Source organism: Pinus tabuliformis, chromosome 6 (genome assembly GCF_031772625.1).
Source record: "Pinus tabuliformis cultivar Carrire ecotype Pingquan chromosome 6, CPIR1, whole genome shotgun sequence".
NCBI classification, from domain to species: Eukaryota; Viridiplantae; Streptophyta; class Pinopsida; order Pinales; family Pinaceae; genus Pinus; species Pinus tabuliformis.
This window is the reverse complement of record NC_142292.1, coordinates 780,169,096-780,241,184: the sequence shown is the minus strand read 5'-3', so window position 1 is coordinate 780,241,184 and position 72,089 is coordinate 780,169,096. Positions and strand designations below refer to the sequence as shown.

Sequence of the window (72,089 nt, the reverse complement as noted above, 5' to 3'; positions counted from 1 at the left end):
AGCCTAAGTCTTTTAGTGGGTTCAAGGACACAGTCTTAGGGAATTTCTTAAGAGCGCGTAGAAGAGACAAGAACAACTTGTTGCCCGTAGAATAGATTCATTATCGACTTAGAGCATCTTTATGAAGAGGAACTAGACAATCATATAACAGTAATCATAGTAATAATAAGAACTCTAATCAACAGTGACTATGAGCAAATCACATGGAGCTTGAATACGGATAAAAGGGTATAGGTTCACTACTATTAAAGTGTGGTGCTTCTTCTCATTCACTGGGTTACGCTCCAAATCTATAGTTTGAGCTTTGATAAATCCGATTTGGTAGTGGGTACGAAACGTTTCACATGGGCCTTCCTTGCTGCTAGCCGCTCCCTTGCTCCTGCCTTCTTATCCGCTTTCCTGTTCTTGCCATGCCTACTCATGCGAGGGGAAATCAAGTCGGGGTTATCTAATCAATAAAAGATATCCCCTTCTTGGGGTTCCACCCGGTCCAGACCGCTTCAGTCCGTTAGGTTTTTGTTAGTTAGAATAATGCATAATTATTGGTGCTTCGTTACCACCCAGGAGTTAAGGAGTTTCAATTCCTAATAGCAATATAAGTCTCAATTGTAGTGTTTATTCCTTCCTTGTCTATAACTAGCTTCTCTGACTACTGGGCACTTACAAGAGCTTCATGTACTAATCAGAGCTGCTATGACTACTTGGCACTTACAAGAGCTTCATGTACTGATCAGAGTTCTATATGATTTGCCTCACTCAGTCCCGTACCTTCCCGTGTTAGGTGATGTGGCATGTGGTGAGGGTGACTCGGATATGATGGGCAATGGGGGTGCAATCAACTCTCGGCTAACTAGCGATGACCGTGCGAGAATGTCTCTCAAGTATCGGCAAGTTGTCGATAGTTTCGCTACAAATTTGCGAGACAATACCAAATGCATAATTACATAGATAATATATCTCATTCCTCTCCCTCTCCCTCTCCCTTATGGTCTAGCAACTAAAGTTCCTAGCAAATTTGTAAGAATTAATCACAAGTGTTCCAGGCTTCGCTTCACCCGGCTCGACAAGATAAGTTTGGTGGTACCTAGCAACATGCCTAGCTCTGAAGGTGAAGTTGTATAGTCAAAGTGAAGTATAAGGTAAGACCAGTCGTAGGGATAATAGTAAGAGTTCCCTCTTAATAGATTCATTCCTATGGCAAAGCTATGATTGTTGTGATTAATGGATGCATGGATACATGGGGATTGATTGGCTAGTAAGCATCTCTCGCTTGTGTTTGTGGGGTGGGTGGGCGCGTTGAAGGGAAGAAGAATTGATTTTTTGCCTCATCAGGTTGGGCGCAGACACAAAGTTTGGTTGGTACAGATTTGAGAAAACATACTCATTCGCCATTTTTGGAGAGCCCGAGCAGTTTCCTCCTCCTAGGGCTTTCTTGTTGGTAGGGCTCCTTGCTTCCTTTGTTGTTTCTCACCTCCTTGTGGCATGTCAAGGAACAACACCATTATAGCAGCTTAAGCCTCGTGAGAAAGGAGTCTCAAGATTAGATGGAGCAATCCATTTCGGTCTGTCTGGATGTCTTGAGGTCAAGAATACTCAACAAGGGTTGATCCTGAAGCAAAAAGTAAGGCATTCTCTTCCAAATAATCAAGGATTGCTTCAACTTAGAAAATATCTACATCTGGGAATGTCATCCACTAACACATGGTGGTTCCACTTCTTCTGACCCCATTGGTTGGGGGCACCCATCCCCCAACTGCGAAGGAATCTATATGGATGCCAAATTCATCTTTGATGACGGATGAAAAGATGGTGGGTTCAGGAGCTATTATGGAAGAGAAAAGATCGAAATGATGAGAGAGAATGCTCAAATGATTTCATTCATGAGCTTTTTTGTTGTATATTTTTTTGTGCTTATCGAGCTTGGGAAAGCATACTGAAGCTTACCATCCCATAATCGTTCCCTGTATAGAGAAATCAAAGATACGGGAACTTGACAAGGATTGGTGACCTTAGGCTATGACTACCAGTAGCTATCAGCAATGACACCTGGCAATGAGAGTTGCAGATGGATGGTAGCTTCAATAAGCATCAGTGGAAACGGATGGACTACCATCACTTGACTTCCATCTTGTACATCATGTATGAGATCTATAGGGCTACTAACTAGGATAAAAGTTGATATCACTCTTATGAATAAGGAGCTTGGCCCGAAAACAAACTTTCTATATTCCTACGAACTTTATTTCTCCTTGGGCAAAGTCACTTTATGTCATCTGTGAAGGTCTAAGCACGAATTTCATTTCCAAGTGGTCTAGGGAGATCAGGAATAGTTATTCAAGTGGTAGAACTTTCTAGACAGTCAATTTCATATCCTGGCTTTTAGTTGTTTTCCTTCTGTCCTATTCCTTCCCAAATCTACTCAAGTTCATTCCCACGCTTGAGAAGCACTAGTGAGGATTGAGATTTCTTGTGGGATCTATCGGTATCGCTTGTCGTTGATTGATTGAAGGCTAAGGTGATCGCTAGCGCTTGTAGGAAATTATTAGGTAAATGGGGGTTATCGCTTCACTTGCATGTATTAGTGGGTGGGGGGATGTTGTGCTTGGAAAAATAGCTTTATATTGCCTGTAGGAAGGAGGTAAAGGAAACAAACATCAAGTCATTGATGAATTTCAATAATGAGGACCCTGCTTCCTTTGATTTCATCCATGGGAACCATTAAGTCACTTTGTTAGGCATCCCATCCCTCAACAGATTTGGTTTTAGTGACATTAAGGAATCCTTCATTTCAAAGATGAACACGTACCACAAGGTGATATCAAGGGGAAATCCCGACCATCTTGTCATCTAATCTTGTTTGGTAGTTTGAGTCTTAGATGTAGGAAGAGTCAACCTCTCCCATCCCTACCATCTTGTTCATCTAATCTTGTTTGGTAGGTTGGGTCTCAGATGTAGGAAGAGTCGACCTCTCCCAGAAAGAAAGATCTATTTCCTTTTGTTGAGGTGCGTATCGGATCGAAGAGGTAGGTATAAAGCAAGGGGTTACCTTCCTGACCTTAGGGGATGGTAGCTGTCAATTGAATGACAAAACCTGTCTACAAGGATGTTGTCTCATTTTTCATCGGCCAATACGTGTATCAGAGAATATAAACCTGCATAGCATACACGTAACTAGCAAATCAAAGGGTTTCAAGACAGAGATGTTGATTAGCCTCCCGTGTCAAAGTAGAAGGCTCTTTCAAAGAGTGTCCTCACTGTGTATGTTTATAAAACGCTAAACCAAGTAGGGAAATAACGTAGGTAATATGGGAGTCTAATCCATTCCATCCATCCTTGCTTCCTTCCTGGCTTCTCTCCATCCATGCCTTGTCGTCGTGTAAACATATCATGATTTTAAAGGGAAAACACCTACTATGGGCTACTCAACCATCCCAACCATCCCATCCCCCCAACCCACTAATCTAGGCAAGCGAAGCGATAACCCTCACGCACCTAATAATTTCCTACCATAAAGTGGTGGTAGTGGGTCCCTCATGATTTGTGACTAGAAGTCCACCAACCGCCTTCCTCTCAAAGCTATCAATAGTCAAATCTATGCTACACCTTGTAGACTCATCGAGAATATTAGTGCCCGCCTTTTAGTGACATTAAGGAATCCTTCATTTCAAAGATGAACACGTACCACAAGGTGATATCAAGGGGCAATCCCGACCATCTTGTCATCTAATATTGTTTGGTATGTTGAGTCTTAGATGTAGGAAGAGTCGACCTCTCCCATCCCGACCATCTTGTTCATCTAATCTTGTTTGGTAGGTTGGGTCTCAGATGTAGGAAGAGTCGACCTCTCCCATTTGAGAAAGAAAGATTTATTTCCTTTTGTTGAGGTACGTATCGGATCGAAGAGGTTGGTAAAGCAAGGGGTTACCTTCCTGACCTTAGGGGATGGTAGCTGTCAATTGAATGACAAAACCTGTCTACAAGGATGTTGTCTCATTTTTCATCGACCAGTACGTGTATCAGAGAATATAAACCTGCATAGCATACACCTAACTAGCAAATCAAAGGGGTTTCAAGACATTAGCCTCCCGTGTCAAAGTAGAAGGCTCTTTCAAAGAGTGTCCTCACTGTGTATGTTTATAAAACGCTAAACCAAGTAGGGAAATAACGTAGGTAATATGGGAGTCTAATCCATTCCATCCATCCTTGCTTCCTTCCTGGCTTCCATCCATCCATGCCTTGTCGTCGTGTAAACATATCATGATTTTAAAGGGAAAACACCTACTATGGGCTACTCAACCATCCCAACCATCCTATCCCCCCAACCCACTAATCCAGGCAAGCGAAGCGATAACCCCCACGCACCTAATAATTTCCTACCATAAAGTGGTGGTAGTGGGTCCCTCATGATTTGTGACTAGAAGTCCACCAGCCGCCTTCCTCTCAAAGCTATCAATAGTCAAATCTATGCTACACCTTGTAGACTCATCGAGAATATTACTTGGCATGTCCTTCCAATCCTAAATACTAAGGAGAATACTAAGAAATAAGAGGGTGTAGTCTCCAGTAAACCGCTCCTCGGGAACTATAGAGCCCGCCTTTTAGACACAAAGTTGCTCTACCGGAAGGAAGCCGGCGATGGAGAACCTTATTGGATCCTAGCCGAGTAAGGACCTATAATTCTGATTTGACCTGATCTAATTAGTTCTGGCAGTAAAGGGAAGTTCTGTGTGATATGGTCAATATCCTTACAATTAGAATGATGCACAGGCCCAATGCATCCTCCTATCCTTCCTCCTTGATATCCACTTCGTAACAAGGGATCGAATCCCCTCATTTCAAAGAACTTACACTTACTATACAGACAAACACTTATCTAGATGGTGGACAAGCATCAGAACATATTGCTCCTGCCTTATCACTTAGGTCAATATCGAACAATCTGTCTGTGGTCTCGCCATGCTCCTAGGTGAAGGGAGAGTGAAAGTACGGTAGGTGAATAACATGCACTTCAGTAAAGGTCATAGTAGTATCAAAGTAAGAAGATGATTATAGGTAGCACCCCTTCGTGGTATGATGTTACAACATCTAGTGAAGGAAGTGACCTTTTTGTCCTTCAACAGTTTGAGAAATGCTTTCTGTCATTTGCCCAAAAATATGATGTAATAAGCGACCTTGCCTCATGAGGGTGTAAACAGCGATACCACTTGCCCCTTGAGCTTGGTTGCTTGGATCGCTACCTACCCCCATTAGGTTTTAAGGAGAGCTACCCCCAAAGCTGCTAGGGGGAGAATCGGGCGCCCAAGCCACTTACTTCTGGTAGTAGTGACCCATGATATGAGCCAGACCACCCGAAAAGAAAGGGAGATTGGAAACTCTGAAGTTACACTTCTTAACTGAGGTAGGGAGATTTATTTCCTGTACTGGTGTCATTTTATCAAAGGATTCATCTTTAGGATGAAGCCAATCCATGAAATTTGGGAGCTCAACAAACATTCCCCCCCCCCCCCCCCGCAACCCCCGAGAATAACTACTTAATCCATATGGGTGATTTCCTCTCCCTACAATTGAGAGACTTGCTTGCACACTATGTTTTCTTTCATCCCTTAAGCATCCATCCAAGAAGCATTTGTCCTTGATTCACCCTCGTTGTGTTATACCCTCATATCCACTTAGACCTTAAGCATGGGGGAGGAAAAACAGTTCACACAAATAGAATAATATACTGTTAACGTCTATTAACCAATAACAAAAATAGAACCACCACCTTCCCCACTCCTAATGAGCAAATCCAATTATAGAGTCCCCAGCAATAGGGCAACAGGGAAGGAGGAAGCATCTAAGCTAAGATCGAGACCCAGATCCCATTGAAGCACTTGTTAAAGCTTCTGTGTGGGACAAGAAAGAGTGGTAAAGACGTGGACACTAGTGCTGCATGAGTGACTATTTAGTGCTCAATATGATTTCCATTATCTATCTTGTGTTACAAAGATTATGTTCCTTCTTCCAATATCCCCCACGCTTGTGCCAAAGGATTTTGTACATTGTCCCCCTAAAAGGCACTGGATCACAATCTTAAACGACAGAAACTGGATCTCGCTCTTTATATATGGCATATGGATATGGATTATCTAGATCTTGCTCAATCCAGTTAAAGATCAAGATGAAAATCCGGATGTGAAGTGGCAAACCCGTTAAGTCTGATAACGCAACAATTGAAACCTTATAAGGGGTTAGTCCCTACCGATGGCTCTAAAGTCAATTTCAATGGCCAACCATATTTGCTAGCTACTACATCTACTTGTGTTATTACATTAAGAATGGCTATTGGATATGGCTAAGGTTAGTAAAGTCGCTCGACTATTAAGGAAAGGAAAATTCACTGCCTCATTATAGAAAAAATGCATTGCCCAAAGTACTAAGTAGAAGTAGGTCTCTGGTGCAATGATGAAAGTCTACTACTTGGCTACGAAGCTTTCAACCTTCAACCTTCAGTTACTTATTGGGTGGGGGGTCGAATCTAGTATTATTACATATATAACAAATGACTGAAAGAACTGCATTTTGAGCTATTGGTAGAGCAGTTAATTAATCAAGAAGTATATAATTGAATGCAAAGGCACAAGTAAAACAAGATTTACATGGTAAAACCTTGACAAGGTGTCAAGGAAACATCCACGGGGAAAGGGATTGGAATTTCTATTCAATCAATAAATGATTCTCCATTACAATAGTTCGGGCATTCATCAGTTTTATATGACCCTCCTCAGTTACATAACTGTTGATTCGATATGAAATATGAAATTAACTTGTCAATAACTAATACAATTTTACCCAATTTACATTAATTAGTTTTCAATTACCAGCAAACTCCACCTTGACAACAATTTTCCTAATCCCTAGCCCATGCCCATTCATCATCTCTTCTACAAGCCAAGAGAAGCTAAACACCATCGCAGCTTCTCTATTGTAACTGGCATTGTGAATGTGTCTGCACAATTCTCCCATGTATGGACCTTTTGAAGAGCTACTTTTCCGCCATCGATCACATGTCTCAGAAAATGATACCTTACATCAATGTGCTTGGTTTTGCTGTGATAAGCAGGATTTGTAGCCAAGTGAATAGCACTCTGATTGTCACAAAGTACAGTCACTTTCTCCTGCGTCCTTCCAATCTCATCAAGTAGACCCTTTAACCAGATTGCTTCTTTACTAGCATCTGAAGCAGCTATATATTCTGCTTCGGTAGTGGACAATGCAACTGTTTCTTAAAGCTTTGACATCCAATTAATTGCTCCACCTGCAAGAGTAAAGACATAACTTGTAGTAGATCTTCTTTTGTCCAAATCACCTACATAATAAGCTCTACATATCCGCAAATTGATCCTTCACTACCATTAAAGATGATGCAATGGTCACTTATGTCTCTTACATATTGAAGCACCCATTTCACTGCTCGCCAATGTTCTTCACCTGGATTTGCCATGAACCTGCTGACAACTCCAACTGCATGTGAAATGCCAGGTCTTGTAGATACCATCGCATACATTAAGTTGCCTACAGCATTTGCATATGGTACATGAGACATATACTGCTTTTCTTCATCAGTTCTAGGACTCAAAACCGAAGAAAGCTTAAAATGGGAAGCTCATGGAACATTAACAGGTTTCACATTGTTCATACAGAACTTTTCAAGTACTTTGTCCACATTCTTTTGCTGTGTTTTCCTATCTTTATGTATCTCCATGACCAAGATATGTTTTTCTAATCCAATATCCTTCATATCAAACGTCCTAGAGAGCTAAGCCTTTAACCTATTGATCTCTTCCATGCTTTTGCTTGCAATAAGCATATCGTCAACATACAAAGCTAAGATAATGAATATGCCATTGAAACTCTTGAAGTATACACAATGACCATAATCACTTCTAATAAAGTTTTGGCTCACCATGAAGGAGTCAAATTTCTTGTACAATTGTCTGGGAGACTGCTTCAGACCATATAATGATTTCCTGAGCTTGCAAACTAATCTTCTGCTACGACCTTGTACAAAACCTTCTAGTTGTTCCATATATAACTCTTCATTCAAATCACCATGTAGAAAAGTTGTTTTAACATCTAACTGTTGTAACTCAAGGTTAAGTAATGCAGTTAGTGCCAACACAGTACCAATAGAAACAAGTTTTACAACTGGTGAAAAAATCTCATGAAAGTCGATACCTTCAACCTAAGAATACCCTTTTGCTACCAGTTTCGCCTTATACCTTTCAATACTTCCATCAACTTTCTGTTTTAGTTTGAAGACCCATTTGCATCCAACAACACTTCTCCCTTCAGGAAGTTCTACAAGATCCCAAGTATTGTTCTTGGTTAAGGAATCCATTTCTTCTTCCATAGCCGTTTTCCATTTTTCGCTATCTGTATCATCTACTGCTTCCTGATAACAAGAAGGTTCCCCATCTTCAGTAATCAAAGCAAGAGATGAAGCAGAATCTTCATACCTTTTGGGATTTTTTCTTTCCCTTGTAGACCTTCTTAGAGTGACTGGTTGTTGAACTAGTTCAGAAACTTCAACAGCTTCCTTTGTAGCTTCAACACCTTTTTCTCCTAGGTTCTTCTTCCTTTTGACTGTCACCAAAAGGTCTAGCCTCCAACTAAATTTGTTGATTTGGCGATACCTATTCCTGTTCAATTCTTCAAACATTTGATTTTAAAAGAGAAGATTCATCAAATGTTACATCTCTGCTAATGATTATCTTTCGTGATGTAGGATCCCAAACCTGTATCCTTTCACCGCATAGCATACCCAACAAAGACATAACATTTTGATTTTGGATCTAATTTTGAACGCTGATTTTTAGGAAGAAGAGCATAAGCATCACAGCCAAATATCCTTAAATGTGAATAATCACAAGATTGACCTGACCAACCTTCTTCAAGAATTTTACATTTAGTTGCTACTGAAGGTGATCTGTTAACTAAATAACAAGCAATGGATACTTCTTCTACCCACAACTCCTTTGCAGTTTAGCATTGTTGATCATGCTTCCGACTCTTTCCATAAGAGTCTGATTCATATGTTCAACAACACCATTTTGCTGAAGAGTATAAATGTTTTGTGTCTAACAATTCCTTCATCCTTACAGTATTGTTCAAATTCTATTGAAGTAAATTCACCACCATTGTCAATTCTTAAACATTTAATTGATTTGCCTATTCTTTTCTCTACCCTTGCTTTAAATTGTTTAAAGATATTGGATACATCAGCTTTCTCTTTCAGCATAAAGACCCAAACTTTACGGGAGAAATCATCAATAAACGTTAAAAAATATAGAGCACCTCCATATGATACAACAGGAGATGGTCCCCACAGATCAAAATGAATATAGTCTAAAATATCTTTACTATTATGATTTCCAGTTTTAAATCTTTGTTTACACTGTTTTCCATACACACAATGTTTACAGAAATCCAACTTCAAAGATTTCAGATCAAAAAGTGATTTACGTTTCATCAGTACCTAAGACCTTTCTTGCTCATGTGACCCAATCGTTGATGCCATATGCGAGTACCTTCTTCTTCTTTTTCTGACATAATCGCTACTTCACTGACCTAAGTACTTCCTTTGAATCTGTAAAGATTTCCGACCTTTTCTGCTTTCATAACAACTAGGGCACCTTTAGAGACTTTCAGCACTCCATTCTGACCTGTAAACTTATAACCATCCGAATCCAACACTCCCAAAGAAATCAAATTTTTCTTCAATTCAGGTACATGTCTAACACTAGTTAATGTTCTAATTGTGTTATCATACATTTTAATCCTGATATTTCCCAACCCAACAGTCTAACATGTTACATTATTACCCATAAACACAGAACTACCATTTACATCTTCATATGAAGTAAACCAATTTCTGTGTGGAAACATGTGATGAGAAGCACCAGAGTCTAACAGCCAACTTTCAAAACCCTGAGAGACATTACATACAAGTAAAGTTTCATCTATCATACATAATTCTTCTGTAGATAAAACTTCGTCTACCATACCTGAATCAACCTAATTTGCTTCCTTCTTCGGGTTATCATGCAACTTAATGTATGCAATGGTATCTACAAGACCTGACATTTCACATGCAGTTGGAGTTGTCAGCAGGTTCATGGCAAATCCAGGTGAAGAACATTGGAGAGCAGTGAAATGGGTGCTTTGATATCTAAGAGGCACAAGTGACCATCGCATCATCTTTAATGGTAGTGAAGGATCAGTCTGCGGATATGTAGATGTTGATTATACAGGTGATTTGGACAAAAGAAGATCTACTACAGGTTATGTCTTTATTCTTGCCGATGAATTTCTCCGCCTCGAACTTTGCATTCGACATCTTGGCCATTTTCTTCCTACTACCCTTCCTCCTAGGGTTTTTGTCTTTCACCTCCTAGGGTTTCTGTTTTTTTCCTTACCTAGGGTTTAAACTAAACAGAAAAAACCCAGAAAACCTACACCAGAATTCTTTTGGCCTCTTTTTTTTTCAAATTTAATGGAAAAAGCTTATACAGTTTCTGAAAAATATCCCTGCTTTTCTGAACAAATCTGAAAATATTTTTTTATATATATATATATATATATATATATACAAATACCCGGATTTGCTTGCAATTCCCTTGCTACAGTGCTAGAGTATCCACGTTATGCTCCCCGGCAGCGAGCAACCGGCAACCCTCTTCCTCAATAGCGGCACTCTTCAACACAGCTACTCTATCAAGCGATGGGCGTGGGTGTGGGCGTGGGCGTGGGCTCAACCAGCAACTCTCAAAAAAATTGCGGTGGGCGTGGGCGTGGGCGTGGGCATGGGCTCAACCAAAAACTCTCAAAAAAATTGCGGCAGCTTCAAAAATTCTGCGACAGTCTTCTCTTCCGGCAGCTTCAAAAAAATCTGCGGCAGCACACTTTCTCCTTTAATTCAACGGGTTCAAAAAAAATCTGCGGCAGCAGCTCTTTCTCCTTTAATTTGGCAGTGCCAAATATTCTACGGCAGTCTTCTCTTCAAATATTTTGCCATAGTCTTCTCTTCAAAATTCCTCCTCGACAACTGCTATCTTGGGACTACGTTTTGTCCTACTCACTCAATAGATTGCTCTAATACCATTTGTTGGTAGAGCAGTTAATTAATCAAGAAGTATATAGCTGAAAACTAAATGAAACTAAATGCAAAGGCACAAGTAAAACAAGATTTATGTAGTAAAACCTTGACAGGGTGTCAAGGAAACATCCACGAGGCAAGGGATTGGAATTTCTATTCAATCAATAAATGATTCTCCATAGTTCAGGCATTAATCAGTTTTATATGAGCCTCCTCAGTTACATAACTGCTAATTCGGTATGAAAATAACTTGTCAATAACTAACACAATTTTACCCAAATTTATATTTATTAGTTGTCAATTACCAACATGAGCAAACGCTAGCTATAACATTTGGATCTTGGCTTAGAACGCTAGTTATATGCTTCGTGGCTTCATCCTTGCTTCACCATCCACGTGGGGGCAGAAGGGAGGACTGGACCCCTCCTAGCAATGTGTAATTACGTATATATAAGAAAGCGTCATTCCCCAATGTGAATGGTAGGGAAGGGTTCATTTCGTATGGATAGACAGAGACGCGTTAGGGAGGATGGTAAGTTACTTATTGGGTGGGGGGTATTTCTTCCCCTCGAAGAGCTAGCTAGAAGGGTTGTACAGGTTATCCCTTCGCTAGAAAGCCCAACCCCCAAAGCACGAGCATAGTGAGATGATAGAGATACAGTCAGAGCAAGCATGGACCAACGAAGAGTCATCGCGTGTCATGTGGACCCCACCATTGATTCAAATGCATAAGTGGCCTTCTCTAATGAGAAAAGCCTAAACTTGTTATTACATGCCCTGGACCCGCCACATGGACCAATTAGTATGCTCTATATTCTAACCGAGCTCCTAACGATCAATTCTTGGTGTGGGCCAATCCAGTATGGTCTGAATATTCTCTTGGTGTACCTGTACTCCCCAAGCGTTGATCACATGTCCCAAATACAGAATCTCCGTAAGGCCAAATTCGCATTTGGAGGCCTTGGCATACAAGGACTTCTCCTCCATAATGCTGAGAATATCATCAAGGTGCCTCATATGCTCCTCCCAAGTCCTATTGTATATGAGTAAGTCATCGTAGAACACCAGAACAGACGATAAAACAAAAAAACAAAAAACAAAAAAAAAATTGATTAACTACTTAAAAATATGTTCCATGCATGACTTAAGAGTGGTGGGTGCATTAGTGAGTCCGAATGGCATGACTAGGAACTCATAGTGCCCATAGTGGCACCTAAAAGTTGTCTTGTGCACATCCTATTCACGGACCCTAATATGATGGTAGCTCGATCAAAGATCAATCTTTGAAAAGTACACAGCCCCGTGTAACTCATTTAACAGCTCATCAATCCGGGGAATAGGATATCTATTCTTGATGGTCTTCTTGTTCAGCGCCCTGTAATCGATGCACATTCTCATTGTCCCATATTTATTTTTTACTAAGACCACTGATGATGCAAATGGGTTGGAGCTGGGCTTGATATGTCCCATGGCTAGTAATTCCTTAATGGCTTTTTCAATTTCATCCTTGAATCTCTTCGGGTCCCTGTAAGGGATCACTGGCTTGGCCCCCTCCTCCCACTCAATTGGTGTGCTCAAATCCTCGGTCAAGAGGTATCCCTGGGGGAATCTCCTCAAAAACCCGATCATGCTTTCTCAGCAAGGATTGGATGTTTGCACGCAATTGCTGGTTGTTGTTGGTGTCTTTCTAGGTCGTGATCAGACATTCCACTACATACTCTATATCAACATATCTAGTCTAACAGAACCCATTAGACCAAAGGTACCTGGTAGTCTGAAGCCATGGCGTACAAAAACGGAGGTACTAATAGCTGGCTACTGATTGTCTGCTCAACTTGATGCTCGCTCATCTACGGCTAGTGGTTGTTAGGTGAGTATAACTCACTAGTATGGTCTGGTTAATATGTATGCATACTGGCATATTGATGAAAAGGAGGTGATAAGTCGTTGGCATTGGATTGATGACCAAGAGGCTAGAAGACATTAAGACCTCCTTTCTGAAGAAACACTCCTCCACCAATAAATAGCAATCCTCTTGCTTCCAGAGGAATCAACCTTGAAGACTTTTCCTTACACACACACACTCAAGTCCATGAAATTAGACACTTTCAATTTGGCATTTGGGCGGCCCTAGGCCTCCTCGAGCCTCAATCCCTCGGAAAGGAATGTTCATCATTTACAGATTTACCGACTTCGTTAATTACAATGAATGGTTAATACTAGTCGTGATACTGATGCGATGATATGAGGATCATCGACGTCAACTCGCGTTAAGATCCAAGGCCATCTTAACGGTTACTACCCAATAAGCGTAGGGAAGGTACCCGCCCAGTCCGCCAAGACAGCCTAGCCCCTCCCCCCCTCTCTGCCCGGTCCTATTTCGTCTCCGGTCGAGAAAACCCCAGCCAAATGGGAGAGATGTGAAACTCTTCCATATCATATACGGTGATACATTCAATAGTTTCATACAGGTAGGTTTATTACTTGTTCGGCATTTCCAATGTTTTGAAATGGACCTGTTTCGAAGTCAAGCTTGGTAACCAGTGCACTGCCTTCACCCTAGGAGGACATTGAGTGCTACCTATTCCCTTAATCTAGAAATGAATCGAGGGTACAACACGAGCTCTTATATTTGGTAGCATGTTCCCGCCGAGGAGATAAATACAATACCAATTCAGCAATTTGAACCCACTGGCTAGAAACAAAGGGCCATAGACTTTGCTCCCCTTTTTCCTCTTCACAAGCATGTGAGTCTGAACCAAAGATGGTCCACAATTCCTCTTCATGAGAGAGAGATCTACCAACCACTCATGCGCATGCATACCCATTACTTATGACACACATATGAAACTTGTTACCTATCTCATTATACCTCATGTATTAATAAGGAAAAACTCTAATCAGTGATCTATAAATAAAGGCTCTTAACCTTTATTTATCCCCAACTTCACTTTTGATTGGAGGAAAGCATTATTGGTTCATCGATAAGAAGTCTCCTAACCTAATAGAGGAAAGCACTCCAGCGTAATGTTGTATCCCACCCCATACGCCGTAATGAACCTTCCCGAACCTCGTACTGAACTTTCCCTTCCCTTATCCACTAGTGGGGCAGGTTAAAGCCATTTATCTAGGAGTCGTCTACGGAGGCGGAGGAATTGCCCGGACAGCCAAAAGTGGTCGAAATCCAGGCAAAAAAGATTCAATTTTTTTTGTAGATGCAGTGTTTCAATCATGTTTTGATGGTAGAAATGGATTCAGCACCATCAAAAACGTCTAGGGCACCTAAAATTATGAAGTTTAAGAGATTTTACTTGGATTTACAAAAATCCAAGCCAGATTTTTTCAAAATATAACCAGAATTTCCATAACTTTCAGGGCAAAAAAGCATAATTTTTAGACTATGAAATTTATCTATTCATACCACTGAGGATAAGAGCCTTTATTTATAGATCGTTGCTTAGAGATTTTCCTTATTAATACATGAGGTATACTGAGATAGGTAATAGGTTTCATATGCGCATCATAAGTAATGGGCATGCATGCGCATGACTAGCTGGTAGATCTCTCGCTCATGAAGAGGAATTGTGGACCATCGCTGGACTAGACTCATAGGCTAGTGAAGAGGGAAAAGGGGAGCAAAGTCTATGGCTCTTTGTTTCTAGCCAGTGGGTTCAAATTGTTGAATCGATATTGTATTGGCTCCTCGGCAGAAACATGGTACCAAATATAAGAGCTCGTGTTGTACCCCTACTTTATTCCTAGCTTAAGGGAATAGGTAGCACTCAATGTCCTCCTAGGGTGAAGGCAGTGTGCAGGTTACCAACTTAACTTCGAAACGGGTCCATTTCAAAACATTGGAAATGTCAAAGAAGTAATAAACCTACCTGTACGAAACTATTGAATGTATCACCGTATATGATATGGAAGAGTTTCGCATCTCTCCCATCTAGCTGGGGTTTTCCCGATCGGAGACAAAATAGGACCGGGGGGAGGGGGGGGCTAGGCGGACTTGGCGGGTACCTTCCTTATGCTGACTGGGCAAATGGGACAGGGGCTAATAAGAAGTTATGGATAGAGTCTAGTCCATAATGAGACCTGTCGTAAGCTCTTCCTGGACCTGCCTAAAGCCGTAAGTACTACTAGCCATATGGAAACTGCTTAAAGCTCCATGCACTATAGACTGCCCTACGGAGCTAACGAGCGCGTGTTTCTTTATACCAAATAAATCTAAGTTATGTGGTATGAATCAACATATATAAATCTCTACATTAAACTTCATTAGATATATATTATTCATCAATAATAAGTAAGGTCTTCTTCTTTAGACACTAGAAAAATAGAAGTGAGGTATTCCTAGAATCAAGGGGTCACTTAGGTATCATTCAGTATAGGTTTCTAAATTAGGTCTTCAATAGCAAGAAGGAAACCTCACAATAGAAAAATATGTCCTCTTCTTATTACAATCTCATATAAAGAAGAGAAGGTCTTAGATAGACAATAGTACATAGGAATCAGGTAGATCATAGTAGACAACAATTAGGTACATTATTATTGGACACCCTAGAACACAACACCCACAAACCTCTTTAAGCTCTTAGTCAACCTTAGAGGAGACAGATCTTATATAGGTTCCATTCTTCTTAAGATATTAGATAGAACAAGTGTGAATGAAAGGCCATCAAAGATAATGATAGATTCGCCATGTTTCGCTATGAATATTCCGGAGGAGCATTCCCCGGCTAGATACTAGTGAGGAATTATAAACAACTATTGCCCTAGCATGAGACCTCAAAGACTTAGTCCCTTGCCCAAGCAATCCATCTATCAACATATTATTTAGATGGCCCCTACCAAAGAAGTTCTTATTGGTTGGCCCTCAATACAACATCCAATGCAGGAATGCGTTGCTCTTCCCTTATGCTGCTCTCCATGGCATCCAAGAATTCTTCAATAGGGAAGATGACCTTTTGGTAAGCATTCATCTACTGAGAGACGTGGAAGTGGAATTCTTTGCGGAGTGGTCCACGCCCACTACTGAACAGATGGTTTTGTGCTTGCTCACCAAGGAGAAGGGATAGTGAAGGGTCCTAGCCTTCCATAGATTCTGCCAACTCAAGTTACACTTAACAACAGTGGAATACTTTCGGTTCATTTCCCTCACCTTCGATTGGAGGTTTTCACATAAGTAAGCAAGAAAAGACCTATCTTCAACAAGGCAGCAAGTTGGATCAGATAGAGAGTGCTTTTGAATTAGTGTTGTTGGTTGGTGGTTGATGCCAACCTGCTGCTCTAAAGTGAGGTACTTTATATCCTACTTGTAACCCTAAAACCAATGAGGTGAGGTGTATATATGAACATAATGGCAACGAAGTAGATTCAGTCAACTAAGCAGGAGATTTTGCTTATTAACTATATCCAGTGCTTGATCCAGCACTTAAGCATATATAGCTTATCCATAAGCAGCATACCTTACAATTATAGAGCCAGTGACAGACCATTTATCCCACTCAATCAAAAATATTGATTCTGATAAAGGCATTCTATTTCTCTAAAGTGGTATTGAATGGCAGGGCAACAGAGAAATAGCAATTGATTTTAGTTCAATTAATCCATTGTGGTGGGTGATGCTTCACTTAACTAGAATAATATCCACATATCTCAATGGCATAGACTACTATTAGATATATAGAGAGAGAATTATTTTCATTCAACTAGCTTTTAGTCGAAGATGCCCCCGGCAAGGCTCGACTGTTAAGGAGAGGGTGTGTAAGCATGGCTCGACTAAAGGGAGAGGGACGGAGTCACTCACTCATTCATATGGGTGAGGGTGCATAAGCACGCTCGACTGTCAAGGAGAGGTTTGAACATGGGTAAGGTCCTGAAAGGTCAACCCCAGGACCAACTCACTGCCTGACGGGGTTGACCTTTCAAGACCTTACTGGTTGGGCTACCCTAAGGTTGGACTTGAGAGGTGGGCACATCATATCATATCCTTCTTTCCAATACGCACGTGCAACAAATCCATAGCCAAATGGGAGTGTGAAAGACTACAGTAGCATACCCAGTTCCAGGCCCAGGTGAAGATTCATAAGTTGGGCCAGTCGAAGAACCAGTTGACTAAATAGCATCATAAATAGAAGCAGTTGGACCAAAAGCACCTTAGTAAGCATACCCGTGACAAGCACCCTCGCCCATGATATAATTAGCGAGCATACCCGGCATGTTACCTATACTTGAAGTAAGACTCATAAAGACGCACCAGCCCACCAGCTTACCTTCGCTCAGTTCCAGGTCCAAATGAAGCAGTTGATTCCGTTGGTTCAGGAAGCAAATATGCATCTCTCTCTACATATGATGTTATTAACCTAGCACCAGCTACTAAGATAGCAGCACCACCAATGGCAAAGGTAGAAGCAGCACCAATAATAGCTATAAGCTAATTTGACCATCAAAAACGACACTATAAATGTTAATGGTGTTGAATGGCAACCTAAAACAACAAACAATTCAATAGATCGTGGAAGAAAGATAGATAAAAAGGCAAAGGCCTAATAGAGATATTGCAATTGAAGACCCTTGCAATAGAGAGAGGGAAAGGGAGTATGGCCTACACTATAGAGAGTCTACATCCTAGCCAATTCTACTATTTCACTTAATATCTAACATATTATGCCATGTCTGGTGCTTTTGATTCAACCCCAACAACTTGGTCAACCATTGTTGGTGCTACCGCTGCATATCGCAAAGAGGCCTAGCCCGCTTCGAGCCCTGCATTCTGTTACACTCCCATGAATAGGTATCGCATCAAAAGGAAGGAATAAGATAACACACTAGGAAGGTTGTAACATACAAAACTATGATCGGGGGGCCTCACCTACCCCTCTCCTGGACAAGTACCAGGATCCCGATTCACGCTCATAACTGTGTGGGCCACTTGGGTGGGTCTAAAGTGAGTGGCTGGCCGAAATAGTTTGATACTCGTTTCATATTATAAAGTGGCAAAGCAGAGAAGATTTTGGCCCTAAAATTGCTAATGGGTCTTGATCTGAATACCTCACTATATAGCTCGAGGCTTGGATATGAATGGCACTAGCTCCAGGTCTTACCTTTATAGCTCAAGATATATGGACTGCACAAAACAAACTCATTTTCGACAATGAATATATTGCGTCGACTACATCAGTGATTAGAGCCAAAGCGTTCCTCTTCAAATTCTTGCTCTCGAAGGGGTTCTCCTGCAACGAATAATGCACATTGATTAAGCTTTTGACCTTCCTTGTAAGCTTTGGTATCTCTTGACCCTGTTAGTGTCAGTCTTTCCAGCCTTCCTTCAGTGATCAAATGTGCTCTTACAAAGTGATTTTGAAGTGTCAAGGTCAAATTTTGTCATTTCAGTGAGTCTTCAAGCAAAATTTGGTCACTAAGCATTAGGTCTAGGGTTTGCCCAAATGTCAGTCCATGTCATCATTCAGCTGAGCCTATCATCATTCAGAGGATTGTCATTATCATGTCAGTGTCTAATGAGTCATTTTACACCTGGTCCATGCTTCAGTTGCCACCCAGGCAAGGTCATTTCCCTCTCTTAGGGTTTTGAAGGCAATTTCTCTTGGACGGTCAAATCATCGGCAAAACTTGTTTCCTGATGTTCATACACCTTCCCCTATCCTTAAAGTACCTTAACAAACACTTCCCATCCCTTAGATCCGCCAAATTCCTCATTTTTGCACAAACCCTAGTTTCTAGCTACAATCTGGCAATTTTCTAGGTTTGGCCTGTGTTTTGCCCTTTTCGACCCCTTCCCCTCGCTCAATCTTTGAGATTCCACTTTCTCCTACTTCCTAACATCCCTCCCTACTCCCACAAATTTCCCCAAGAATTTAGAAGCCCCCTATCCCCTTCATCTCGCTCCATTTCGACAAAATTCCTTGCTTCACACATCGGGACAAGTCGCACTCAAATGATGTTCCAGAGCAATCAAAGATGAATTTTGCAAAACTGAGAGAGGTTTTTGTCCACAACATGCCAAGGAAGAAAAACCTCTTTCACTTTTTACACAGGTGTCATGGTTTGAGAGAAATGTCAAAAATACCGGCGAGAACGAAGGTGCTCCAAGGACGGTTGGCCAAAGCACAAAAACGAAGGAAAACGCCCGATCCACTCCAAACTTTGGCCAAAGCCTCTTTGACTGAGCATGGTACTTGATTGGGGACTCCCTGCCCAAATTTCAAGAAATTTGGAGATAATTTTGTCATTTGTGAATTTTTTGAGAATTTTACAGGTTTTGGCCATTGGAGTGGTCTCACCCCCCGCGCGACCACTCGGGAGAACTGCTCAGAATCACAAAAAGTTGACATTTTTGGAAAGGGCATGCAAAAACTAGAATTACCTATACTTGGGGTCAACTTGATTTTGAGATTTGGGCCTCTAAAAGCTCAAAATACATCAAAATTTTGACTTTCTGCCCACTTTTTGAGTTGCAGAAAGTGACCTTGGGAGAATTGACTTTTGAGGGGTCAAATCAACTCCAAATCCAGAAATTCCACTTGGGATGGAAGTAGACACACAGAGCTTTCCAATGAGCCATCTTGCACTTGATTTGGACAACTGGAACCCACTCAAAAAGTGCTGCAAAGGGGCGCGACCACTCGAGCTAAAATTGCCAGTTTTGACTTTTCAGGCCTGCAAACTCTGTTTTTTTACCTTGGTTGATCATTTGTACTTGTAAATGATGGATGTATGGATAATTTTCATGGCACATTGATAGATTTAATCTCTCTTAACCCTTCTAGAAGCTTCCTTGATGTAAATAGTGAATATTTAATGCATGGATGAGTTAGCTAAGTTTTAGAGGCAAGTTGTTTTGACTGCCTATTATCTAGTGCTAAGTTTAGAATTAGTTCAAACTGCTCCTAGGAAGCTGAGCTCGACCCCTAGAGGTGGGGAAAGGAGTTAGATGGTCTATATTATGCCTTCTCTTGCTCATTTTCATGGTTGGACTCTTGAGGGAGAAGCTCTATTGTATATTTTACTTGTATCTCTGCAATTTGAGGAAAAGGAAGGCCAGGGTTTTGCAGACATCATTGTGGATTCTTGTGGATTATTGTGTTGATGGTGTGTTTCCTACTTGTCATTGTAAGTGTGTTTATGTGTTCCATCTCTTATTCTATTGCTGCTAATTAAACAAAAGAAGTGATAAAGTTTGAATTCATGCATGCCATGCTCAGCTTTCAATTTTGTTTAATATTTATGTTTTCCACTGTCTAAAGAGGATTCAAAGTCATTGTTTGCCCTCTTTAGCTCCCTCTCTTTCTTCCTTGATCATCCATCTCAGCTTAAGGCATCAGCACAAACTCCTTCCTTGCCCCAAAGACCCACCTGCAAAAACTGAGCTCAATCCCCACACCCTGAATTGCACTCCCTCCAAATTGCCACCAAAAAACCCAAAAACTTTAAATCAACCCTCCTTATCAGTTTACTAGCCTAATATCAGTGTTCCTAATTGGGTCAGCTCATCCTATTGAAAGATCTACCGAGTTTGACCGGAGAGAGCCTTCTCATACCCCGTAGGGCTAGCTACGAGGTGAAATGGTTTGATGTTGCCTTGAAGGTTTACCTTCCTCAGCCTAGGGTGAAATCTCAAGCGCTAACAGACCCCAAAGCACCTTCCCGTGCTTTATATTAGATTAAATAAATCATTAGATGAGCAAGTACCCGAACCAGCGTTTTCTAAGTCAACCAACCCACCCAACCTTGCCCTTGTTTCACTAGTTTCAAGTTCTAGCTCTAAGCATGAAAAGGGTGATGCTTATATCAAGCTGCTTTATTACACACATATTGATTATGCTTATATCGTCTATTCAATGATCTATATATTAGTAATAAGAGTGATATGAGTCATATATTTATTTCATCCCCCTCATGCAATATACACATCATCCTTGGACTTGAGAGGAAGAATGGCGTGCTCAGCTAGGTTCTCCCTGCGTTCCAATGTTTCCCTGGACGACGCAGCTCGGGCAAGTCTCATCCCTTCCGTGCTTGGATTCCCTGGCTCCGGTTTCGATGTGGCTCTGTTCACTACTCTGGATCTGCTCAGCTCAGAGGCAACAGAAGTCATTTCCAGCGGAAGAGCAGATTTTGGTATCCACGATTTATTTCAGGTTTGCTTAACGAGTGAAGGTGCTTCCCAAGAACCCCACAGGACCATTTCTGACGGCACGAATGGATACGCCTTCTGGTTACAGGGGGAACAACAGCTGCTTGAGATATCGCTTTTAAAGTCTGTGGATACCCTACGCTCTCTCCCAAACCGCTTATGGGCGGGGAGATGGGTCATAGAACATGTATGTTTTCCTCTGGAACAATCCACGTCCCTGCGGTATGCTAGGATGTGCGGATTGGAGGAAAAAAATTCTCCGGGAAACCTTAGTCTCAAAAAATATGCAAAATGCCGAAGCAGGGAGGATGCGCGGCAAGTGTTTGACGAAAGGCAATACAGAGATTTGGTCTCACGGAGGACCCTGATCTCAAGCCACACGCAGAATGGTTTTTCTGAAGAGGCTTTGAGAAACCTTCGCGGGTTGCAATGTTCAGCCACCGTCTGCGCTCAGCTAGGCCCTGAAAAAGATGGCGCGGCGAAGGGAAAAAAGAATCAGACACAGATTGGGCTCTCAGCAAGCAGTGCATGCACCAGATTCCTCTCATCCCAGATCTGCAGAGGAAAGCAGAAAACGGATCAAGCAGCATTCCAAATCCTGATCAGGCTCATCTCTGGCAAAACTCTGCTACAGTGGGTGAGCTCGTCGGATCTTGTGCTGGACCTCAAACATGCTCTGGATCTCAAGCTGGGTATACCCTTTGCAGCTCAACGACTTCTCCACGAAGGTAAACAACTCGAGGATCATCTCCCCCTGTCTTTTTACAGTATTAAGAGAAATGCATCCATTATTTTTACCCTACGTCTGAGAGGGGGAGTTGCAGGACAGTCATCCTCAGCTAAGTCATTTTCTTACAAAGAAGTTGTCCATGCTCAGATGCCTAAGAAAACAGCTCCACCAGCTCAGGCTCCCAAGCCCTTTCTGGTGGACAAACTGGAGGAAACCCCCTCCATCGAAATCATGCACCCAACGCTGGATGAGCTAACCCAAAATCTTGCAGATCACGCCATCATTTGTAGGTTCAATGGGCTATGGCCACGCACAGCAGACCTCTACCAATGGCTTCACTCTAACTGGACCAACGATTGCCAGGTGCTGTTATGCTCAAAGGGCTTCTTCATCGTAGTGTTTGCTCTTGATGTGGATTACCAAAAAGCTTTAACTGCAGGCCCATGGTTCTGGGGCTCAGCAGGTTTATTCCTCACCCCCTGGTTCCCAGATTTCGATCCCGCTACAGCAATCATCACCAAGCTCCCTATCTGGGTCAGACTTCCAAATCTTCCAGCACACCTATGGCATTTTGTTGTATTCCAAGGGATCGGCAATTCTCTGGGACGCTTTCTAGACACAGACGTCTCTAGAGGGGAAAAGGGCCTATACACCTTTGCCAGAATCTGTGCAGAAATAGATATAAGCAAAGGTCTCCCTGACCAGATCAATCTCAAAATCGGAGACTTCCATTGGACTCAGAACTTGGATTACGAGAACACAGCCTTTGGCTGCCGAAACTGCCATCTCACAGGGCACCTTTAGAGTTCTTGTCCCACGATGGCAGCCCAAAAGAAGAAAGTAAAGCCTAAGCAGAAATCCAAAAGTTGGAAGCCTCATGATCCTCCCCCCATGGATGACTTTGATTTCAGCTCGGATGAAGAGGAAGTGGAAGGAATGGAAGCGAAGCCAGCTCAGGATCCGCCTTCGACTGATCCTAAGGATTTATCCGTCCCATCAATCTCACAGAAAAGAATTCATGAATCCTCCACCTCGGATTCAGACAAGGAGCCTTCCCCGACAGCTCAGCTCAGTTTGCAAATCATGTCGGTTCATCAGTCTCCCCCTGATTGGGTCAAAGTTGGGAAAAAGAAAGGGAAAAAATGCCGAATAGTTGATTCTACACATGTTGGGTAGAATCCTCTGTTTTGTTCTCGCTCTTCTGTTCTTCTTGTTTCTCCCTTGCTCAGTTCAGCTCTCTTCTCTTCTTCGTTTAGGGGCCGAGGTGGATAGCATATCCTTACCGGCAGCCTGTGTTCTTGCCTCTCTTGGATGTAACTTCTTATTGTACAATATTTCCTCTTAATAGAATTAGTTTTTACAGAGAAAAAAAAAATAAAGAGTGATATGAGTCATATAGAGCAAGCAATCGACATCAAAATACATTTCCACATCCAAATCCATTCCGCGCTAACACCGGTCAGCTCCACTTGGGAAAGGAACATTAGGACTGTCACCCAATTTCCTGCCACGGTTGGTCGTCTTACTTCTTACTTCAAGAAGAAACTCTCGGAATATAGTTGCCAACTAGACCGTTCACTGAGGTGGTTGCCACCTAGACCATTCACTGAGGTGGTTGCCAATTGGACCCCCTTCCTTCCTACTTATAATGGCCTGTTCCAAGGAATGGAGTATTATCAATATAAATAAATAAATAAACATCGTCAATTTATTTATTTATTTGGGTATGGTTTTACCGAGTTGAATGTAGGAACGCCGTGGTGTTTCGTATTTGCAGGGGTATTCAAACGTAGGAACCAATTCCGTATCGGCAAGTCATGTGGGCAAGTTTTGATCTACCGCTTTATAGGTGTTCCATTGGTTGCATTTGACTTTCCTCAACCACACCACCCTTCTTGACCTTCATGTATTTAGATAGGTTTTCGAATGGCAAAAAATGGGAAGCTTGCTACATTCGTCAGTACAGATTTGGATAGAATTTTTATTATGGTTTTTCCCTTGCATTTATAAGTAAGATAATTGTTGAATACATATAAGGATTCCTTCCTTCCAATCAGGCAGATGTACTTTCATTGAGTACCAAAATTGAGTGTATTTGAATAGTAGCATTTATTCCCAGCAGCATGGACTCTCGAGTACTGCCCCCTCCACTGACCCGCCCAGACGCCTGTATTTTAGCTATTGATGGTGGTAGCGGTGCTTCAACAACATTGTCAATAGCATTTCCAATCTCAAAAGCTAGATCGACTGATGGATATAACGATTGCTTCATTGAAAGAAGAAACTATTTCATCAACTGAATCTGGTTCTGCAGAAAGGAAGCATTTGAGCAGACTCAATGATCACTGAGGTACTAGGCAGGGGATGAAAGCAACATTCCGTGATGCCAAGAAAGAGCATCAAATCAGAAGTCTTCATTTATGATTTCTACTAGCTAGCCTGTATGTGAAATACAATGATTTGAGGGTCTATGAGGGGCATATAAAGAGTAACCGAAGGGAGGCACCATCTAAGCCTTATGAGTAGATAGAATAGATTCTGGTTCCGAAAAGAATAGATAGTGCCCGGCTCACTCATATAGTGTGTGTGGTTTCACTAGCCTTAGACTCGTAGTGGGAAGTTTCACTAAGGATGGGATGGATCAAGACAAATTAGGGTTGATCACTTTATGCCAAGAAGCGATCCAAGAGTCCTCATTCCCACAGGAAGGAGGTCCAATTTTTGGTTGCCGAGAGATAGCCATTTACAATACCCAGGATAACACATCCCATCAGTCACACAACGCAGCCTTGAGCAATATGTTAGTTATAGATAAATGGGAATTGGATTTGTATGTATAACTGTGAAGCACGGGTGGATGCAGATCCCTTTGTACCCGTGCAAGACCCATAACCCGTTGATCTATAGCCCTAGCCCGTTCCGGTTCCATTCACAGTTATAGATACAAATCCAGTGCCCATTTAGTGGATTTACTGGAATTGCTCAGCAAACTGTTACAACATCAAGGACTACCCAAGGATATAGATTGAAAGAGGTGCAGAAGGAGAATGAGAAATTGAAAAGGACACGTGAGATCTTTGGTGAAGATGTATAGGGTCGCATTAAATAAACATTCTGAAGTAATCCAGGAAAGGAATGAACTTAGGATCCAAGAGCAAGGGCATCATCTACGAAGATCCAAATCCATGCCATAACCTTTCTCTTCTAATAGTTCGCTCGGCCCTTGGAAGGTCGAGAACCCTACCTCTACGCCTTTATCATAATCATTCAGCACTGTGCCAAGGGAGTAAGAAACTGCATTATACGGCGATTAGTCGAGCCATTCTTCCTCTCCCATCGGTCGAGGAAAGGAGATTATGGTACCACGCTATTTGAGCATTTCTATTTTTACCCAATTTTTCGTTCCCATTGGTTGTTCCCACTCGTAGCCAAATGTTGTTCCCATTTCCTACTGTGTCTAATACAAGATGCCCCAATAACTAATCCCCAAAAGGTATGTCTGATCTGTCAAGTTAAGGTCCAGCAGATAACTATAAAGTTAACCACCATCTGAAATGCACAAAACTTCAATTGGTGGGAGAGAGTTCATGAGGATCATCCCTTTTCTTACGTGCAATTCCCCTCTTTCGGTAAGCATTCAGTATCACCGGTAAGCGCATAGGTGTAACCAATTGCTTTCTCACCAGTAAACACGTAGTTGTTGACGAATACTGAATAGTACCACATCTTATTGATCCCCAGCCGAGCCTTTCTTATACTATTCTGGAATTAGAACCAAAGAAATGCAAATTCAAGCTTGCCATCAATTAGAATATTGATGATCAAGTGGTTGTAGATGTGGTTCCATTGGATGTAAGTGGAGTTATCAATCAGTATTTCTGATAGAGGATGAAGGACAACTAGTTCCATCCTTAGATACGTTATATTGGCCTTATAGAATATGGATTGTTCGTTCAACCAAAAGGTCTTACCATCTTGGGCTCCTCTATTTTCCTGTCTGTTTCAGTGAATGAATTGAATTCTTCGTGAAGATGCAGAGTACTAATGGCTAGACAGTAAGAATGTGTCTTGACTAGATATTCTTGTTCCCAAACCGTAACATGCTACGCTTGCCAAGATGATTGGCTATATCTCAAAAGTGGTTGACATGAGTAACGATGAATCATGAGCAAATTAGACTTCTTTGTCCTGGGATATTCTATTGGGGAGAGTACAGGCTCAATCAGTGGTTACTTTATGGAAGCAAGGGAGGATGGTTTTGCTATGACTTTTTTCTCTCTTGAGAAGCTTAGCCCAACATAGTTGGAGTTTGGTAGAAGTAAAGCCTTATTCATCCTATCTATGAAGGCACCATCCATAAAAGTGGAGATTTACCAACTCTAGAATGTTGGTTTTCTTTTCCCCGTAGCGTACACATCCTGGGTTTCTAATACCAACAAAGTAACCAAGAAACTAAACAATATGGCTTCAACCAATGTCTTATGGTTTCAACAACCTTCATAGAGAAGAGCATAGTTTCTGAATAGGAGCAATCATAAGTATAGTGTAAAAGCTTAACCAGCTTGTCACATTTACTTATCAAGTAGCCTCGTACAAAGTTAATATAAGAAGTGGCATTTTGTGTGCAGAAAACTTTAGTATATTTTAAGAACACTAATCCCTATATTAGCCTTACCTACTTGAAAAATGATATATATAAACATGGTATAAGCCCTATCTAGGGGCAAGAAATGTATGTGCACATCCAATAGTTTAAGAATGTCATCAATTTGGCTTATTTCAACAAAGAACGAGAGACCATTTTCAAAGTTAAGCAACCTGACATATGGCCACTATCATGCATTCCAAGAAGCAACTTGGAAGCCATATCTTCGCTTTTTACATCACAAAAGCCATCTATTAACATTAATTTTCTTCAACATAATGAGAAAAATATATCCACCATCTAGTCTATCGAGGAATGATTTCACTAAAGGAAAATAATCAAGGACATACTGCCATTCGATTCTCGCATCAAGAAGCATGTAAAACATATTAACTTTTGCAGCATTGTTCGGAACAATGACAAGAATAAAGAATGTATGTTTCCACGGGAAGAAATCTAGACATCCCATCCATCTATAACCTTAATAGACCTGGTCTGTTTTCTATTCTACAAAGCTCATATATAAGTTTATTATATCTAAAATCATTCAGAGAAAGCCTTATTTGGTCTGTTTTCTATTCTACAAAGCTCATATATAAGTTTATTATATCTAAAATCATCGAGAGAAAGCCTTATTTTCAATTTTTTTCATTGAGGGATTCATTGCAATATCAACAAACTTTCCTTTACCAAAGAAACAAAATGTTATCGTGTCTAGAAAAACATGCTTGCCTCTCATCTCATTTGGTAAACAATACACCTCCTTATGTCTCTTCCTTCTCATAAGGCTAGTAACCAATGCAGCATAAGCAACAAGGCCCAAGATCAAACCCCTCTAAAACCCTCTTTTTAAACTAATCCAATGCATCACTCTACTCTCTTCAACAATATGTTCGAACCATATCTCATATACTTTTTTCTTTCACTTCATCTAATTTACCCAGCTTGAAAAAACCCTATATCTTCACACAATACCAATCCTACCTTTCTTCCTACAACATTTACTTCTCAACCATCTACGACATCAAAACAATCTTCTCTTGCCAATATTGTCACATTAAAATTCCTAACAACTACAGGAGAATTTCCTTTCATTAAAATCCCACAAAGCCTTCCACAAGAATCAAGGAATTTTTTCTAGTACAAATCCAACCACTCCTCTATAAACCTAGCCAAAGTAGCCTCCGATAGCATCTTGAAGAATGTGTAATAGATAGTCATACTAAGACTCTACTCACTTATAAATTCTCAAAACCATAACCACACATTGTTTTGATTGAATCAAGTCAAATACTTTTGAGTGCATGCTCAGTTTCTAAACCCTAGTTCTTGAAAGAATTGGATGGGATTAGGGTTTCCTCTTGAAAGAATTGGATTGGTAATATCCCTACGTGGGTTTGCATCAATGTATTTTGTGCTAGCTTGCATTACATAAATAATCATTTAAAGGAAAATGAGGTTCTTCTCAAAGATCAAAAAGAAAATGGGGTTCTTCTCAAAGATGAAGAGGAAAATGAGGTTCTTCTCAAAGATTAACAGGAAAATGAGGTTCTTCTCAAAGGTCAACATCGAACACTAATGTTGAGGAACAATATAAAATTTGTGATCAACCAACCAGAGATTTGAAGTTATAGGAAGTATTGCTTAGCTTTTGCCCTAAATAAGCAAATTTATGTTTAAATGCAAGAGAAGGGCTATATTGTGCATAGTTCCTACATCCCATGATTTTGGAATGCCAAGCAACAATCAAACCCTATGCAAGTCTAGTGTCCACTGTCAACAATCAAACCCTATGCAAGTCTAGTGTTTGTTGGAACCATGATTTTTGGTTATGAAGACTAATGAGGTCGGAACCACTCTCAAACATCCTAAAACAATTAATGATAATGTTAAAAATTTAAGTAAACGGATAATTCTATCCTTATATTTTAAGAATTTAATATTACCATTAATTACCAAGGTCCTTTTTACCAAGGTCCTAGACTCCTCAAAGCTTTGTCACTTTTTCTTTCCCTCATCATGGGTTGTTTCACAAAAATTAAAAAATTAAATAAAACAAAACAAAAACAAAGGGGGGAGCACCCAAGTGTCCCCTTCTGAGGGGAGGCCTCAAACGTCACCCTTTTGGGGAAACGTGTCCCCACACTAGGGAAATGTTTCCCAATTTTCCCCCAAAGGTGGATGCAGGGAAATGTTTCCCTAGGCACCCCATCATCCCGAAAGTGTGTGAAACGTGGGGAGCACAACCCCACCCTACAAGCCGCGTCCCCATGGAACACTCAAAAAAATGTTTCCTAGAATTATTACAAATCATAAACAACGACCCAATGTTAATAGTACATTTTTCATGGGGAAAACATAATGTTGAGACGAGATGCATGTCAATCTCTTGGCCAAACGATATAGGAAACTAGTCTTCTAGAAGCCAGGAGCCATCGATGAGCAGTTAGATGGTATAGATATTTCTTGTTTAGTCCGATGGCATACACAAAAGCTAGAATACAAACCAAACCATACCAATATGGCTATAGACATAAGTTCTAGATGACAAAATACCTTGAACATGATGTATGCATGCATAAAACCCCCAACTGGATAATGATTAAAAAAAGTGGTGATTACATGACCTAAAGATTACACACATCCCCCTTCAATACTTCAAACTTCACCTTATTATAAAACACCTCATATGTATGTCCAATTTACCTTTATTGGGCGCTGAGATACATTAACTAGACCTAGGGTATAGATCACGCAATAATTTATAATTTATGAATTAAAAAAAGTGGTGATTACATGACCTAAAGATTACACACATCCCCCTTCAATACTTCAAACTTCACCTTATTATAAAACACCTCATATGTATGTCCAATTTACCTTTATTGGGCGCTGAGATACATTAACTAGACCTAGGGTATAGATCACGCAATAATTTATAATTTATGAATTTTATGTTTGCAAATAATTTGAAATGATAACACAGGTGCCCTTTAACTCAGTAATGACTCAAAAGCATGAAGTTACAAGCATATTCTTAATTTTTTAAGACAAATTGAAGATACAAACTCCACTTCCCTCTACAATAGCTCATTTCATCTTAGCCTCTGTGAATAAAACATGACGATTCACCCTGGGATCATACTTGCGGAATTCCAGCTTTTCAGGAAGCTTCCTAGGATTCTTACGTTTGACATAAAAGAATCCAGTCCCTGCAGAAGAGACCAACCTGATAAGAATAGATCCACCCTTGGCCTTTGCCATGTCACTTTGACAAACTCACCTTCAGCTTCTTATATCCTGTCAAAAAATAAAACTATTAGCAATTTTATGCCATAATATGGAAATTCAATCTCATTAGCAAAGTTATACAGCACATCCAGCACTATAAATTTGAAATTGATCAGGTTAGAGATATACAATTCAATCCATTTTAATCGTGTCCTCTTCAGAGAACGTGGGGGATGTGTTACTTCAATTATAATTATATTATTATATTGCACGCATATTAACCCATAAACATAATGAGTTCCCATTATATTTCAATCTGTTCAAATTTTGCTTTGCTGAATATTAAAAATTCCCAGCACCGCTTGAAAAAACAAAAAGCCATAATTAAAGTTTACAACCTTAATCACCACATTCAAGAATGCATCCATCAAGGAAAACAATGAACTTTAAATCTAAACTGGAGAAAACAAAATTTGCAATTTATATAAACCCATGTGAGCTTTTTTCTCCATAACCAACCAAATGCATATGCATGACCTTGTTTTGACAAAATATTATTTGATTCTCCTTACTGCTTTGCTTTCCCTCCCCTTCTAGAATTTTGGATTTAGAAGAGGAGCATTAAGATGTAAGATCAAAAGATTCATCATACTGATACAAACAAATTTGGGAGCTCAGACTTTAACCTAACACCTTAGGGCATGTGCTGAAGACAAGCATCCAGCACCTGCGTCAGACTTCCTACAGGCACTCATCTCTTTGGACACTCACGACTTCTCAAGCCCTATAAGCTTCTTACATGTATCAAATTGAGCCACATACTCCACCACTGCAACATAAACTGTGAATCTCGTTAAGTGCACTGAAGACCACTAATGCCCTCAAGTCCTGCAGTCCCAATGATGCTTATTGGGTACATATCATTTACTCTTTCCACGCCCTTGGTAAAGTAGAAAGTAGCAAATGGAAGATAACATATCATGAATGTTTAATAATACTTCATAGAAATGTAACAAACCATGTTTAGCATTGTGCCTTAAACAATTAAAATATGCATTTCTGTTAGGTCGATAGCAGCTAGGATTCTACACTCCAAATGTAGAGTTAAATATTTAGTTTTTCTAAATAAATAGTTTCCTTCAGCTCTTAAGATTAACAAAAAATGTGCAAACAGGGCAGTTTATACAAGAAAAATGTGGGCCACATCAGCAGCCTCCACACGCGAGCTGACCTAGCACCTATAACAAAATTTCCCTTTGTGGCATAAAATTGCAGTACACAAACATTAATAGTCAATAATATAAACCAAAATGGCCAGCTGGCCCACACAATGGAAAGTCCAGAATTTTGTAATCTTAAGTCACGCTGTCAAGCTGTCAAGGGAATCCAGACCACAATGCAAAGAAGGTTGTCATGGTCCTTGGGAGATGGCCTCCAGCCATCATATGTAGGTTCAGGCTCATCACAACAGGCACCCATTGATGAAACTCGGTCCAGCAAACATGTGTGTATAATATTCTAAGTGACATGTTTCAGGTTCGAGTTTGGATTCGGAAACTATTAAATTTGATTTGGGTTCAAGTTTTCTGACGAAGTTCAGATGAGGTTCAGCTTTAAGTTCAACTATATACATTTTTCAAATATATATATATATATATATATATATATATCAGTGTTGGTAATATTGCCGAAATATCTGTGATATTCGGAAATATCACCGAGAAAATATTGTGATATTTTCTTGCCTGAAAATATCGCGATATTTCTGAAATATTGCCGATATTTCCGAAATATTGCTGATATTTCGGAAATATTGCTGATATTTCGGAAATATTGCTGATATTTCGACAAAAGCTTTCTTAGTCTTGGAGCAGGAAGAGGAAAAGCTTTGTGGTGGTTTTCAAGGAAGGATTGAGGATCAAACAGTCATTATCACCACCAACTAAAAAAAATTGTGGATCAAAGATTGAAGATCAGTGAGACAAACTTCATTTCTTCCATTAACAAGTAAGTTCTTAAAAACCCCTATGTTAATGATTTTTTTCATAGATTTAGATTTAGGGTTATGCTTGCTTGCCTCTTTGCCTACCAAAATTTTGCTTCTTCCTTTTTTTTTTTCCATTTGCTATGATTTTCATGCCCATGAGCCAATGCAAGGGTTTTCTCCATATTTGGGGAGCAAACTTAATTTTTTTTTAACTTTCCTATGCACCTTCTTATTGCCATTTTTCATTCGGAGTTGTCTATAATGCGACTTTTTGAGATTCCGGTGACGGAATCCGGCGGAAGAAATTGAGATGAAATCATGATTTGTTGCAGTTAAAATGGTTTTTTAACTGCATATTCGGATTCAGCACCCTGAAAAACCCCTGGGACGGTTTCATTGTGCAGAAATTAGCTATCAAACTTGGATTCCAATAAATTACTGCCGGATTTTCACCGGAAAAAATCGCCGGAAAGGCTTTCAAAAAGTCGCGTTAAAGACTACTCCTTTTTCATTCACATTGGCAAATAATGTAGTAAAAAGATATATTTTTTAAAATGAGGTGGTTATTACTTATTATTTTTTGTGTATGGGTGTTTAATGCCAATTTTTTGTTTTTTGGTGCCCTTGGTGCCCCTGCAAAGCCAGCAGCAGGTGGAGAGCCAGTTTACCTGGAATCAGTAGTCTCCTTTCCTCATTGTGCCTTACTTCTACCCTAATGATTGATCGGAACCATTAGATTAGGGCAGCTGGTGCACCTCACCTGATTCCATCGATTGGTGTTGGATAGAGTGTGGTTCACGTGTTACTTCGTCAAGGAGGTAAGAAGGAAAAGGCCTTGTTTCTTTGCTTTGAGCCTCTGTTCATTCTTTATAATTGAACCATTATAAACGTAATAAGATTAGAATATATACGTAATTAAGCCAACTAACTACAGATAGTCACTCTAATGCCCGTGGTACTCCCCTTTTCCTTGGTACAAAAGCCAAGAAAGAGAGGTTCACAAATTAGTTCTAAACCGCACTTCTGGGGCATTTTCATGTGATGTATCACAATTGGAAACCATCGAAGGAAGGTCCATTGAGTGAATCTTTCGTCATTTTTGTTACTAATGAATCTTCCTTCATGGCAAGGAAGCTCTCCCACCCAACTGAAAATGGAAAGGGCCCTCTCCTCGTTATTGATAAGGATAATAGATGAATTCTTCCTCTATTGACTGAGTTATTTAGTAATATCTGACTTGGTTTAGCTAAGGATAAGTCAGAGACGGACTAAGAGAGCTAAGGCCTAGTTGTGCATGTGATGAGTAAAGATCTCATAGCTGGTTTGCTTGATGGCTTTTCCAGGTTCTTTCCCTTGAGGGTACAACAGAATGAAACTCTGGCTTACATCCCCTTTTCGAAGTGTCTGTCCTGTTTCACGAGGTTAATCAGATAAAGCAGAAAGTAGTCGAATAGAAATAACTCACCACAATGTTGCATCAATATCCTTTCTTTAAGGCTACGTCACTCTGCTAAACACCTGTTTATCACATGCTATCAGGTTGATTACAGGCATTGCTGAACCCGTATAAGCTACCAACTTAGTTAGATAAATCTTACTAATACTTTATATAAACATGTATGAGTAGAAGTAAGTCCATTGAATAGAGTAACATAGGATATAACAGTATCATATAGCATTACCGTTAAGGGACTGGGAATCGTTTCATCAACCCTTGCCCAATGCGGACAAGCGGCTTCGCCCTTACCTTATAACCTTTTACCTCCCACCTATATAGCCCCTACTGGTCCAGCTCAAAAGAGAATCGATGGATAACTACAATGAAGGAGCCTTGCCCTCACCCAGCAATTCAGCATGGTCAAACAAGACTATATTTCTGTTGAATCGCAGTTTCTCATTCTACGAACGTGTGTGAGTGAAAGGTCACCATCGTTCGGGTTGGCCCTTGTCGAACATTAGCATGATAGAACCAGATTAATGTTGATCATATAGAAACGTCCTGATTGTCTGTCGAAACCATAGTTCAATCAATTTGTCGCAGACCCCTTTACACATTAGCGTATTTACCCTCTATATATGTAATATTCTTCGATATCTATTTCATTGTTTTACTTACAGCTCGGGCTTCCTCTCCTGTTAGTCGAGCCATGCTTCACATCCTCTCCCTTATGATTTTTTGAGAGCCTGCTTGCGCTTCTTTGCCTGCCTAATAAGATATAAGGACCCCTAGCTCAAGACCCCCAAGAACCCGTATTCAATAGAAGTGATAGTAGTAACCATTGACTGTCATTAACATGAAGTTGAGCTTATGATGTCCATGTTATCTCTGTGATTCAACATGTAGCTTGTATATGAATAGTAATAGCTGCTAATATGCTTCTACTTAACTCATCTATTGTTAGCAATATGTATCGAGTTCACATAAGCTTGTTATACGTTTAGTGTTATGTTAGATACTATTGTGATTAATATGGATCCACTTACAACTAAGCATAACCCTCTAACCGTATTAGCTAAGCTTAAGTTATCCCCTCATCGAGCCAACCGGCTATTGAGCTAGTGCTTGGGTGATTGAAGTAAGACCTTAGGGGGCATGGAAAGAATACAAGAAGTCCACAGGGCCTTACTCCCACGGAAGCCCAGTGAAGTGAGTAGAACAACTAGCACTGACAGATTAGCCGGCTATGGTTCGGAAATAGTTTCTCAGCCTAGCTAGAGAAGTACGAGGTCCAGTTCAAAAATAATCAACCCAACACCTCCATAGAAACTTGGAGTCCATATCATGGTGAGGATGACGCTGCGATACTATTTATTGCTATTGCTCAAAAAACTGACCGAACACGTCCAAGTTATTGGCTCGTCTGACCTGGCAGCAGATAGAGCTACCGTCCAAGCAAAGTTATCTCACCCTTCTTGCTCCATAAGTATTGTTATAGAAAACTAGAACACCTAAAACCCAGTGGCCTACTTCATCAATATTTCTGGTTGTTCTTAATAGATAGGGTTTCCTTTGTGTTGTATGTACTTGCGATAGATGCGTTCTTGCCTAAACGGTGGGTTTCCTTTTGAAATCTGAAGTAAAAGGGTGATTGCTAAACCATAGGTCCATAACCCATTGCTCCCGGCCTGCCACAAGAAAAGACCCTGAGATCATCTGAGTGAGTTTCCCCTCGCCTTCACGAGATCGAAATAGGTCAAAGTTGGCAGAGATAGAGGCACTTGACATCGATCGAACCAACAAGATAGGGGTGCTCAACCAGCTCTCTTGGATACGTTCAAACCACACTATAGGTTGATCACAGCTGCACTCACCCCTTATTCTAAGGGTAGCCTGAAAGCGGAGATTCTTGTCCTTAATCTGCACACCATGCTAAACAATTGGAACGAAAGATCACTTTTCTGCACTCGCCAGCATGGCCTAATATTCTAATAAGGATGTTATTGCAGTCCCTAAAACCTTTAGGTGGGACCCAGGTATGTTAACCCCAAAAAAACATAGTCAAGCCTACCTGCTCTCTCTTGCTTTCTAGACTTGTTCTTTTTTTAGTTGTTTCTCTAGTTGTTGCCTCACACCCTAATCAGCTGCAATTTGAGAGGTTAGCTGTAAGCTCCCTAGGCTTCAAGTGTTCGGATCCTATTCTCCGAATCCTATATTCGAGCTTATATAAGCCCTGGTTTCAATAGCCTGGTTGAAAGATAGAAGAGCCTTTATTACAGAATAATAGCCTGCTTGTTCATATAAACCTGGTTCACAGAATAAGGTTGAAGACGTTTCCAAGGCTAAGGTTAAGTCCCTAAGAAGGTAATCAACCAGACCCCTAATACAGATTCTTGAAATATAAATATTAGGATTCTATACATTATACTTAGAAATATAACTTCGACTTTAACTCAAACTTGTCATATATTACACTAGCCTTAGACTCTATGAGGAGGAAAGATTGTGGTGATGGTGCTTTAGGATTTCTTTCGTATCTTATTGGATCACCCCCACCCTCGAGTAGTTCCAGTGCCGTCCCACTAAGCTTAACCTCACCTAGCATCCCTTTCATTCCGAGTGCCATAGCTCGCTGCTCCAGTTTAATATCCAGCAAGAGCAAAGGTAGCTATAGTAAAGGCACCAGAGACAGGGGTGGAGGTAGAGGGCCTCGTGCGGTATTGACCCTTAGACAAACACCCAGGGCCATAAAGAGACGAAGAATGGTCTCGTTAACATCATGAAATCATTAACTAACTACCAGACATGATTATCATTCTATTCCCTTTTGAAAAGAATGGAGACTTAAGGGGCTTCTATTACGCTTTCACTCTAAGGCTTGAACAACTCTATGGAACTTAAGCCAAGCAAGTCTTGCCAACATGTATCAAGATGTCTACCATAACCCATCAGTTCAATGGTTGTGTTCATGTAGTTGAAACCAATCCTATAAAATGTGATAGATATGTGTCTAAAGTGGGTCGAAGTGAGCATTTCAATTCCCAAGAAAATATTCCATTCTGTAACAACCCGTCTACCTTTACACTTGCCTTACCTTTTATTAAGGGTTAACAACCTATTCACCAAAAGAAATACCTAGACCTCTCTCTCTTACTAAATGAAGCGCTTAGTTAGTGAGATCTCTAAATATCTCTAACTTCATATATCTTTCTACTCTATATGTTCAGAGATATATAAAGTGGTGGGCAGTCCCTATGCTCGATAAACTACGTTTGCTTCTGATGGCACAGGATCCGGATCTGCCTCTGATGCCTTTGCCTTAAGTGCTTCCCGGAGAGGAACACATTCATCTTCCCATAGGGTGAGATGAGAGTTACCATTAAAGACATACTCGACATCATAGGTCTACCGATCAATGGGGTTACCTTATATTATAGCCATATGGACCACTAATTCCAGAGCCTGTTGATTCAGTAGATTGTAGAGATTATGTCGTTGATGAAGCACCCGCATGTTGATCCTGTTGATTATTATCTTGATTTAGTCTATGAAGATCTAGTCAATGAAGCCCCTTGAAATGGTTCAGTCTCAGGGAGATGGCTAGTTATGTGACTAGAAGGATTGATTTCTTAGGCTCATTAACTGCCTTATAACCTAAGTTCCACGAAACGCCGAAACGTTTTAGAGTTTCCAAAACGGGTATGTTTAGAAACGTCAACTCCCAAAAATGGAAACATCGGCCGAAATGTTAGCTGAAACGCAATATATGTTTATATATATATATATATATATATATATAAATAAGTGAATAACACATTATCTTGGAAGAAAAAAGGTAATAAGACCCATAGATGACAATTTAGAAGGAAAACCAAGTCTATATTAACTCTCATAGATGATTACATAATGGTCGAGTTTCGGTCAAGTTTCGGCTGAGTTTCAGAGTTTCGAGTACGAATACGTCCCAAAATGTCGGGTTCCTAGAAGTTTTGTGCAACATAGCTTATAACGTATCACTAGGAAACTGCCTCATCCAGCCTCATCAGCGCACACAGTCTGGTGTCCTTGTTGATGTCCCCAATGGATCTACTTAGGAATAATAAAACCCCATTGGATTGGATGGGCCCCACCACCCCTTAGATCTTGGAATAGTGACAAGATGCTTTACATGACACAGACATGCTTGAATTGGTGTTACCAATAGGTCCAGGGTTGAGGCCGAGAATCTTCATCATGACCAGTTGATAACTATATTGAGTTCTTTCATTGATGATTCTCGTCTAATCAATCTAATATCTACCTTTATGAAGACATTTATCCTTGATAAAACGGGAAATAATTATGCAAGATCTCTCAAGGGAATTCCTCAAGGGAGCCACTAATGATTGATGCAAAGGCTAAGGCAAGAGCAATAGCAACAAAAGCAGAGGCAGGTGCGGTCAAAGATCCAGTTGATCAAGTCAAAGCTGCAGTAGTTGGAGACTAGATTCTCTTTTTAGATTCTATTTTGAAGCTACTCCTACAACGACACATAGAGCAACTAATCAAAGGGGAATAATCGAGGGGGAATAACCAAGAGGAATTTCTTGCTTTGGGGGGTTACTTATTTAGAGGGGCCACAAAATAAGTAAACCAAGGTTGAGTAAGGTTGAGTAAGATCTAGCTCACCGAGTAACATCCACATCCGAGAAAGATGTTCCCCAACATTAACTAGAGATAAGGCCCTCAATTGTGCATGTTAATCAGCATACTATCCAAGTGATCACAGAAAGGGGAGATGAGTCAAATCAGATGGCTATGTTCTTCCTGGGTCGACGAATAGGTCTGACCAATGGGGCGTTCCCACCACGTAAGCCAAAACAGCAACAGAAACAACTGCATAAGCGGTTGGACCAATGGCTTAAAACAGAAGGTGCGCAAGCAGGCTCGACTAACATGAGAGGAAATTCAGAATGAACGTCGAAGCCCCGTTGTCATAACCGAGAGACGATCATTGCCAAGAGGTCATTGCCAGTCGGTCAGCGCTTTGGTTGTACAAGTCTTTGTTCCCCTAAGGCTAGTATAAACATATATTTTTTACGAACCCCGTAAAGTAGCTCCTGGGCGCCCAGTGCTCCCCCTAGCAGGGTTGGGGGTAGCTCTCCTTAAAACCTAATGGAGGCAGGTAGCAATCCAACCAACCAAGCTCAAGGGGCAAGCGGTATCGTTGTTTCCACCCTCATGGGGCAAGATGGCTTGTTACATAACATATTTGAGGGCAACTGGCGGAAAACCATTCCTCAAACTATTGAAGGACAACTGGCGGATCATTCACAAACCCAAGTGTGTAGGCAGTGGTCGTCAGTCAATATAAATCAATATATAGTTATTTGGCATAGGAACATGGGAAGCATGAGGGAATGTCATAAAGGTCACTTCCTTCACTAGAAGTCGTAACATCGTACCACAAAGGAAGTGGCAGTTAACTAGAAGGTACCCAGACTTCAAGTGGGGTACAGTCCATAAAGACCTTAAAAAGGAAACTCAACCAGTGGATTGAAAGCATGTATTTGTTTGTGCTGCCATAAAGTAAAAAATGCATGCCATTTTGGTAGGAAACAGTCCCATTGACCTACTTTAGTGGTCAAGAGTCAGGCTTGCAAGGCCCGACCTCATCTTTCTATTTCCTATTTTGATTAGTGGGAATAATAGTTTATGAGACAGCCTGCTTTTCCACAGTGTACTACTATCGGCCCTACTAGGCAACATCCACCCACACAAGCTCGATCAGGAGATACCCACGTAGCCTGGTAGGTGAGTGAAGGGGCTTGACTTACTGAGTAGGTGGTGGGTATGCCTAGCTTGGCTACCTTGCTTATGGGTAAACAACTAGATCAACCTCTAAACTACTGATGCTATTGGGTCTCGATCAACTGAATCTACCTATGCTTACTTGTTGGGTGAGATGAATGGGATGGATAAGCCCTCTCTTCGTTAAGGGTCAGTGCCTTGTCAAACTAGGGGAATTTCAGGCACCAAAGGTGGCTAGCAACACCCACAAGTTTGATTCTAGCAGCATCCATAGGAAAACGCAGAAATAAGTCCCACACTCTTCAATCGATCACAAGTGAAGACTTTTGTGTGCTCGCATGGAGTGGGTTTTATATAATATGTCGTTTCATTTCATAGCGGACTGATTCACTCAATGAGTCCGAGAAGTTCCATGGTGACATAACGCTAATCAGTTGGTGGTGTCACCAAGCTTAAGACTGGATTGAGTAATTCAGTTGGGGGAGGACACTAATATATGTAGGGTAGCAGTGTTGTGTTTCTCTACTTGAAGGGCCTTGTGCTTTCCCTTATAGCTAGAGTATTAAGAGGAGATCAAAATTACTTAAGTCTAAGAGGAAGTGGATGAGTAGGGATACATGGGTCACTACGCATAAGGTTCTCTAGAGGCTCCTATGGGGTCCTTGAAGTGCAAATCTTGAAGTGAAAGGGGAATTTTCATAATAGTTCATTTTTTATGTCAAACTATACATACAATAGTATCAAAGTTGAGTAACCAAGCCATGTCCGAGCATCCCAACCCGGTAAGCCCAACTAATCCCGCCCAGAAAGAAATTCTCAAATGCGTATGCAAGAGCTGGCGTCAATTTTCCTGCTTAAAAGTAGTTCCAAAAGACAAATATCGAGTGGGGCCGACACGGTCTTTCAGAAAAAAAGGGCATCAAAAAGCCTATGAAAAGTGCATCATCCGCTGCGGGAGGAAAGCTGAAAGTTGAAGGTGAGGAGGAACGACTCGAGGGTGTTAGCCCACAAAGGACATTTAGAATAAGGAAATTTGAGCAGAAAGATATTTAGATGGAAGGATATTTAGAATAAGGATATTGAAACACTCGCTATTGATTGATTGACCAACTCATTAATTGCCTTATAGTGTATTGCTAGAAAACTACCTCAATAATTGCCTTATTAACAGCTATTTATTTATTGACCACCTCTATTGATGGGATGTTTTTTTGGGGGGCAAGCAATATGGATCAAGAATCCTAACACTTCTAGCAAGCGACAGAGCGATCAACAACTTAATGGCAATCAACTCCTCAAGCGCAGCTTTGTCTTTCCTGGCTTCGTTGCCTCCTTGAGTAGAGTCACAGTGATAAAGATGAAGAAAGGGATGAAGGGAATATGTGGACATATTCCCTTCGTAAGGACTCATAACATTGCACCCTGAGACACTTGACCAGCGATTAACCCTCCCAATGTAAGGGCAATAAAACTCACTTTTTCAGACCCAGACCGAGGAGCCTTGACCATCAACATAAGGACCTTCAGACACACACTGTGTATGTACCACACCCCTTGTCATGTAAAAGCACTTCGTCCCTAGAGTAAAGCATTCACTTTCTGTGGAGCTGAGAAGACTCAGTTGCCCAGAGGTCGCAGTTGAAGCAAGGGACTGTAGTTTATTGGGATAGAACAGTCAGTGAGCATATATCGAGCGCATAAATGAATGACCTATAAATAGATAGATAGATAGTTGGGTTGTCCTACCCATGGATAGTGTAGTCATCTGCCCATGCATTGATCTAGAAGAGAATGGCAAATTATGGTCATATACAAAGCACCCACGGGCACTTATGATACACTTATGGAATTGGTGGTACATTCAATTGCCCTTTATTAGATACTTTCGGGTAGGTACTACCTCATATGCTAGAAGCTTTTCCAATTGCACAACCACCTAGCATGATTGTCACCAAGGTGAGAAGCAAGTATCAACTGGGATGTTTGTGACTCAAACCAATTAGAAGACATACCTGTGAGCAGTAAGTACCTGAGTTCATTTGGGCTTGATTAGATAACAAAGTTGTTTGGGAACGGGGTGAATAGAGAACTTGGAGCATTTGGTAACTAACTAGGGCTTGAAATGCAGATTGAACGGAATGGGGATGCGGCTTGAGCCACTAGCTGAGTGAGTTGGCAGGGAGCTGGGTATTTGTTCCTTGGGCACTGATAGTCGTAACCTATATAGAACCCCTGCCATTCTTGCTTCCTTTGGGCTCTTCCCCCATGAGGTCAGTGGCGTTGACGACCCACTTCGTGGGCTAGGGCCAATCATGAGAGGACGGGCATTGCTTGGTTCCCGCCTTACTATTAATTAAGGTTTTCTCCCAACTTGTTCCTGCATTGTTTTATAATACGAAGAGAGTCAAAATAGCAATTCTCTTATGTCTTCCGTTTACGTTAATAATAATAATGATAGGGGCAACCCATATCTATTTAACAAAGAAAAAGTTACCCTTATTTATTTTATACAAAACCCAGTTCTTTTTACTTATATAAGGTAAGGTGTTCGAATTGTGGAAAGATAAGCGCATCAGATTATGTTTCCTAGTTAAGTCCGGTTATGAAATCCAATCTTCCGGATAATGATGAAATCAAGAGCTTTACTCCAAATTGATTGCGGGCGGTGTGGAAGGATACTTGAGGAGATACCAGTGCGGATAAAGATGTTGATGGTGGAGAGGGGTATGCTAGCAAACCATGATGAGGTAGCAATGTAAGCCCGACAATGGAGGGGCAGAACGCTAGTAAGACTTGATGGTTGAGTCGGTGTCAAAGGTTGTGTGATCGTGGTAGTATCCGTGGTATGGGATTGTAATGTGCTGGGTGTTAGTGTTTTGATGGTAGTAGTAGTGGTAGGAAGGGTAGTGGTGGGTAGTGGTAGTATTGTTGCTAGATCTGCTGGTTTAACTAATTCAACTAAACCAATCAAACAACCATAGTGAGACTTCCTTCCTCAACGATCGTCCCCCTGATCCCCTTCCTCATCGACCAAAAACGACTTGTTGATAAAGGCCTTGCCTATGGTGCTAAAAGCCTTCAACAACTTCCATTCAGTTGATTCCCAAATGGAATTAAATCACAGGTTGAACGAATTGTTGCCAGAAAGGGCACCTCAAGGCACATCTGCAATAGGGGAAGAGAACAATCCAACTAGTCGACAACTTTCAAAAAGTCGATTCTCTAGCACAATAAGAACAAGGCCAAGATCAATAGTGCCAGATCCAATGAATGGGCTAACCAAGCAGGACTAACAATAGCCTGAACTACCTCTATTGCCAATGCTACTTGAACTACCGTTCCTAGCTCATATGCCACTTCGTAGCTATGCTACTAAACTCTTCTTTCAAAGCTAGGTACAAGGGGTGGTAGTGGTAAAGCTAAGCACAAAGGGTAGTGGTTTATGATATACTTATGGATAATATGGTATATGTAAGAAGAGGTTGTTTTCTCCTAGTGTCATGACAAAATGTTTTGGGGTTTTGTTGGAGACACCATCAATTATAAATCGTGGCATCAGCAGCACCTAGTAGTGAATGGATCTCCACCAGTATCCACTAGCCCAACAAGCTCATATGGCACTACTCCTTTCCTTTAGTAAAGTCGATGAGAGTAAACAGGCTGGAAACCTGGCAGGCTGGCGAATGTTGTCAGATAGATGAAAAGGAAGTTTTAGTTCGAAGATTTTACATATGTTGAAGCCGAAAACAGATCTAATATTCCTTTGAAAGTCAAGACCATTGTAGAAATTCAGAGTGGGAGCGAGCACAGAAATTACACCAGACAAAGCATTTGACCTCAACGGTTTCTCAACCCACTTCTACAAAGCATACTAGGACACTATCAAAGGAAACTTGATCTGCATTCTGAAAATCTCCAAACTGCTACTGAGAGTACAAAAGGATTGCAGAGCGGCGATGGAGTAGCGGGTTCTTGTGGTTATGAGGATCCAGAACACCATTCTACCAGTTTGGGGTCCTTGATTCGAATCCTTGCCTTTAGATGGTTTATCCTTTCCAATTGGTTTCATTTCCTCTCGTAAAGGTAGAATCTATCATTTATCTAGACCAAATAGCGATATAAGCTCTTTTTCTTTAGCAAAGTCATATTATCCCATTCAACCAGAGATGCTATGATTAATCTCCTTAGATAGATGGTCTTTCCTCATACCTCAGATCTAGCTTCCTCAGCCCTCCTAGAGCTCATTCTGTTTACCTCCCGCAAATTGTTTGATCAAACCTAGGATAGATTCTTCCTAAGACCTAAGAGAGATATGAGAGGCAAGAGAAAGAGAGAGTCAGACTAGACCTATGATAGCTCCTATCCTTCCTCTGATCTTCCTAAGAAAGAGTCAGACCAAACCTTCCTAATAGTGAGAGTCTCTTTTAGTGAGTGTTGGGTCCTCAGCTCAGATAGAGAGCTGACAGGGGGGGAGACTTACTCTCCTTCTCAGAGCTGGAGATGCTCTGAACTCCTTCTTCCTTTCCTAACCATGTGCCTTTCCTAAGAGAAAGAATAAGGCTAGCTTTAAGAAGTAGAGCTACTAGAGCTAAAAGGAGATTTCTCTGAATATAGAATAAATAGCGAATGAGAATCTTTTTGCAACAAGGTATACCCAAAGTTATTGCCTGCTTCCAATGTTGTTGCTTAAGATGGCATAAACCCCACTTGAAAGTGTGCTAACAAAACTTGTTGGCATACAGAAAGATATGTCCTATCGATCATCTCCTGGTTCAACTAGAGACAAACACCACTATATATTATATTCCTCGGTAAATCTCACTGCATATGGGTCAGTTAGTTGGAGGAGCATCAACTCCTTTGATACAGATTCCAAAGAAGCATGGAACATATGGCAAGGGCTTAACCAGGAGTTGACATCCAGAAGATGCACATCCGTTAGGGCAGTCAATTGTATTGGCACTAAGTTGTAGAATCCACAGCTTGGTCACTAATAAGCTGATTCTGCCGCCAGCTGGAACATGGTGACTCTGTGTGAAAGGACAGCCAGCCCCTTTGCACTAGCAGATATATTAATTCTTCCCCTGTATAAGCTATGCAGCGTGAATTGGCACCAACTTGAGAGAAAGAGAATGAGATTACCAATGACAATGGAAAATGTATTAAGTTTCAGTTCAAATGGAAAGGTTACAAGCATTGTGGACCCGACTTTGGGGGTGATCTCTTTCCTACAGAATTTCTTAGTGGCTAAGGCTCCTAGAGGTTTTCTCTATGCTCACTTTCGATTGTTGTCCTTCCTTTCTGTGCCTAGAGATAAGTGCCTTAAGCATGTATTAGCTTAAATTATTTTATGGCAAGCCCCTATTTCTTTGGGAAGGGAAATACCTTTCCCATTTACTTCACAGAACTGGTTACACTACTAGCTATTGGCTTACTGGCTAGTGACCTGTGGGCACTTAATGAATCAATCTCGCCTTTGTTCTTTGTTCGACCCCCAGAGGGGATCATGGGGCTTTCTCTTTCTTGTTCGGCCCCGGAGGGGATCATGCAGATGGTGACCTCCACTAGCCCTGATCACTTACTATTTATGGAGGGTCAAGCAAGAAATTCCTTGTGAATATTTTCTCAACTAGAAATTCTTCCACTGCTTTATCATTTGTTGCCTTTAGTGCAGAGTGTGCAGCTTTGTTTGCTCTAATGTCTATGTCTTCAATTTGAAATGGGGAGCTTCTTTTGGCAAGTACATGTACCTCTGCAAATTTTACAATGTATTCGTCACTCCAAAATGGCTAGCAATTCTGGAAGTGTTAGCTTCCCTCATCAATTGAATCCTTCTATACAACTAATGGCATCGTCAATAAACAGCAGCTTGACAACAAAACGATCAACCTCAACGAAAATATGTATGTTGCTTGCTCCCCCCCTCTCCACCGGATGCTCTAAAACTGTAAGATATTTTTCCCCTGCAAGAAGACAGTAATCAACTCTGTAACCCGGTGGGACCGGTTCATCTCTTTGCAAATCCCAACAACGAAACGTGAAACTAGAAGATACAAGACCTAGCATTGGAATGACATTTACTAAGAATCACGAAATCATAAATGAATGGATAATCTCATTAGTAACGCAAAATTTCAAGTCTTCAATGGAGTGAGGGTACATTACTTCTTCTGGGGCAGGCTCCCACAAGGCATGTATCGCTTCTTCCAGGACAAGTTCCACTTCAAATTAGGCGTGTATCGCTTCTTCTGGGGAGCTATTTCTGGGGGAGACGTCAACTGGACTGAATTGGACTGGGGGAGAGGTCAAGCAACTACTCATGGGTGAGTTGGATGATTCTATTCTGGTCACCGTCCGTGCATTGGCTGTGAGATTCTGGACAATGATCGTACGATGCTTTTTGTAAAAAACCGCCCACACACTACGGTTCTCCCATTGGGTTCGAATAGAGCTTGGTATCTATAGTGAAAGCTTAGTGAGAAAATGTAAACTCCCAAAATTCAAAAATCTATCTTTCTTTCTTAGTCTTAGTCCAATGCCCTAAGGTGTCTTAAGAGTGAAAATCAGATAGGAGCACTAACTATACCAGCAAAGGGATGACTCCTCCCAATCCCTAATTAGTGACCTGATTAGGCGATCTAAAACTAAAACCTTTCTATCGGGTGTCTTTTAGTTATATGTCTATTATATGTCTCTATGATGCATTGAGATCCCATAACAGACAGTTGATACCCTTTAATGACCCATCTTCCCTTGCATTTATCTTGCTAACTTGGATCCACCCATCACTCGAATTGGCTTCTCGACTATATCATTCGGGATTCCAGAACCTGAACCATCATCCTTGTTTAGGCTATAGCGCGGAACCCAGCCCATTTGAGTTTTAGCACCAGTCAAATGGAGAGATATAGAGTATGCATAAGCATGTGCTATGGGTGGCTGTGGAACTGTATCTGCTACTAGTATTGCTATAGGCTTTATCTCTTGACCTAATCGATTTATAACTAGCTAGGATGCTACTTAGTCAACTTCTAGATCTTGACCTGGTTCAAGGTAAGTTAGTGAAACAATTGCTTAACCAATGAATCAAAGAATGGATACAACCTCTTGCTTCTTCGCTAAATCTCAAGGACTAGACTAGCTTCACTTACGCCGCTCAGCTCTATGAGTTCTTTCTAATCAGGAATGGAAATAGGAATAATAGTCATCCATTTGTTTATATATGTTATACATCAGCCGTTACTCTCGGATAAGAAAGCTCTATTGCCTATACAAAACTATGTATAGAACGAAGGAGGATGTAGAACAAAGTATGTACAAAACGGGAAACGAACGGGGCCTGATTGAACGGGCGAGTACTTCTATTATGTCGGTAGTCCCATCAAATTGACTTTTCTTCTATGTTGTCCGCATACACAACTGACTGACAGTGGCTTTCAAAATCATTCTACATAAATCTATAACTTTAAGCCAAGTAGACACCCAGTCTGCCCAAACCTATTACTTTGGGGTGGTGGAACTCTTACTTCCAGTGGTAGCCACTACCAGTTGAGTGCTTACACTCGTGCTTAAAATGATTGGCTATAACTGATTGGCCATGACCCTCTGTCAATGGACCGGCTGTAGTGCCCTAGCGAGGATTAGTACGGGCTTTGTGTTGTTGTGAAGCCCCAAGCCAGGATGTGTTGTCAAACCCCTATGGGCTAGCTATAATGGGTGGAAATATTTAGTTTCGTCCCTTCATTCAATTACAAAAAAGGCAGTATCTCCTTCAGAGGGGGATTGAGTTCGAGCGGGTGGCGGCCTAGTTGTTGTCTGTAGGGATGTTAATACCTACATAAAGAATATAACGACTTCTCGTCGTGTGGGCCGATCAACCAGTGAGCATCCGACCGACTGGTAGGGACTCGACAGGACTAGTAGTGTTGAGTGGAGACCCCAGTCGTGCTTCCGGCGAATAACTTTAAGATGATGCGGAGTGGGGACAGTTATGATCATGGTAGCTGCATTTGAGTGAGCACGCGTCATTTTGGAGTTGAGCCCTAGAAAGCAAGTCAAATAAGTAAAGCAAGCAGCGTCGATGGAGAGCAGGTAAGTCTCTGGATTTGGAACTGCAAATGTTGTTGTTGTTGGCTAGAATGTTGTTGGGTCAACGATGGACGATCGGGTTGGGGAGTGAGTGGGACTCCATCGGTCGGGATGATAGTTGTTTGAAATCAGTCTCAACACAATAAGATGGGTATCATTCTAGTCCTTATATGTTTGATATGTAAGCTCAGTACAGCTAGTCAATAGCTATTGATCTAACTGTTTATTCGTTTGGTTATGCCATTGACCCAGCAATAGAGAAAGCATATCTAGTAGCACCAAGAGCAAAGGCAATATCAAAATTCAACCAAATTTGTAGCGAAACTACTGAAAATGTACTGGGCTATGAGGGTAGGTGAGTTAGGGCAACTCCTTATTCTTGTTAGAGGGCCCATAATCTACTGATCAACCAAAGATAAATTATTGTTCAAGAGGGAGAAAAGGTAGATGTATGAGGCATAGTTTTCGAAAGATAATCCCAAGGTGTAGGTCATGGAATATATCGTTACAAAAGTGAAGCGTCTTGTGTAGTGCTGTATGTTGGCAGTGTTGGTGATGGTAGCAATGTGGCTTTCGGTGTGTCAATATGGAACGATGGGGAGGTTCTTGGTGGTCTAGCTCTCTTTCTTATATCTTCCCGACGGTGGCTAGAATGACTTGACTGAATTTGATTTGTGGAGAGGCCATAATGACTTGACTGAATTTCATTTGTGGAGGCCAGAATGAAATGTTTGTCACTCTAGATCTAGCCTACACAAATTCTTTCTATTATCCCAGGTGCAGAGTAGATTTGTGAATTTGTTACAGCAACTACGATTGATCCATAGTGTCTTCCCTTCTACCTTCGCTAGCTAGATTGATGGAATAAAATAGTATCCTGGTCTTAGAGGGACAAAAAAAAGCTAGCGATTTATATAAGAGTATCCTAGCCCTTGATTTCTTCCCCTCAAATCGCTAGCTAGAAGGTTATACCTTACCTGAGCTATAAGTGATGACCTTACCAAAATGGCCTTGCAATGCCTTCCTGTAACATGTAAGGGCCTTGCCTTATGTTTAGAAGTATTCGCATAACGACTTTTCTTGATGGGCTATTAAAAGAACAATTTGCTAAATCAAAATAATAGATACATGTAGCACCAAATAAAAATTGTTTTTTAAATAAGTCTTTGCACATTTTGCTCCTACAATCAATGTATAATAGATACATGTTGCAATTACCAAATAAAAAGTGTTTTTTAATAAGTCCTTCCACATTTTGCTCCTACAATCAATGTATACACTTGACTGAGGATGCATAGCTCCATCGATGTTATGTGTGCTTCTTCTGATGGATCCGTTATGATCATGGTAGCTGCATTTGAGTGAGCACGCGTCATTTTGGAGTTGAGCCCCAGAAAGCAAGTCAAATAAGTAAAGCAAGCATCATCGATGGAGAGCAGGTAAGTCTCTGGATTTGGAACTGCAAATGTTGTTGCTGTTGGCTAGAATGTTGTTGGGTCAACGATGGACGATCGGGCTGGGGAGTGAGTGGGACTCCATCGGTCGGGATGATAGTTGTTTGAAATCAGTCTCAACACAATAAGATGGGTATCATTCTAGTCCTTATATGTTTGATATGTAAGCTCAGTACAGCTAGTCAATAGCTATTGATCTAACTGTTTATTCGTTTGGTTATGCCATTGACCCAGCAATAGAGAAAGCATATCTAGTAGCACCAAGAGCAAAGGCAATATCAAAATTCAACCAAATTTGTAGCGAAACTACTGAAAATGTACTGGGCTATGAGGGTAGGTGAGTTAGGGCAACTCCTTATTCTTGTTAGAGGGCCCATAATCTACTGATCAACCAAAGATAAATTATTGTTCAAGAGGGAGAAAAGGTAGATGTATGAGGCATAGTTTTCGAAAGATAATCCCAAGGTGTAGGTCATGGAATATATCGTTACAAAAGTGAAGCGTCTTGTGTAGTGTTGTATGTTGGCAGTGTTGGTGATGGTAGCAATGTGGCTTTCGGTGTGTCACTATGGAACGATGGGGAGGTTCTTGGTGGTCTAGCTCTCTTTCTTATATCTTCCCGACGGTGGCTAGAATGACTTGACTGAATTTGATTTGTGGAGAGGCCATAATGACTTGACTGAATTTCATTTGTGGAGGCCAGAATGAAATGTTTGTCACTCTAGATCTAGCCTACACAAATTCTTTCTATTATCCTAGGTGCAGAGTAGATTTGTGAATTTGTTACAGCAACTACGATTGATCCATAGTGTCTTCCCTTCTACCTTCGCTAGCTAGATTGATGGAATAAAATAGTATCCTGGTCTTAGAGGGACAAAAAAAAGCTAGCGATTTATATAAGAGTATCCTAGCCCTTGATTTCTTCCCCTCAAATCGCTAGCTAGAAGGTTATACCTTACCTGAGCTATAAGTGATGACCTTACCAAAATGGCCTTGCAATGCCTTCCTGTAACATGTAAGGGCCTTGCCTTATGTTTAGAAGTATTCGCATAACGACTTTTCTTGATGGGCTATTAAAAGAACAATTTGCTAAATCAAAATAATAGATACATGTAGCACCAAATAAAAATTGTTTTTTAAATAAGTCTTTGCACATTTTGCTCCTACAATCAATGTATAATAGATACATGTTGCAATTACCAAATAAAAAGTGTTTTTTAATAAGTCCTTCCACATTTTGCTCCTACAATCAATGTATACACTTGACTGAGGATGCATAGCTCCATCGATGTTATGTGTGCTTCTTCTGATGGATCCGTTATGATCATGGTAGCTGCATTTGAGTGAGCACGCGTCATTTTGGAGTTGAGCCCCAGAAAGCAAGTCAAATAAGTAAAGCAAGCATCATCGATGGAGAGCAGGTAAGTCTCTGGATTTGGAACTGCAAATGTTGTTGTTGTTGGCTAGAATGTTGTTGGGTCAACGATGGACGATCGGGCTGGGGAGTGAGTGGGACTCCATCGGTCGGGATGATAGTTGTTTGAAATCAGTCTCAACACAATAAGATGGGTATCATTCTAGTCCTTATATGTTTGATATGTAAGCTCAGTACAGCTAGTCAATAGCTATTGATCTAACTGTTTATTCGTTTGGTTATGCCATTGACCCAGCAATAGAGAAAGCATATCTAGTAGCACCAAGAGCAAAGGCAATATCAAAATTCAACCAAATTTGTAGCGAAACTACTGAAAATGTACTGGGCTATGAGGGTAGGTGAGTTAGGGCAACTCCTTATTCTTGTTAGAGGGCCCATAATCTACTGATCAACCAAAGATAAATTATTGTTCCAGAGGGAGAAAAGGTAGATGTATGAGGCATAGTTTTCGAAAGATAATCCCAAGGTGTAGGTCATGGAATATATCGTTACAAAAGTGAAGCGTCTTGTGTAGTGCTGTATGTTGGCAGTGTTGGTGATGGTAGCAATGTGGCTTTCGGTGTGTCACTATGGAACGATGGGGAGGTTCTTGGTGGTCTAGCTCTCTTTCTTATATCTTCCCGACGGTGGCTAGAATGACTTGACTGAATTTGATTTGTGGAGAGGCCATAATGACTTGACTGAATTTCATTTGTGGAGGCCAGAATGAAATGTTTGTCACTCTAGATCTAGCCTACACAAATTCTTTCTATTATCCCAGGTGCAGAGTAGATTTGTGAATTTGTTACAGCAACTACGATTGATCCATAGTGTCTTCCCTTCTACCTTCGCTAGCTAGATTGATGGAATAAAATAGTATCCTGGTCTTAGAGGGACAAAAAAAAGCTAGCGATTTATATAAGAGTATCCTAGCCCTTGATTTCTTCCCCTCAAATCGCTAGCTAGAAGGTTATACCTTACCTGAGCTATAAGTGATGACCTTACCAAAATGGCCTTGCAATGCCTTCCTGTAACATGTAAGGGCCTTACCTTATGTTTAGAAGTATTCGCATAACGACTTTTCTTGATGGGCTATTAAAAGAACAATTTGCTAAATCAAAATAATAGATACATGTAGCACCAAATAAAAATTGTTTTTTAAATAAGTCTTTGCACATTTTGCTCCTACAATCAATGTATAATAGATACATGTTGCAATTACCAAATAAAAAGTGTTTTTTAATAAGTCCTTCCACATTTTGCTCCTACAATCAATGTATACACTTGACTGAGGATGCGTAGCTCCATCGATGTTATGTGTGCTTCTTCTGATGGATCCGTCCTTGCATGGATCTGTATGTTCTTCCTTACCTGTGTTCACCGATTTATCTGCTCCTCCCGACTAATATGTGCTCCAAATGATGTTTGGTTGCTTAGGGGTGTCCATTCGGTTGTACTTCCCCCCATTCTCAATATGTGCTTCCCTCTATCCCTCTATGTGTGTTTACGACTGTTCTTTCGTGTTTCTCCCAATGTGTATGATTGGTGCTATTTGGAACGAGGTGTGAATGATATGAACTTAGAATTTGGTTGGTACAATGGATAGATTTTCATAGCAAGTGAGCATTGCGATAGGATTTGCTTGTAGGTTTGATTGCTCCAATGGTGTAGGTTTTGGGTGTCATAGGGTGCGCAAGCAGGCTCGACTACTATTTACCCACCCACCCCAATCCCCGAAGGAACTGGGCTAGTTAACAGTCTTACCTCGCAGTAAAGGTACCTCTTCTCAATGTTGAAGGCACCTCTTCAATAACGGGAATCAAGCAGTATTACTAGAGGAAAGCGGTATTACTAGGAAGCTTTATTACAAGGACGAAAAGGGAAGCCGATCTCAACAGCAGGTTGTTATTCGAGATGTGAATCCCACTAAACTACAGGCGGGAAGGGGATTGTTAACGGTGTGATCTCGTAGTAAAGGCACCCAACTCTGCTTAACGCCAGGTGCTATCTCCCCTTTCACGCCTTGTTATCTCTTATGAACGATGCTCTCCCCAAGAATTAGAGTGATTTCCCAACCTATTTCCCTAAAGAATTTCCTCTAAACTGCTCTACCCCAAACGCAGGAATCTAGGTCTTATAAGGTTGGCGTAGCGTTTATCACAGTTAGAGAAGCGTAAGTGTATCTAAATGTTGGCATAACGTTTCCAATGGTTGGTATTGCATTTCTACTGCTTGGCATTGCATTTCTACAAGTTGGCGTGGCGGTTGCTACTGGCTGGCATAGCGTGTTCGAGGAAAGCTAATCGAAGTAGGGAAGATCATAGCTCGGTCTCCCCAATCACATTAGTAAGAAGCTAATCGATCTAAGTTTGCAGGTAATGATTCGATCCCCCCATAAGATCAGTTATAAAGCTAACCGATCCTGGTCCGAAGGTATTGTCTCGGTCTTCCCACTAACACCACAGTGATAAGGCTGACCGATCTCAGGCCACAGGTCTTTACTGGATTATTGTTGGCATGCTTAATCATGGCTCGATATAATATGGAGCTTTTATGAATTAGTATGCTTTAATTTACTCTGCTAGTGACTACCTAACTTCCCCCTCCCTGCTAGCCGATCCTTCTGGCCAGCAGCATTTATTTCTCTATCCTTGTTGTTCTTACTCTGTTGGCTGCGCTATTAGTTATTATGATGGTGTAAGTTTCATAATCCAGTGAATGATCCCGAGACAGGGACAGAGGGAACAAGAGGGGGGACATGCTGGACGTAAAAACCCCTAGCTCGTTGTGCTGCCTCGCATTTCAATACACAGCTGAGGATATCGTGAACACCGCCCAATCGATACAATCCCATCACAAGATCATAAATAATCATGTTAGATCCGTACTTAGATGGATCTATGCTAGTGTGTACTCCCAGCCTATCACCTAAGATGAATCTACGCTGGTGTGTACTCCAAGCCTATCACAGGAATTGTGACTCAATATTATTCCATAATAATAATTAATTAAATCCAGCGTTATCAAAGGAATTGTGACTCAATACTATTCCATAATAATAATTAATTAAATCCAACGTTTAATCAAGGGAGCAACCAAGTTCCTTGATAAAAGAAAAAAGGTAAGTTTGTAATAATTATAAGCCTATCCAAGAAGTCTAGTTGTGGACATCAAAAATGAGGGGAGCAACCAAGTTCCTTGACAAAAGAATAAAGGTAAATGGTATGTAATAATTATAAGCCTATCCAGGAAGTCTAGTTGTGGACATCAAAAATGATCTGCTGCAGTGGATTAGATAAAAACAACCATCTTATTAGTCAGAGAAAATACGAGAATCCTTTCACATTAACAGAACACTACAACAATAGATTTCAGTGTAATTTGCTTTTAAGGCTATGTTTTGCAGTTCCAAAGGTTGTATTTTGCCTTTTTCAATTTGTGGAAAGCAATATGGTCATGCAATCTCACAGTGGTATATGCTTCTAAGGTTATTTGATCCGGGGACCAACCAACTTCCTTAATAAAAGAATAAAAGGAAAGTGTACTTAATAACTATAAGTCTATCCCAGAAAGCCTAGTTTTGGAAATCAAAAATAATCTGCAGAGTGACTAGATAAAAATAACCATCTTGTTAGACAGCAAATAAAGAGAAAATACCTTAGAATCATTGAGCAACCAACTTCCTTAATAAAAGAATAAAAGGCAAGTGTATGTAATAACTATAAGTCTATCCCAGAAAGCCTAGTTATGGAAATCAAAAATAATATGCAGAGTGACTAGATAAAAATAACCATCTTGTTAGACAGCAAATAAAGAGAAAATACCTTAGAATCATTTCACAAACATTACAACAGTAAATTTCAGTGGAATTTGCAATTAAGGCTATATTTTGCAAGTCCAAGGACTGTATTTTGCGCTCTCTCAAATTGTGGAAAGCCTGATATGGTCATGCAATCTCAGTGGTATTTTCTTGTAAGAATATATGATCCTAGGAGCAACCATCTTCCTTAATAAAAGAATGAAAGTCAGGAGTGTATGTAATAACTACAAGGCTATCCCAGAAAGCCTAGTTGTGGACATCAAAAATGATCTGTAGTGTGACTAGATAAAAACAACCATCTTATTGGACACAACAAATAAAGAGAAAATACCTTAAATGGAGGAGAATCCTTTCACATTAACATAACACTACAGCAATAAATTTCAGTGGAATTTGATTTTAAGGCTATATTTTGCAGGTCCAAGGACTGTATTTTTCCCTCTTTCAATTTGTAGAAAGCCTGATATGGTCATGCAATCTCACAGTGGAATTTGCTTGTAAGGCTATATGATCCGGGAAGCAACTAATTTTCTTAGTAAAAGAATAAAGGTAGGGTGTATATAATAACTATAAGCCTATCCCAGAAAGCCTAGTTGTGGACATCAAAAAAAAATCTGCAGTGTGACCAGATAAAAACAACCATTTTATGGACGAAAATACCTTAAATGGAGGAGAATCCTTTCACATTAACAGAACACTACAGCAATAAATTTCAGTGGAATTTGCTTTTAAGGCTATATTTTGCAGGTCCAAGGACTGTATTTTTCCCTCTTTCAACTTGTAGAAAGCCTGATATGGTCATGCAATCTCACAGTGGAATTTGCTTGTAAGGTTATATGATCCAGGGAGCAACCAACTTCCTTACTAAAAATAAAAAAGGTCAAACGTATATAATAACTAAAAATTTATCCCAGAAAGCCTTCTTGTCGACATCAAAAATGATATGCAGTGTGACTAGATAAAAACAACCATATTATTGGACAGAGCAAAGAAAAAGAAAATAGCTTAAGTGGGGGTGAATCCTTTCACATTAACAAAACACTACAGCAATAAATTTCAGCAGAATTTGTTTGTAAGGCTATATTTTGCAGGTCCAAGGACTATATTTTGCCCTCTTTCAATTTGTAGAAAGACTGATATGGTCATGCAATCTCACACTCGAATTTACTTGTCAGGCTATATTGTGCAGGTCCAAGGGTTGTATTGTGCCCTCTTTCAATTTGTAGAATCCCTAATATGGTCATGCATTCTCACACTTCCGACAAAGATGGCGAGTACCAGTGGAAATACATAGCCAAAGGGTGCAATATAAATCGCCAAGCTTCAGAAATGTGAGACTCACAGTGCAAACGATTTTGGATGGATTGCCATTGAATTTGCTGAAACGTGAAATAGATGCTTACCAGTTTTCTTACGACCTCAAATGCGAGAACAGCTCGACTGGAATGCATACCAATTCCTTACGGGCCGAAACTTTAAGACTGCATCCGCACTTTCTCTTCTCGAATACCCTCTATTTCTATTTACAAGAAATCAGTGACTAACCGGGAAAGGACATTAAAGAAGTGCATTTATTCCTGAGAACAACTAATTCTCCATGCAGAGAGACACGTAGACGCCCGACCTCGTACTGCGTACCACAGAGAGCGGTGCAATTAAATTGGGCATCCAATTCGCGGACATTTCTGGTTAAAACGGTTGTGAACCTGTAGCCATCAACCTGAACATATGCTGTATGGGATGAACATAAAATTTCCAGCCAGCTCAACTTGAGCACTTGTAACATAGGTTGAAGAGGAACCGGCAAATAATAACACAACAGCATTTGCATATGCACCTCTTTATAGCCGTAGTCTATATCGGTTAGCTTTTCTGTAATCATAAATTCGAGGTATGATGTCACCAGGGTCAAGTAGTAAATACTAAATCTGTCTCTATTAAATAAAATAAAATAAATTTGAAAAATAGAACAAAATTTAATGACACTCATAGTTATCAATCAAAAGTATATATATTTATTAGAGAACTAAATTTATTATTGTTTGTTTAATTTTCATCAACTCAAACACGGTGTTAGAAAATACCAAAAAAAGTGTGGGAAGAAAGAGTTAGAAAATATCAAAAGAAGCATGGGAGGAAAGAGTATACAAATTTTGTTCTTCAGGAAAAGTGGAAACAGAAAAGCATTTCATGTTAGAATGTAACCCTTCAAAGACAAGAAGGAAAATTATGCAGATATGCTAATAGCGAGCTTTTGGGATAATCTTTCCAAAAAAAGTGTGAGAGGAAAGAGTTAGAAAAGCATTTCATTTTAGAATGTAACCCTTCAAAAACAAGAAGGAAAATTATGCAGATATGCTAACAGCTAGCTCTTGGGATAATCTATTTAGCCAGGGATCTGTCGAGAAACTGGGAGCATTTATTGTGAAGCTTCACACAAAAAAGTTGCTTGGTGGAAGTTAAAATAATTTCTTTCTTTCTTTCTTTCTTTCTATATATGTTTGTTTAACTAGTCATATTAACCACATCATTAGGATTTGGTCCAAGTTTCGAACCAACTAATATGGTTCATCCTCAAGACAAAGGTGAAAAAATCAACCAATCCTAAAGCATAAATAGCAAAGATGCATCATGGACCAACCAATCCTAAAGCATAAATAGCAAAGATGCATCATGGACCAGAGTTACCGTTAAAAATTAGCATTAGAAATTAGTTATTAAAATAATATTTAGTTTAAACTAGCTATTAAAAATTAGTGGTTATATATCTATATTAATTAAATTAATTAATTTATTGAAATATTATAAGAATTATTTAAATAAAATTAATAATAATATAAAGTGGGATTGATTGTAGGGAAAACTCCATAGTTAAGCGCCCTTGAGCCAGAAGCTCTTTGAAAGTCTTGGTTACCGGTGCGTGCCTCTTAAGAAGTCTCATGGAAATGGTCATAAATGAATGATTTATTTAACACCATTGAATCCCAAAAAATGATATCTAATAATACTAAGATTAAAAATGATATAGAAAATATTAAAATATTTTTAAATTTAATAATTTTATTAATATAAATTAATTAAATTTTATTAATATAAATTAATTAATTTTTTATTTTTATTATAATTTTAAATATAAGGAATTTCATTAAAATAACTCAATATTTTGTGTGAGAATGGAATAAAAATAAAATAAAATAACTAATAAAATTATAAAAAAAAATTAGGTAAATTTTGATATATAATATTTATAAAAATAAAAACGATATTCTCATTTGCAGTGTGGATCATAAAAATCTAATATCTAACACAAAATCATGGTGCGTTTTAACCTAAATATACATCTCGATAATGAAATTAATCATATTTTTTATTTGCACATTTTTTAAAAACATGTTGAAAGAGGGACTTTAAGTTCTATCCTTTTAAGAAATAGATTCCCTTTGGGTCAAGAAATGGATTCCTTTACGTTTTAATTTAAGTAAAAGTGGAAATTGATTAAAAGGTATTATATATTATTGAAAAATAAGAAAGGATTAATAATAATGTTGTTTAGAAATAATAATAATATTTTTTTTTGAGATTTTTTTTATTGTGTATTGTGTGAGGATTTCGTTTAATATTTTAGGACACTTTACTTACTATCGAGAACTAAATAATGTCACAAAATTTTAAATTTTAAAAATAAAAAATAAAAATAAAAAACAAAAAATTATAAATTATAAAGATAAAAAAAAATTAAAAAAAAAAAAACAAAAAATAAAAAATGTTAACATATCCATTCTATTTTTCATTGTTTATCCATTTTTATTATTGATTTATATTTTATTAATTAATTGAATTTTATATTTATTAATTATTTTCTTATCTTATTTCTTATTATTCATGGTTATTCACTCTTCTTATTGATTTATAATTTATTAATAAATGGAATTTTATATTTATTAATTATTATATTCTTTTAATTTTTAATTATTATTGATTTATAATTTATTAATGAATGAATTTTATATTTATTAATTATTATATTCTCTTATTTTTTAATTATTGGGTTTAACTTTTGTCCAAATTTAATGTTTTTCCTCTCTCTTTGCATTTTTATAATCTCATCTCACTCTTTGCTAATTATTATGCTTTATTTGATCTACTTATTATGCTTCATTTGATCCCTGAGAATGAGTGGAGTGTCAACTTGAAACATTGGACATTATGAAAATCTCAAAATCAATATTATTATTTAGTTGTGGAAACTACATACTTTTATTAAGAAATGAATACTTTTTAAAAAATATAAAATATTGCAATTTGTTTATTTATCATGATGTTGTTTTAATATGTAGCTAATTGCATTTTTAAATGTGAATGCAAGTGGGTAAATTGGAGATGAAAGGAGTGCATATACATGGTTGACATTATCAAACTTATGTTGTAAGAATCCTTGAACATGAGTAAGGAACTCTGTGTTATTCACTTTTCATTATGTATTTTAAAGTTCTAAAATTTTATTTTTATTTTTTAATTAGAATTTTTGGAGCTTTTCAAAATATTAGATGTCAAAATATCGGATACTCGCGGAGCTCCAAGTATGAACCCTAGTTCCGCCGTCTTGCTCTCGGCCTCAGTTGGGTCTCTGATCCCTAGTTCCGCCGTCTTGCCCTCGGCCTCAGTTGGGTCTCTGATCGCTCGGGCTACGCAGGGGATCAATAGATCCAAGCAAATAGTCAGGTCCTGTAGCTCAGATATAGGTTCGCAAGATGGACAGGCCATGAACGCTGGCTCGGAACTTAACGCCACGGCCTCCATACCCCCAGCCGCCGGCGTGAAAGATGGCTGCGCCATGAAAACTTGTGCCGCAGACTCAAATGCACCAGCAACTCTCGTGGCCGAGAGTTCAAAGATAGCTTGGCCCCGCTCCCCTGCTTCCAAAGCGCGAGTTGGCTGCCCTTTTCAGATTGTCGGCGCTGTGGCTAAGGACGATCAGGCAGATCCCCTAGTATCTCCTCTGACCTTAGCTTTTGGAAAGATCTGCAGGGGAAAGGAGCTTTCAGAACCTTCCTCACCTTTCCAGGTTCAAATCAAGCTCATAACGGGCAAAACCATGCTACAATGGGTAAGCCCGACGGATCAAGTGCAGAATCTCAAGCATGCACTGGACATCAAACTAGGGATACCCTCTGCAGCTCAGCGGCTTCTCTATGAAGGTAAACAACTTGAGGATCTCTTTCCTATTTCTTTTTATGGCATTAAGAAAGATGCATCTATCATTTTAACCCTTCGTTTAAGAGGAGGAGCTGAGGGAGAACCATCCTCAACCAATGCTTTTTCATATAAAGATGTCGTCCATGGCAAGAAGACTGAAAAGACAACTCCACCAGTTCAGGCTGCTCCCAAGCCTTTCTTGGTTGACAAAGTGGAGGAGATTCCCTCTATTGAGATCTCTTACCCAAAACTGGCAGACGAAACCCAAAAATTCGCAGAAAGGGCCATCATATGCAGATTCAATGGGCTCTGGCCACGCTCAAAGGATCTTCTGGACTGGATCTATGACAACTGGACACGCAGCTGCAAGGTCTACTTCTGCGCAAAGGGATATTTTATAGTGTTGTTCGATAACCTCGAGCACTATGAAGATGCCTTAGAGGAAGGCCCTTGGTTCATGGGAGCGGCAGGCCTCTTCCTAACTCCATGGTTCCCAGACTTTGACCCAGCCTCTGCAGTTATCACAAAAGCCCCTGTTTGGATCAGGCTCCCAAATCTCCCATTACATCTATGGTGCACAGCAATATACAGGCAAATAGGCAACGCTTTGGGCAGCTTTCTCATGGGAGACTACATGCGGGAAATCCAAGGTCTCTACACTTATGCCAGAATTTGTGTAGAGCTAGATCTCAGCAAGGGTTTGCCAGAGCAAATCCATCTCAAGATCAATGACACTGTTTGGACCCAGTTTCTCGATTACGAAAACACTGCCTTCCGATGCCGCCATTGTCACCTAACAGGGCATCTTCAGACCTCCTGCCCAGCGCTACCAGCAAGATCGAAAAAGGGAATCTTTGCGAAAACCAAACCCAAGCGGTGGGCTCCCTGTACACCGCAGCCAGATCGAAGATCCAGCCCTCCCCCCAATCCAGAGGAAGGGGAAAGCGATTCGGATTCGGAACAGGTGCCTCAGCCGATGGATCCGCCCACGGATCCTATGGGGCGCTCTCAGGACCCAGCTATAGCCCAGAAACGCACCCATGAGACCTCCTCTGAATCAGAAAAGGATTTCCAGATGGAAGGGAATTCCAGTCTTCAAGTTGTCCTAGCTCATTCTCCCCATGATGGCTGGACAAAAGTCAACAAAAAGAAAGGAAAAAAACAATGTGTTGTAGTTTCTGGCCCTAAGGGGTAATCAGGCATTCTGTGATTTCTTGTCTTCTGATGTAATTATGAGTCCTTCTTCCGGAACCGAGGTTGATGGCTCCATCATTTCCGGTTTGCCGGTTTTTTGTTCATCCTGATTGTACTATATTTCACTTAATAGAATTAGTCTTTACCAAGAAAAAAAAAAATATTAGATGTCATTATTACACCAAATACAATTATTTTATAAAATTCAAAAGGTCTTAGTCTCATTGGTTTCATGAACCATCTATTTTTCCATAAAAATTTAAGGATTTTAACTTTATTGATTTGGTGAACAATTAATTTTCCATACAAATTAAAAGATTTTAGCCTTAGTGATTTAGTGAATAATTTGTTTCCTAATTTATATTCGTGGATTCGAATTTCCATAAACATAAAATTCTAAACATTTATTAATAAACATCTATAATAACATTAATTTTGTAAAAGTCCATGGGGTCTTGGATAGACTATTATTGGGTGTGTTGTTAAAGCACTCCTAGATGTTCAAATGTTATTCTTGGACATGACCATGATGTAGCCTCACTAATTCTGTAAATAAATATAAATCAATTCATAATTCCAAAACAAACAAACAAACAAACTTTTTTTAATACTAATAATATTTCCATTTTGCTTTTGGAATTAAAAGTTAGTTAACTACCTTAAATACTTTTTGAACTTACAATTTAGTCCACTAGCTTAAATATATTTTTTTAATTACTTATTATTTTCTATTTCTTAATAGATATTATTTGCTTTCATATTATATCACAATATTTTAATTATAGTTTATTATTTTATATTCATGCAAATTATTGTGTTTAAAAAAAATTATTATTTTATTTAAATGAAATCAACAATTTCAATATATGATTGTCAAACTTAAAAATTGACTATCTTCTTTACTTGTCACATGAAAACTCGATGTTGGTTGGATTTTTTAGTTTTTCTTTCTATTTTATCTTTTATTCAAATTTTAACTATTACTTTATTAATTTAGATGTGTTTTTCATTTTGTATTTTATGCAAATTTTTATTACTTTATTAATTTAGATGTGTTTTTCATGCAAATTTTTATTAATTTATTGATTTGGATGTGCCTCTAATTCTGTATTTTATGCAAATTCTTAATCATTAATTTTTTTATTTGGAAATCAATGTTAAGCATCAAATAAGTTTAAAATTTATCTCCGAATGAATTATTGAATGAATTGTGCACTGTTTTATTATTCATTTAAATATACTATTTATTATTTTATCATAATTTTCATATATATCTATGTTATAATTTGCTATATAAAAATTAATGTGAAATATGAACTAATTAAGGAAACATCTTAACTAAACATTAAACTAAGAGTTATTTTAGTTGTATTAAATCTCTCAAATGCAAATAATTAACAATACAACAATTCATATGGAAATTAAAATAACCAATATATTTTATGATGAGGAATATTATTCAATATGCACAAGACAAGTAGGAGCTAATATTAGCAACACCCTCACTTAATGAGTACTTGTCTTTGATCTTCTTATTTGGCAAAATCTTCATTAGCATCTCTAAAAAAATTTGAAATCATGTAGAGTGAACTCCATCAAGTTGTCTCGTAGCCTTCATAAAAGTATAGTTGCATAGTTGAATTCTCGAGTTCCACTTTTAAACTCCCAGATCATGAATCTCTCAAATTCAATTACTGAACAATATGCACAAGCTATCACAAAACCTCACTAGCAAACTGCAATCTACATGCAAATCTCTACAACTAATGCTTAGATCCATAACTTCCAAACTAATTGGACAACCATCCATACTAAACTTTACTTCCACTTGACCACTTCTATAAATTGCTTTAAATCACTAAATTAATTCGTTGTTTGTAATGACTGAACTACTAATCATTCTATGGACATGCTTCCATATACCAAAATACATGGTTTCCATCTATTGCACTCATTAATTATCTAGATAAATAGTCTAGATAATGTATAGAAAATCACTTTGACAAAATGATATCTTTATCTGATTTTGATAATATACATATAATATTTTTTTTTAAATAAAATAATGTATCTCCACCACCAATATTTTAATTAGGTCGATAGACCTTCTTTTGAATCAGTTCATTCGTCTACACTTTTTGTCTCTATCTGACATATGTGCACTTCTCCTTATCACATTTGTCCAAAAACTTTTACGCCCGCTCTTCGCTCTCCACTTGACATTTGTGTGCGCCATTTTTTTAACAGAGTTAGATGCTAGTTCTTCTGAATAACAATTATTAATTGTAGTTGATATAGGTTGATTTTAATCATTTCTTATTTTACCTCCTCCCTGGTCTCCCCTGTCTCCACAGGCTTCATAACCCTATTTTTCGAGGATTTCTTATCCGCGGGTGGAGGATCAGGGATGGCGTCGAAGCCCTCACGCCCACTCTTATCACATATTCAACTGGCTTCACAGCCTCCTTCCCACGGCCTATCCCCTTCCCTCCAGTGCAACCCATTCTTTTCATCAAAGCGGCCTCGAATTCCTCCACGGACAAGCTATCATAAGAATCCAAAGAAGCCTCCTCCAGCAATTCCTCCACGACCTCTCTCAGAATTTACTACTCGGACTTTTCCATGAATGCCTTTCCATTTCTTTTCCCATTCTGCTCTATTTCCATGGAATCCCAAACGTGATGAGATCTTATATTGAGGTCGTACTCCGCATCCTCTATTATCATTGCATGTGAAAGTAATATAAAATGTCACTCTCACATTTTACATTCAAAACAAATGGAATGGATATGGAAAAGGAAAATGGATGAACTATCATTAGGAACGCCTCCATTATAATTCACTTATGTCATATTTTTTTCAAAATACATTGAATAAGGCCTGTGAGATGAGTTAGTAGGTAATATATTTTAAGTTTTAATCGACTTATGCCTCAGGCTCAAATTACAACTCATATTTGGTCATCTGAATGTTTTTCATTTTTTTCCTGGGTCCCCATGAATTCTCCAGCGTGGAGATGACCTTCAGCTTCTTGGCAGCGGGTTTTCTATTGGTATCGAACTCATTCAGGAACTCCAGCTTTTCCTCATCTTCGTCTTCTGCAACTTATTTGTGTTTGTCCTTGTCCCACGGAGACCAAAGAAGGTAGGCCAGTCACATTTTGTTTGAGTTCAAAAATTTGTTCCTCGGTTGAAGTTTTTTGTTTTGTGTCCTATATTATCAAAAAGGAATACAAAGAAACCAATCACCATATGCAAAGATTATGTAGATTAAGCAAAGGCTATAAACGATGACCTCAATGTCTAGAATCTATTTGCTCGTATCAAGTTTTTTTGTATGCCATAGTTTAAGTTACCTTTTGAAAAGCCTATGTTCATCCAAGGCTTAATCTTGATTACAAAATTACAAAATTTCATTATTCTAGTTAAAATATATATTTTTTGGTAAAGGGTAATTTAATGGCTTTTTTTATCGGTTAAATTTTGCAGACTATGTTTTTATTCCTTATTGTAGGTATTTTGTGAGTAATGTATCAAATCTTCTTTTTTTTTATTTGGAGTATATATGAAATTAAAATAGCACTACTTATCATTTATATATAAATTAAAACAAACTCTAAATATATTTTAATTAATTTTTAGAAAATAAAATAGTATTAATTAATAATATAATTTAGACTATAGATTTTATAATCCAAACGTTGTAATTAAAAAATAGTATTAATCAATTATATAATTTATAATGTAGATTTTATAATCTAATTATTTTAACTGAGTTTAAATAGTGGTTTCCAACACTCATTATTCTCTATTTTTAGTATTTCGTTAGAGGTATATCAAATTATTGTTTTTAGTTTGAGCTCTAGAATATATATATATATATATATAATAAAGATTCATAAAACTAAAATATCATCTTTTACAATATGTATATAAATTAAAATATGTCAATACATATGGCATATGACATACATATCTACAAATGTGTTCCTTATACAATTTTTCCAATTTAAAAAACTTATCGGCCTCTCTTTGCACCTTTTGGAGCAGTTGCTAGTATATTAATGCATGTGAACTAGTAGTTCTGGGAGGCCTTCCACAACTCGTAAAATGTTGTAAAATATCCAACTTTGAGTAATTAAGACTATGTCCACGACATCTGATAAAATTGATAAAAGAGAACAGAATACCATAGAATTGCAAGCTCCTTTATTCATTCATGAAATTATCAATGACTTGGACTTCTTTATTATTTCCTCTTCATTACATTGTGTTCCTCCGAGTTTAAAAAGTCCATTATCTCATTCTAATCTCAGCAAAATTGCAAATTTTCAAAGTAGTAGATGTACATACCATATGACATAGTTTGGTTCGGCGTTGTTTGTATTGATGTATGGTTTTCTAATACGCTTCCACTCTGATGTTGTGATGTCGAGGGATGACATCATCTAAAACTTTTGCAACCTATCGATGAGCGGCTTCAATGCAGATCTATTCATAATGGCTTTCCTCTTTTCTTAGTGATGGTAATTTACTTCGGCAAAAAATCAATTTAAATAACACAAATCAAGATTTCATCTCAATTTTTTCCGTCAAATTCCCACGCTGGAAAGTACAAAAAGTCGCACTAAAGACAACTCCACACATAAATACATTAAAATACTTCAAATAAAAAAATAAAATGAAAAAGTAATAATAGTGTCACACCCTTACATATTCTTTGGATTGCCCATAAGAGAGCTACATGGAGAGCTACCAGCTCTGATTATAATATAGAAAAAAAATATCACACAAACACATATTTTTTTATATTATATTAAATATCAATAATTTGACACATATAAATACATTCAACTAGTTGAGAAAATATCTTAACCAAACTCTGAACTATTTTAATTGGATTAAATCTATCAAATCCAATTAATTAAAAATCAAACAACTCACTTAACAATTACAATAACCAATACATTTTATGATGGGGAATATCATTCAATATGCACAAAATAAGTAGGAGTTAATATCTCCTATAACTTCAACTCTATGGTAACTAACATGTACATGGGATAAAGCAATTTTAATACCAAAAGAAAGGTTTTGTCAAGGTAAGCTACTTACTATGTGTTGTTGGGCTAATCTATCTATCTACCAAGTTAGATTATTTTGATCCCATCATTTACTCTTAAGCAGAATTTGAGATCAATAAGATCTAAACCATAAATAGACATGAACTTCAACGTCATTGAAATGTCAAGATCAACCAAAGTCGTGCAATCATAGAACGTAAGAATTTGAAGTAGAATCACATAAGCTATGCCTTCATTTTGTATTCTTCTCATAATTTTAGATGAATATAAATACAAAATTTAGACCATTGGATTCAACTTCCAAGGTTTCTTGGATCCCCCCCAATACAAACGGGTGTATATGAATCCAACAAGAGAACTAAAGTGCAAATATGCATGGCAACCAATCGTTGGATGTGATCTTTGAAATAGTGGTTTAAGGAAGACCAAAAACCAAATGAAGTGGGAGAGGTCTCTATTAGTGGTGGTTTAAATCTTACCACCAACAATTTCAAATATAGCTAGAAGTTGAAGTCTTCATCTAGTGGAAGTGCTCCCTAATAATGGTTTGAAGATGACCACAAATTGATGTAGCAGAAACCAAATTATTCTACTCGTGGTGGTTTAAGGTAGGCCACCAACCAAAAATATGCTCTTGGAGCATAAATCTATCGCTGGCTACAACTTTTAATGTCACTATGGCTAACTCTAGCTCTAGGCTTTAGTATAGGCTATGGCTCGGGCTCTCTTGATGAATCTTCGACGCAAGTAGTTGACCATCTATTCCACCCCGTAAGATATAAGGTGAGAAGATGAATAAATATTCACTACAAGATGAGTCAATACTCGAGAACAAATTGTGTAGTATGACTAGTATATCTTCTTGCTTGTTGAAGACCATTGCCAATAAGTGAGTCATAGAAGATGAATCTTCATTCTTGCGAGAATCGTGTTTCTGAAACATTTGGTTGAATGATGAGTGTGTTTACCACAATGCTCACAAGGGTGAAGATCAAAACATTAATCTTCATATGGCCAACCCGATCACAATGTTGACATCTAACAATTTGTGGTTGTAAAAGAGGATCAAGTGAGGGTGAATCATCCTAAAGAAACCTAATGTTATGAAACTAGATGGGCTTGGAATAGTTTGGAACATGAAAGGACACATCCTTCTCATATCCAAAACTGATTTTTTCATGTTTTTAACAACTTCCCAATGTCTGATTATGGGCTTGGGAAGTGCAGGTTGAACCTCTGCATCTTTATGAAAATCTGCTCCTCAAATGGCCTTACAAATCTAGTTAATCTCTGACTGTTGATGGGAGTCAGACTCAAAAAGGGAGTTGTTTTGAACAAGAACCATTTCATAATCACATCTCTTCTGTTACAACTCATCTTGTTGTAGTTGTGACTCAAGTTGGAGAAACTCAATTGTCTCCTATGCATGATGCAAATAGATTTTAATATTAACAATAATGGCGTTGTTTCTTTTCATTGTGTCATCAACATTAGATAGTATTATAGTATTTAGTAACTCTAATACTTTGTCAAGTTTGGCCATTTTCCATAAACACATAAAACACTTGCAATCAACTTTGAAAAATGGTGTCAACTTTAACCAATAAATGCACCCACTTACAATGTAAATTCAACAAGTAAAATATGGATAGTTTTTTGTACAATATTCAAAGGGTTTAGTTCTGACCACATTTTTTTTAAAGAGAAGGCTTTTTGATTCAATAAAAAATTCCCTATGGAATCTTCAATTTCTTATTTTCAACAGAATTCACCCACAAACTTCAAAGTTTCGCACTGAAAGACTTAATTATAATCTGAAAAACTTTGTTCAAACTTGAAAACTTTGAAAATACTTGTTGTGCTGGTATTTTATCAACTCTTTCATTTAGACATTCCAACGAATATTTTTATGATAAACATTTCATCAAACACTTAAGACATATATGTTTGTGATAATTAAAAATATTGGATTCAGTTTGCTCACAAGAAGGTCTAATTATATCACCACTTATGAACTTTTCATCAGATCCTAGAGCATGTTCGCCACTACATACAGATGGAAACTTACCAAGAATGTTGAAGACAACAACCTTATTTTCAATAACCAAAGAATCTCTACGACACATGGATGGAAATCCCGACGACAAAATCTTACATAATGGATAAAATCAAAAAATTTGTCTGTACCATCGAATATCTGACGGGAGTTCCTTGATCGACGAATGTTCGACGTTTTGTATTTTTTATTCTTTTTAAATCCCGATGATCGTCTAATATCTGACGTAAGTTCTTTAACCGTCAACTATCTGACGGAAGTTCTTTGATCGTTAAGTTTCAGACATTTTGTTCAATATCAAATGTCCGACATGTTGTTAAATATCTTAAAAATGGTAATGAATTGTTGCATAACATCCAATTCCACCATTGACGAATTTTTTCCATTGACAACATCTAATATGGTACTACTTTACATTGAGTTTAACTAATTATAATAAATATAAGATTAATAGTATATATATATATATATATATATATATATATATATATATATATATATATATATATATATATATATATATATATATATAACTTTGACATAGTTGTTATATTAGGTTTGATTGTTTTGAAAGGTTGTAGGCATATTTTGAGGTTAATTTTTGAACAAAATCATCACTAAAAGTTTAGTGACAAAAAATGTCACATAACATTCCTCAAGGAGACCAAGGTTACGTGGGATCGGCATCGGGAGCTTCGGATGATTGAAAATGTTATTGCCCTTGTAGAAATTGCAAGGGCTTGAGGCCAAGGATAATTCTAATAAAAATAGCTAAAAAAAATTATAGGGGCTATAGACACACTGAAAATGGACATGAATATCGTCCATTAGTAAGTTATTCATTATATGTCTTTGTATTGTAGATCATTTTTGTAAATGTTTATATGTATATTGTATTTTAGATTGTATATCTTTGTATTGTAAATTATATTGTCTTTCTATTGTAAATGTATTTTATATTCTTTTGGAGGTATTTGACCTATGTTGTAAGCGTGATTTGGAGAAATATTATTTTATTATTTTCATTAGGACCGATTAAGGGGTTAGGTCGAGTTACATGTTAATTACTTTATGGGCTTAGGGATAATGTGTTATTGTTCAAGGGTTTAGGGGTTCGACGTTAACGGCTTAGGCATTAGTTGTTTAAGGGCTTAGGGGAATGGGGTTAAGGTGTTAGTTGTTAATATATGTTTAGGGGATTAATTATGACCTAAAGCATTTAGAGGTTAATCATGGGTTTTTATGGAGCATTATTAATAAGTTTTTAAAGTATAGTATGCACATAATTTAAAAGGTGGACATAATGAATACATTTTTATAGGAAACAAGAAAATAGTTATATTATTTATTGTAATAAAATTTTATAAGATAAAATAATAAAATACAAATATCATTAAATAAATAATTAAATAAAAATGTGATTAAAACTAAACTTATTATTATAAAGAAAGATGATTGGATAAAGATAAAAGGAGTCAATTTTATTAATTTAGGTAAGATGATAATTAATAAAAAAATCCATTTTTTGTGAAAAATATTATATAAAAAGAAAAATACTTTATTTTTTATTAAAAGTTTAAATTTATAAACCACAAGTTATTAAAATCTTATGTTCCTAACCACAATTTATTTCGCTCATAAAAGAGACTATTTCTTGTTTTTTAAGAAAAAAGTATGGGACACAAGCCTTGCACTTGGTGTTTCAAAATGTTTTTGGTGGCAATGAACTTTTTAAGCTCAAGTGATATAGAGTGAATAATTCTCTATATAAAGTATTTTTTTGTGATAAGTAAAGGGTCTCATTTGTTGTAAATTGTGAGAAAACTAATTGAAGTAATATCAAAGCTATAATAGTCCTAGGAAAAGGGTAGATTAATGAAATGTTTGATAAATCATCAATGGTTATTTTTCCCAAATTGATCTTACTTGTTATCACTCATGTAAGGTAGACCATTCCATTTTGAATGTGCTTTGAAATAGGCACAATGTTTTTATTCTATAACATTCACTTACTAGTAAGTGCAAAGGAGTGAGTTTATGACATTTTGGTCAAATCAAATAAGTAGTCAAAAAGAAAGATTACCCCATTTTGTGTAGAAGGAGAGATATTTGACGTCATGCCTTAGTAAAAAAGGGTTTCCTATAATAAAAAAATGTCTTTAGTGGGTTCCCTACCACTTGCCTAAAGAAAAAGGGGATCCTATTTAATTTTCTTATGTAGATTACTGATTTCAAAGTTTATAAGTGAAAACATATGATGAAAATTTTGAGTACATTTGTAAATGTGATGGAAACAAAAGAGTTTGATGATTGTTCCTAAAAAATTTCAACATAAACTTAAACATTTTGCTAAATTACACAAGCTTTATGATCACATTGAATTGTTGTAATTGTTTCTTGCTTTCACCCAAGCTCATGGTTGCTCACCCATCCTCTTAAAACTTATCGTCTCTAAGTGAAATCAAGAAAGAATATGACATTATAATGATGAATGAAAAATAAGATAAATATTCTTTTTATTATGGTTGTGACTATATATCTCAGAAAGTGTCTCACTTCCTACATGACAAGAAAAATAACATCTTTCTTAGATTTTTTCAACATATTCTTAAATATCTTGATAAATTGCACAAGAATCATCATTGATTTATTGTCTTTGTTTCTTGGTCGCACCTAATTTGTCTTTGTCTTTTTCTTCTCTGTTTTTTGTTTTCCTTATATATTATATTTGTAAATGGTTGTATCGACGTTTAAATATCTTATATATATGCTAATTTATTACTTTATTTATTGTAATTGTATAGTATGGCCCCCCTAGGGCATTTCCCGATGAGGAAGAGGTGGTTGTAGTACAAGTACCTATTCAATAACATGGAGTGAATATTGAGGATCAAGTTAATGATCCTATGGAAGAAGATAATGATGTTGACAACATAGTTAAAGAAGATTAGACAAATAAATTGATCCATGAGACATTTAATATTGTTGGAATGTATGATGATGGAAACCAGTATGATGATCATGCTTTTGATATGCATGTACTTGAGAGGGAAATTCAACCTCTTTATGAAGGCTCAAAAACATCTCCTCTTTGTTGTATCGTTGTTGGTAAACTTAAAGATGGTGAATGGTTTGTCAAACACATGTGTGACACAACTCCTAAGGTGTGTGATATATTTTGTGACATTTAGTACTATATACATGATAAAACAATTATTTTTTCCTTTGTTTTTAATGTTAGTATGTTGATCATCATTTAATTAATTTGTAACATTTGGATGTAATATGTACTATTAATATTGTTTAGTACATTAACTAGTACTACTTTTTTTTTTTAATGTTGTAGATCATTAGGTGAATTTTTATTATTGTTGTCAAATGTTTTACCTCGTACGTACTGATATTTACATGCCATTATGAAAGATATTGGAATGGAGTATCAAGTTATTCTTGCATGTGCTAATAATGATATTCTCTATTATAAATAACATGTGTCGAAAGACAAATGTCCAAAATGTGATGAGAATAGATATCAAACCGATATAGTAACAAAAAATGTGCCTCACAAGGTTTTTCGTTATATTCTCATAATTCCACGTTTGCGACAATTGTTCAAGTGCAAAATCATAACAGAACTTATGGATTACCACGCAATGAATAGAAGTGAAGAAGGTGTTCTTCGAATGCTTGCAGATGGATCTACATTTAGGAATATAGAGGAAAAGTGGCCAGAATTTAAAAGAGAACCTCATAATCTTAGGATTTCATTAGCAGCTGATGTTTTCAATCCATTTTGAGAGCCTGGATCTACTTACTTGGTGTGGCCCATTTTTTTTTATCAACAATAACATTCCTATGTGGATGTCAATAAAGAGGGAGCACATAATGTTGATAATGATTATTCGAGGTATTAATTTGTTTAGAATATTTTTTTTTAACACAATAACATCTCATTCATCTTGTTTGTTTCATAATTATGTCTTATATTTTTTTTTTACTCATATATGTAGTAATTATGTATTATATGTTCAATCAATTAGGTAACTACCAAGTCAAATATATGAATGTATATATCGAGCATATTATCGATGAGCTTGTGGAGTTATGAAACAACATTACTATGTATGATATCTCTAGACTAGTAGATTCAAAAACGGAATTTGAATTCCACGCAATTCTTGTATGGACAATTCACGATGCCCCAGGGCTAACACATTTTTGTGGTATGTTATAACATTACCTTGCACTTTAATAGTGTTTAATTTTATGAAGTTCATTTCATGTATGTTTTTTAAATAGTTCCTTCATTGTACATACTTAAAATAATTGATATAAATTATTCCATCTCTTGCAGGTCTTCAAACAAAGGGTAAATTTGCTTGTCTAGTTTGTGGTCCTAAGATGAAATCTCGTCATTCAAGAAGCTTAGGAAATGAGGTGTTTGATGAGTATAGGCACTTCCTTTCTAAGAACCATAGGTACCGAAGTACTAAAAAAAAAAATTCAATGGGAAAGAAGGGACTGGATTAAGACCATGGAGAATGACACCTCATGCATGGAAGTTGCAATATAATAGAGTCTCTCAAGGTATGGATCGAATTGTCTATGTATCAATATACATGATATGTTTGGATTATTTTATATTTTTATGGAATTTTCTTCATTGTACT

At 38.5% G+C, this 72,089-nt stretch overlaps 1 protein-coding gene across 1 annotated transcript; it reads right to left on the bottom strand.

Annotated features, from left to right (window-relative positions):
* Positions 1-29,532: 29,532 nt before the first annotated feature.
* Positions 29,533-55,712, bottom strand: LOC149261052 (uncharacterized). The gene is made up of 2 exons (XM_089381049.1): positions 55,294-55,712; positions 29,533-29,968 (listed from the first exon to the last, which is right to left on the bottom strand). The coding sequence occupies exon 2, from the start codon at positions 29,930-29,932 to the stop codon at positions 29,759-29,761; it is 174 nt and encodes a 57-aa protein (XP_089237175.1). The 5' UTR covers positions 29,933-29,968; positions 55,294-55,712; the 3' UTR covers positions 29,533-29,758.
* Positions 55,713-72,089: the final 16,377 nt, after the last annotated feature.

Excerpts from the sequence above, each read along its gene's own strand:
- LOC149261052 (XM_089381049.1), bottom strand. The coding sequence starts at position 29,932 with ATGGCAAAGGCCAAGGGTGGATCTATTCTTATCAGGTTGGTCTCTTCT.